The 72089-nt window shown below is 31.7% G+C and overlaps 1 protein-coding gene and 1 long non-coding RNA gene across 2 annotated transcripts; both read right to left on the bottom strand.

The window, feature by feature from the left end:
* Nucleotides 1-2392: 2392 nt before the first annotated feature.
* On the bottom strand, nucleotides 2393-12193 carry LOC149494735 (uncharacterized). The gene is made up of 5 exons (XR_016321729.1): nucleotides 11523-12193; nucleotides 10720-10805; nucleotides 4325-9772; nucleotides 3522-3607; nucleotides 2393-2578 (listed from the first exon to the last, which is right to left on the bottom strand). It is a non-coding gene; the product is annotated as an uncharacterized LOC149494735 (long non-coding RNA).
* A 30550-nt stretch (nucleotides 12194-42743) lies between these two features.
* On the bottom strand, nucleotides 42744-47350 carry MSL6 (mechanosensitive channel of small conductance-like 6). Its single transcript, XM_012228963.3, has 5 exons — nucleotides 45237-47350; nucleotides 44491-44614; nucleotides 44076-44369; nucleotides 43761-43963; nucleotides 42744-43162 (listed from the first exon to the last, which is right to left on the bottom strand). The coding sequence occupies exons 1-5, from the start codon at nucleotides 47006-47008 to the stop codon at nucleotides 42886-42888; spliced, it is 2670 nt and encodes an 889-aa protein (XP_012084353.1). The 5' UTR covers nucleotides 47009-47350; the 3' UTR covers nucleotides 42744-42885.
* Nucleotides 47351-72089: the final 24739 nt, after the last annotated feature.

The raw sequence follows: 72089 nt of genomic DNA on the forward strand, positions 1-72089 counted from the left end.
ATGTTAAGGTATAAGTGTTGTACCTGAGGCGTTTTTCTAAGTTTGAATAAGAAATGAACCTAAGCTAATTGAACATGCTTCTAAGTTAATCATGTTTTAAACTAAACTCTAGATCAATCATTCATCTTACTAATTCTAGGTGATTAATTAAATCTAAGTAATCATGTATCTAGTTCGAAGTTAAATTAATTAAGCTTTTAATCTAGCTAAGCACATAATTAAATTGGACCTTTAATTAAACCTAAATCTAATTAAGTGTAACCTAATTAGGCATTTAATTAAATCTAGGCTAAACCTAATTAAACATGCATATTCTAACATAATTAAGCATCTAATTTAATTAAAACATTAAAAGAGAAGGGAATGGGGCATTCCTCATAAAGCGTGCCTCATTAGATTGGGAGAGGTACTATTTTTCCATCACAAAGCGTCGATTTCGATTGTCAAGGTCGTTTCGAATCCTTGACTTAGAGAGTTCTTGAAGGAACTAAGAGAGTTCTCAAAAGAACTAGATGAAGGTTCTCTCCCTCTACTATGGTGATCAGAACCTCCTTCTCGGTCTCGATTAATGAACGAAGAACTTGTAAAAATAAGGTTACTTATATTGCTCAAGGTTAGAGACCAAGAATTTTGTATTAGAAAATAGGCTTTTAGAGGTGGGTTTATATAGACAAGGAGGTGAGGAGGTAAAATAGTGGCTTTGCAATATGGGTCAGTATGCAAAATCGACTTTGGTTAGCCTAGGCTTGGGCGACGGCCACCAACGACTAGCTGCCAGCTTGGTTGGCCAGTCAAGCCTCCGGTATAATTTGGGTTTTTCCAATCCTTTTTCGTGTTAATTCACTTAGTTCGAGACTCATTTCAACTCAGGTTTTGCCCAAAATATATCGTTGGAGAGCTCTTCCAGTCTAGTTTCTACTAGTACTAATCTTGTTTTGAAAATCACATTGTGAAAAGAGTTATGGCTGAATCAATGCAAACGTCTATCTATTTTTACCTCAGTTTTGATTTGTTTGTTAAAAGTGAAGAGGATTCGTTGAACTTATGTCTATCAAGAGTGCCTTGTGATAGGATTGATTAACGGGTCCAAAAATAAGATGTGAGAATAAGAAGAGTTTAGGAAAGGGAAAACAACTAGGTGAGAGAGACACAAGAGAAATTAAAGAAATTAAGGGGTTGACAAAGAAATGGAGGTAGAGAGAGAAGAAAATGGGATACGAACAGTAAATGCTTCCTTTGTAATAGTGTTGCCCTCTATTTATAAGAATCCTAGAAGTGTAATCTAAAAAAAGTGAATATTCTAAAATATTTAGAGTAGTATGTCAGGCTAGACAAAATGGTCTAAAAATATTTCAAATATATATTATATTTACAACTGGGTTTTAACTCCAATTGGCCCCTTGATACATTTTTCCCATAATAAATTTTGTTTCCACGAGTCTCTTATTTGGGCCTAGTTTTTTCTGTTAGTGTCAAGAAATGGTAACACATATAATTTCAATTGAAAAGTTAACGCACCCAATGGGAGTGGGAAACAAGAAATGCTACTGTAATTTTAAATTTAGAGATGGTTTGAATCGATAAAATTAAGTAAGAAATTTAAATATTTTATGGATTTCATAATACATGCTATTTCATTATCATAAATGTTTAGTTAGAAGATTTATAGTCGGGAGATATAAATTGCATGTATCAAGGGTTTGCATATGTTAGTTTGGTTAAAATAAGATTTTGATTTTTAAGAAATAAATCAAATTGAGCCGAGTAATTTACATAATCAAATATAACCAAACTTATTTAAATTTATTTGAGTTAATTTTTCAGTTTTGGCTCATTTTGAGTTTAATTTTTAATTTTTCAGTTTGATTTTTAATTTTTAGATTTTTTTAATATTATATAATGAAAACATAAGTAAACTAAACAACGTTCAATTTTATATTAAATTTGAAATTATACCAAATACCGTAAAGTGGCCTATATAGAAAGTTAAATTATGGTATTTGTTTGGATGATAATAAAAATTTTCTCAAAATGTAGCATAATTGTGATAATAAGTATTATTTTATATATAATGTAAAAGGTTTTATTTTTCCTAGAATCTAATTTTTTCATCCCTTGAAATAGGAAATCAATATATATATATATATATATATATATATAAGCTTTTTTTCCCTAGAAAGTTGGCATGTGACACATTCCTCAAATTAGGCTTCCGCTTAACATAATTTGATTTGATTATTTAATATTGTCAAAACCAATTTCCGTGGGCCGGACCGGCACTAGGACCTGGATGGGCTTAAGGCCCCCGAAACCCGTAGTAAGCCTAAATTATTTAAAACTCATATGCTATTCGTAATTGTGGATTCAGGCCCAACAATTTATTTCACAAATATATCCAAATAATAAATGTCTATACTTTATTTATTCATTTACAACTCAGTTGGAATACAATTGCGGAACTCTACTCCATAATTCACTATTCTTTGCATTTACATATTTAATACAATGATTATTACCCCTATCGATCCATATCTCGTTCATTCAATTAGACTCCACGATTCTTCTTTCCATCTATTACCTGGGGAGGGTTGGAGGGGGGTGAGTATTAAACTCAGTGAGTAGAATTAGATAACCCTCTCACCCCGCACAATCATAAAAATGCTAAAATAATTTTATGTGGTCACCCGTTAAATTATGTGATCATGCAGTTTGGCACACAAATGGCAATACAACAGCAATCACAAATATTATCACCTTCATATAATCACATCACGTGGAAATTAGTCAGTGGAGTCACCGAAACCCGATGAGCCGTCCTCCCACATGGCCCATCCTCTCACATGTGCACCAGGGAGTCAATCCCCCATTCTGGCCGACCGGTTTAATCCTCACACAACCAGTCCTCATTATTTTTCCAGTCTCTCTCTTTTTTTTTTTTTTTTTATCAACAGGAGGCAACCCGGTCGTCTCCATCAAATCTAGATCATCAGGAGCTCACAACAGGAGGCCACCCTGCGGGCTGCGATCAAATCTAGATTATCAGGTGCGCCCAATAAAGAAGCCAACCTGTGATTTCAGTATATATACCAACGGGAGGCAACCCGGTCGTCTCCATCAAATCTAGATCTTCAAGCGCTCACAACAGGAGGCCACCCTGCGGGCTGCGATCAAATCTAGATTATCAGGTGCGCCCAATAAAGAAGCCAACCTGTGGTTTTCCATATCATACAGATCAGAACAGTAGGTGCACACGGGGGCGCCGATCTCCCATTACCCGGCTAATAGAAATCAGAATCAGGATCCATATAACAGTAACAGTCTCACAAACCCATGGTGACCCACTTCATCCCAATTCCACACAAACAAGGCACAACAATATCACATCACAGATAATCAAGCAATTTTTAATATCAACAAATAGTGCAGCACCATATGGCAATTCAACAAAATAATGCATGATAACATTTAGCCGTGAATGCATGAATGCAGGCGGATGATACTAGTTATCTAACACTACTCACAGTTCTTTATTGTCCTCTAAAAGGACTGCCTTTCTAGCCACATGCTTCCAGCCTTTGTCCTCGCATTTTTGAATTTTTATAATCCTCTAAAATAAACAAGAAAATTCTAAGTAAGAATTCTAATTCAAAAAAAATTATATTTCACATTCGTTTATTAGTTTTGGTTTCCAGTTATATATATATGGTTTTCTAATTTATATATTTATTCTAATTTATCAACTTTAAATAAAAGGTTAAGTAATATTTTATAATAATACTAATAAGAATACTAATATTAATAATAATATTATTATTAATAAGAATAATATGATTGATAATATAATCTTACTAACGATAATAATTTTATTCGTACTATCTATTAAAGTCCTAAAAATAATCTAATTTCTACCGAAATTTCGGCAGCATCTCCCCTAACAATTGGACTATCCACCTGTTAAAATATCAACAATTTATCAAACCACACAGCCCATCCATCGGGCAATCAATCAAATCAAATTTCTCACCCTCCTTCAATCTCAACATCACCGCACAATCAAAATTATAATTTACAATAACATTATATCTAAACTACCTTAATCCACACTTAAATTCTATTAATATATCATTATCAAGGTTCCTTAATTAAATCAATACTAATATTATAAATCAATTAACTACTCACAATTAATAAATTAAATTAACTAAATTAATTAACTTCAAATAATAAAATTAATTTAATTAACTAATATTACTAAAATTAAATTAACTAACCAAGATTACTAAAATTAAATTAATTAACCACAATTAATAAAATAAATTCATACCCAAACAAAATATTATTGCCGGAGTTTGCTTGATCGGTGACGAAACCAAATCGACTGGGCTTCAACCAATCTCAATGGAACGAAATGAAAGAGCATTCACTGGATCGACCAAAACTGGCAGCAGCACTCACCGGAGTCGCGCGCAGGAGCTGCGTCAAGCGGCGGCGACTGGCGGTGGCAGAGAGAGCGCGATGGAGGTGGAGCTCGTGGTGGTGCTGCCCTTGCTCGATCGAAGGCAGAAGAGAACCAGTGTAGCGGCGCGATCTGACAGAGGAGCTGGCGGAGAGACTGCGGCGTCGAGCTGCAGCGAGGTGGCGCGCAAGGAGGTCCGATCGGGCTGGAGGTGGGCGCAACTCTGCTGCCTTGTCTCGCCAAGGACGCAGACGCAGTGAAGGGAAAAGAAAGAAAAGAAGAAGAAAAGAGAAGAAGAAGAAGAAGAAGAAGAAGAAGAGAGGAGGAGGTGGCACGGTGGCTGTGTCGGTGGAGTGGAGGTGCAGCGCTGGTGAGGGTGTGAGGGGGTGAGGTTTGCGTTGGAGAATAAAAAAAACAAGAGATTTTTCTAGATGGTTTGGGTCGAACCGGTTCGATTCGGCCCAAATCTTTGGTTTTCAATTGGTTTTCGGCTTTTTCAATCGGTTTCTCACAGTATTCGCATTAAAATATTTAAATAAATTTACAGGCTGTCGGTTCATTAAATTTAATTGGAAAATATTTCAAAAATAAAAATTCGGGTTATTTCAGTCTTCCCCCTTATAAAAAAAATTCGTCCTCGAATTTTGAAAGTAACAAGAAACTAGGATGCAATAGTTGTTTACGACAATGATAGTTGTGCTTCTCACATAATGCTGCAACTGCTAAAAGTTATTGCATTCACATTTAGGAGGATACTTGTTCGTCTGCGCAGCTAGAAGGGTGAATCAAGACGATGAAGTAAATATTTTTGAGTTCATTAGTCAGAGTGGTGAAACTAATTTTTATTAGATTTATTAATTAAGACAACCCAATAAACAGGCACGGGAAGAAAATCTAATTTATAGAGAGGGTAGGATGATTATGAGCTGAACTCATCCCCAAAGTTTAGATATTTTCCTTATCACCAAAATTAATTTAAATTTGAGTTGTACTATATCCACAATTCGTCAACTCAAGTCAAATATTCATAACCCAAGGCACAGATTCGACGCTAATATTCACCTTTACACGTAAGAATTTAAGTCCCTTATAACCTCTGCTCAAGTAAGAATTATTAATCTCATTAGTTATATATCATGTAATCCACATTGATGTATTGCCTCATTTATCTCTCACTGGCTATTATAGGCAATGATCATCACTCAATAAGACAATAATACACAAACCAAGTATTAAATCTTCTGATACAAGAATCCACATATTCAAATTTACTACTATCCCAATTTAGAATCCTTATTTCAAAATTCAAAACCTACAAGCTGACTCATCCATTTTCCATCGGTTCCAAACATTAATATCATTATTCCAATAATCATGGAAGAAATTTAAAATTAGATAAGATGGTTGCTGCCAATTCAAGGAGGTTTTCGATTATTATCAAATTCTGCCATTAAGTACTATTTGATCATTTCTAATTAAAGAGAACAAATTCTTACCACTACTACAAGCTTATTTCAAACAAAATCATGACATTTCTCTAGCTAATTGCTATCAACTGATAGGAGATCCTGACTTCTATCCCAATCTCATCACATATTTATCACCTTAACCATTTTCCAACGAAAGATATATAATCTCCTTTCAAATCCTACTAATGAGAATCCTCATAAAAACAAATAGTACATCAACTATATAAAGAAAATTTAAACTCATAGTCAAGTCCCTAATTTAGTTTTAACTTCTCTGTTCCTCTTTCCAATTTGTCATACCATACTATTTCTTAACTAATTATGACAAGAACTTATGCAACTAGCCAAGTTAACTGTTGTCATGCCAGATAATTCTTAATTCATTTTCGAAAATTTGCAAACGCCATTCAATTATACTCAATTCCATAAAGAAATCCAGCCTACATTTTATTTTTTTTACAAGCTGAATCGTGATGAAAAATTCTCCAAACCAATTTACCTATTTCTTCTGTCTTTAATCAACCTTTTAGACCGAAATTTACTTATCTAGAAATCAAGAATCCTAAACAAGTAGTGTCTTTTGCTCTAGCTAAGTAAATGATTAAGAATGTTAAACCCATAATTCAACTCCTGACTAGACTATGTCCTTTATTTTATATTTACTCTTTATCCCATGAATGCCTATGAATATTCAGACAATAATATCATTGGGTTATTCCTTTTCTCCAAGTCTATCTTAATGTCTATCATCTATAAAATTTATACCTAACACGATCTAGGAATATCCTTAACCTCAATTATGTTCTCTCTATATTCTTACTCCAAACAAAGTTAATACCTCATTGAATTCCTCAACATCTGAGTTAGAATGTACCAGTCCTCGAATTGACCTAACTAATTAAGTATTCCTTTAAACCACAAGTTATATCACAAATTGCCATTTATAACACAATTTTATTCATTCAATCATAATTTCCACCAATTGCTAAGAAATTCAGAATAGCTTTACATTGACTCCAAATCATATATTAATCACTCTCATCCTAATTGATATCTCAATAATTCCATGAGCAAATTTTAAATTAATAAATCACCAGATTAACACACTTAAGTTAGTCGTCAAGTATAGTTAATATAGACTCTTAGATCGTCTTGTTAGCACATCCACTAATCCTATACTCTATATTTTCAATCTTTAAATACTTGCGTGTATTCTTCTCACTAAATTTGCTAAAATTATTCCAAATCTACTTGTTTGCTCTTACACAAATTTTCAATATCCCAAACAAATAGTAAATTAAAACCCAGCTAGCTTACTAATAAATGAAAATACTCTAATTACCTTTACGTTCTACTAAGGACATAAAATATAATTTCCCTTCTTTATCCAATAAAACAAGTAACTTGCAAAAGTTGCAGTAATTAATAGAATTTCCTTATTTTAATTGCTTTACGGCTAGAAATTAAATTTATTCACATTCGTTGTCATCTCAAGTTAAGTCCCATGATCCTTTTTCAACTCTTATTCCCAGTTATTTCTAACACTTATCACTTGTACATAATATATCTATGAGCTCAACATATGGGTTCAATTAATATAACTCATAAAACTATTTCCAACTAGATGCTATCAAATTACAGAAGTCAGAATTTTCTTATCTCTTGCTCTCAAGTAGAAAGTCTATCTTTCTTTCTGAATATAAGTACCAAGTTCTTTCGTCATCGGAATTACAATCCTTGAATTATTTATCTATTCGTTTATCACCAAACATTCAATAGCTTCCTACATTATCTCTTTTTAGATTCTAAATTTACTATTTATGAACCACTAAATTCTCTAAACTCACCTCGCAAGACCCGATTAACTCAACTCAAAAGTTTGGTCATAACATTATCAATTATTTGTTTAATATTCTATTAGAATTATCACCGACAGTGATAATTATTTTAAACCTCAAAGCCATTTTCCTACCTTCAATAATATACATGTTCCATCATTCTACCCTTAATAGTATTTCACTTTTTTTTTTTATCACTTTAATAGTAGTTATTCCTAATTTGTCAAAATTCTAAATACCAATTATCCTCATTTAAATCCTATTCATCTATACTCCTCACATTTTTGTAGTTAATTCTTTTCTTAATATCCATACAATAATAGAACTAGATCCAGTCTTATTTATCTAATTCATTGGTGTAACATCAAGTCCATAGTTGGACGATTATCCTTTAATGTCCTATATCATTCATCAATGCACATAACTGTCATGGCCCACTATTTATATAACATAATCATCTTAATTTCTTTTTATGAGTCATTTACTTCTTCTCGGATCATAGAATCTCTCATTAAACAATAGTCCTTATTTATAACTTACATAACGTCTAGAATGCAACCATTATTTTAAATATCAAAAGACTAAATCTCGTTGAATTTAATTCATAATCATGTCCTATTAACCCATAAGGTGCCACAATCCACACAATATCCGTTACTAGGTACATAAAGATTAATGCAATTCATTTCTTACTAAGAATCACAATTTACCTTTCTTATAACCACAATAATTTATATCATTCCCCATAGTCATACACTTGAAAGAAATAGTTGATTATTACCACAATACTCTTTACTCCAATAAACAGTAATTATTTCTCGTAATTAACAAGCACTTGATATAATTCTACCAACATTATTTCTTACGAAAAACACTCATCATCAATTATTATTGCAAATCACACCAAATCATTTATCATTTAAACCTTATAAATATCATTCATGTAAATGTACTGATCAAAATATATATCCCATCCAGAAAAATGATTTATCTCCATAGTTCTAATAAATTCCACTAACCATATCATGTAAACTTCATCAAATAAATATGCCAAAATCAATACCCTCATTAAATAGATCCTAATGTCCTTGACTCCGAATCATTTAACTCTTTTATCAATTAAGACTAGCAACCCATTCTCAATATACCCCTGCTGTACATACACATATATACAAATCTATGCAATTTCAAGCATGTACTCCACAGTCAACATACAATAAATAACACTAGTATGCTTTTATTATTTACTTCAACCTATTAAACACATATCACTTATCCTCTTATCTAAATGTTATTCCATAGGAGAAAATTTAAATTTTTAAGCTAAGGACACAATTTCCATTAGAAAGAGTACACTGGTTGATCAGGCCACTGCACTTCCTTCTAATTTCTTCTGTGTCTCAAAGCTTTAACTAACTTCTAAAATATCATTATTTATAGATATAATTATCCTTCCCCATTTATTTATTCATTTATTTATTTATTCTTATTATTTATTTTATTTATGATTCTGTAACTGTCTTAGTGCACAGTGCGTCCACCTGCATTAAGACCGTCTCCTATTTAGTGTCTCTCCTTTGTTGGTTACGGCCGATCCCAACGTAGGAGTTTTATATTCAATTTCCTATGTTCCGCAATTGATTCCTAAGGCCCAACTTAATGCTCTGATACCAACTTTGTCACGACCCATTTCCGTGGGCCGGACCGGCACTAGGACCTGGATGGGCTTAAGGCCCCCGAAACCTGTAGTAAGCCTAAATTATTTAAAACTCATATGCTATTCGTAATTGTGGATTCAGGCCCAACAATTTATTTCACAAATATATCCAAATAATAAATATCTATACTTTATTTATTCATTTACAACTCAGTTGGAATACAATTGCGGAACTCTACTCCATAATTCACTATTCTTTGCATTTACATATTTAATACAATGATTATTACTCCTATCGATCCATATCTCGTTCATTCAATTAGACTCCACGATTCTTCTTTCCATCTATTACCTGGGGAGGGTTGGAGGGGGGTGAGTATTAAACTCAGTGACTAGAATTAGATAACCCTCTCACCCCACACAATCATAAAAATGCTAAAATAATTTTATGTGGTCACCCGTTAAATTATGTGATCATGCAGTTTGGCACATAAATGGCAATACAACAGCAATCACAAATATTATCACCTTCATATAATCACATCACGTGGAAATTAGTCAGTGGAGTCACCGAAACCCGATGAGCCGTCCTCCCACATGGCCCATCCTCTCACATGTGCACCAGGGAGCCAATCCCCCATTCTGGCCGACCGGTTTAATCCTCACACAACCAGTCCTCTCATTATTTTTCCAGTCTCCCTCTCTTTTTTTTTTTTTTTTATCAACAGGAGGCAACCCGGTCGTCTCCATCAAATCTAGATCATCAGGCGCTCACAACAGGAGGCCACCCTGCGGGCTGCGATCAAATCTAGATTATCAGGTGCGCCCAATAAAGAAGCCAACCTGTGATTTCAGTATATATACCAACGGGAGGCAACCCGGTCGTCTCCATCAAATCTAGATCTTCAAGCGCTCACAACAGGAGGCCACCCTGCGGGCTGCGATCAAATCTAGATTATCATGTGCGCCCAATAAAGAAGCCAACCTGTGGTTTTCCATATCATACATATCAGAACAGTAGGTGCACACGGGGGCGCCGATCTCCCATTTATCCGGCTAACAGAAATCAGAATCAGGATCCATATAACAGTAACAGTCTCACAAACCCATGGTGACCCACTTCATCCCAATTCCACACAAACAAGGCACAACAATATCACATCACAGATAATCAAGCAATTTTTAATATCAACAAATAGTGCAGCACCATATGGCAATTCAACAAAATAATGCATGATAACATTTAGCCGTGAATGCATGAATGCAGGCGGATGATACTAGTTATCTAACACTACTCACAGTTCTTTATTGTCCTCTAAAAGGACTGCCTTTCTAGCCACATGCTTCCAGCCTTTGTCCTCGCATTTTTGAATTTTTATAATCCTCTAAAATAAACAAGAAAATTCTAAGTAAGAATTCTAATTCAAAAAAAATTATATTTCACATTCGTTTATTAGTTTTGATTTCCAGTTATATATATATGGTTTTCTAATTTATATATTTATTCTAATTTATCAACTTTAAATAAAAGGTTAAGTAATATTTTATAATAATACTAATAAGAATACTAATATTAATAATAATATTATTATTAATAAGAATAATATGATTGATAATATAATCTTACTAACGATAATAATTTTATTCGTACTATCTATTAAAGTCCTAAAAATAATCTAATTTCTACCGAAATTTCGGCAGCATCTCCCCTAACAATTGGACTATACACCTGTTAAAATATCAACAATTTATCAAACCACACAGCCCATCCATCGGGCAATCAATCAAATCAAATTTCTCACCCTCCTTCAATCTCAACATCACCGCACAATCAAAATTATAATTTACAATAACATTATATCTAAACTACCTTAATCCACACTTAAATTCTATTAATATATCATTATCAAGGTTCCTTAATTAAATCAATACTAATATTATAAATCAATTAACTACTCACAATTAATAAATTAAATTAACTAAATTAATTAACTTCAAATAATAAAATTAATTTAATTAACTAATATTACTAAAATTAAATTAACTAACCAAGATTACTAAAATTAAATTAATTAACCACAATTAATAAAATAAATTCATACCCAAACAAAATATTATTGCCGGAGTTTGCTTGATCGGTGACGAAACCAAATCGACTGGGCTTCAACCAATCTCAATGGAACGAAATGAAAGAGCATTCACTGGATCGACCAAAACTGGCAGCAGCACTCACCGGAGTCGCGCGCAGGAGCTGCGTCAAGCGGCGGCGACTGGCGGTGGCAGAGAGAGCGCGATGGAGGTGGAGCTCGTGGTGGTGCTGCCCTTGCTCGATCGAAGGCAGAAGAGAACCAGTGTAGCGGCGCGATCTGACAGAGGAGCTGGCGGAGAGACTGCGGCGTCGAGCTGCAGCGAGGTGGCGCGCGAGGAGGTCCGATCGGGCTGGAGGTGGGCGCGACTCTGCTGCCCTGTCTCGCCAAGGACGCAGACGCAGTGAAGGGAAAAGAAAGAAAAGAAGAAGAAAAGAGAAGAAGAAAAAGAAGAAGAAGAGAGGAGGAGGTGGCGCGGTGGCTGTGTCGGTGGAGTGGAGGTGCAGCGCTGGTGAGGGTGTGAGGGGGTGAGGTTTGCGTTGGAGAATAAAAAAAACAAGAGATTTTTCTAGATGGTTTGGGTCGAACCGGTTCGATTCGGCCCAAATCTTTGGTTTTCAATTGGTTTTCGGCTTTTTCAATCGGTTTCTCACAGTATTCGCATTAAAATATTTAAATAAATTTACAGGCCGTCGGTTCATTAAATTTAATTGGAAAATATTTTGAAAATAAAAATTCGAGTTGTTTCAAATATATTAATGTATTGAGTTGGTTTGGTTTGATTTGAATTTATTTTGAATTAGTGTTTTTGGTTTGGTTTGATTTGATTATTCAATGTATTAATGTATTAGTTTAGTTAGGATTTATTTTGAGTTAGTGTTTTTGATTTGGTTTGATTTGATTATCTAATGTATTATTATATTGGTTTGATTTGAATTTATTTTGAATTAGTATTTTTGGTATGATTTGATTTGGTTATTTAATGTATTAATAGCTTTAAGTAATTATTATTAATTATTAGTTTTTTAAAAATGATAAAATTTAATAACAATGAATTATTCAATTAATATATTAATATATTGTTTTGTAACAAATGTTTACTCTCAAATCTCAAATTTGTGAAGTAACAAATGTTTCCTCTAACAATGGTTAATGTATTTTTAACGTTTTCTAGCTAAACATTTTTTTTAAATGGTATAGTAATGCACTTTTTTAAAAATTTTAGATTATTTCCGTCAAAAAATATTTTAATTTTTTTAAAAATACTATATATAAGTTGTATTAATATATTCTTCTGTATTCTTGGTAAAAGTGTATTGATCTCTGCTTTTAAACATATTATTCAGTTTTTTTAAAGGTTCAAAATTTTCTTGAATTTAATATTAAAAGTTTTGATTATACAAATTAATTTTTAAAAAAACTAATTGGAATTGGAGTTAGAATTTAATTTCAGAAAAATTTATAAAAAAAAACCATAGCTTAAAAAAACCTGTTGCTAGAATATATAAATATACATACTAGCAAGCATTTTTTCCCAATAAGTTGACATGTGACATTTCTTAAATGAATGTTCGTCCCTTATTTAAAATTTTTAGTGATAACACATAGGATTATAATGCCACATAGGACTCTTAAATTATGATAGCCATATAGAATTTAATTATTAGTTATAGTGTTATATTAATATTGATATTAATTATCGTTCAATTATCATAACTAATACATATTAGTAAATCATTATAATTATTATAATATTATAACCTATTTTTAATTAAAAATTATCATAATTTTGATGTTTATTATTATATTAATATGTATTATAACTTATCTTTTAAATTAATATTATTATAACATTGATATTAAATACCATTATAATCAATCATAATTATCATTTATCATTATTAATGAAAATTTTATATTTAAAAGAATGATAGAGAATGTTAACAGTGAAAATATTTATTACTAATTTTATTAACGATGAATGTCCAAACGTTTCAGTATTTATTCGTTCTAAAGTTGCAATATATAATTGTCTTTATAGTTTTAATGACAATATATTGAAGTGCCATTAATTGCTTATTACTAGACAATACATAGAGAGAGCTCTTTGAGGTTTGTTAAGAACTTAATTTCAATAATTCTTATACAATTTTCGACATTGATAAATTTTTTCTCTTCTAATTTCTATTACTCTGTCAAATCAAGAAAGTTTGATAAATCATAAAAGAAAGCGGTTTATATGAAATTATTATTAAAAATTATATATTTTTTTTATGATTGAATTTCTATTATCCATTTTAATTTATTATTTTTAATATCGTCTAAGAAAACTTATTAATTAAAAAATAAATTAAAATCAATAATATTTAATATATATTTTACTTTCTTTTAATTTTGGTAGACATTAATTTTCATATAATTAGTCTAATGTTTTGAATTTGAAATAGATGTTCTTTAATTTAAATAATTTTCAACAAAATTAACAAATATGAAATTAAAAATAATTTAAATTATAACTTTTTTCTCAATTAAATTATATATTTTAAAATATTATCATAATATCTCTAATATTATAGATAAAGATATTTACTGTGCAAAGCACAGGCATACTACTAGTATATATATAAAACAAGCATCTTTTCTCTAGAAAGTTGACATGTGGCATATCCATTTGGCATTTTAATTTGACATGTGGCATATTTCTCCAATTGGGCTTTTACTTGACATGGTTTGATTTGATTATTTAATATATTAATGTATTGGCATGTTCTAATTTTATTTGCACTTATTTTGAATTAGTGTTTTTAGTTTTAGTTTGATTTGGTTTGGTAATTTAATGTATTAATAGCTTTAAGTAATTATTAATTAATTATTAGTTTTTTAAAAATATAAAGCTTAATAGCAATGAATTATTCAATCAATGTATTAATGTATTGCTTTGTAATAAATATTTACTCTCAAATTTCTGAAGTAACAAACGTTTTCTCTAACAACCGTTAATGTATCTTTAAAGTTTCCATTTAATTTGTTTTCAATAGTATAGTAATGCGCTTTTAAAAAATTTTAAATTATTTACCCTCAAGAAACACTTTAGCTTTTCTAGAAATACTATACATAAGTTATATCACTATATTTTTCTATATTCTTGGCAAAGGTTTGGTCTTTGCTTTTAAATATGTTATTCGTTTTTTTTAGTTCAAAATTTTCTACATTTCAATTATTTTCACTAATAGGTTTAATAGTTCTTGTTCAAACTTTTTTTGTCTCCTTTTTTAATAATTATTTCACATGTTTTTGTAGCCGTATACTATCAAAATAATATATATATATATATATATATATATCAGGCAAAATTTTTCTTAGTATTGCCACGTAGGATTCCAAATTATTGATATATGTATGACTTAATTATTTGTGTTTTATATTTATTTGAATATAAAATTAATTTATGATTGAATTGAACTGCGTTAAATGTAATTGATTAGTATAACGTTAGAGAATTAATAGTGTGTTAGGCAACCATTTATATAATTTCTAATGATATAAATAAATTACATAATTTATAAATTTTAATGATATGGGCAATCATATTTTATATTAAAAAATTAAAATTTTTTGTATTAAATTAAATTATGTTAAATATAATTGATTAATTATAGTATTAATAATACGATAAGTCGAACATTTATACAACTCTTAATTATTTAAAATAAATTATTTATTTATGAATTTTAATGAAATAATGAGTTAATTATTTTTTCGCTTTAATTTTAATATAAATCGACTTCATGAATTTTACCAACTTTCATTTGCTTTTTTATTTATCTCTATAAATTTTAATACTTTTAATCTATATTTCTAAATACATGCTTATCTACTAATTTTTACTTTAACAATCTAAAATTTAATGATAAAAAATCACACTATATTTTTTATTATTGATATATCTTTATAATATTTTTTAATAACATAATAAAAGAAATTTCATTCAAGAATGTATAAATTATATATATTTTTTCTTAATTTTACTTTTTTTTTAACCTTACGTAGCATGGGTACATGGATAGTCTCTATATATGAAAAAGTAGAGATTGGGCATATATGCTCAAAATTTTAATCTTTTCGAGAAAAGTATCAATCAAATATGGGAATTTAACCCAACCCGCTTTCCCATGAGATTCTGACTACCAAATGCTCCTAAAAATTTAAACCAAAAAAAAAAAAAAGATTAATTCGATTTGAACGCTTTTTGCTCATCTCTAACGGAGACGATGACATTGTAATATTAAAAAAAAGTAATAAGATAGGAAGTTTTTTTGAAACTTTTTTGTTTAAAAAAGAAAAAAAGCATCTTTAAAACTTGATAACATCTTTAGAAAAAAGAACGAAGAAAGTACCTTGATTTGACCCTTTACAATTTAGGGTCCATTAAATTTTTTTCATTCTGTGAGCAATTTAGAATCCAATGCATTAATGCTGTCAGTGTCAGCATAACTCAAAAAAATTTAGAAATTATTTTTAATTATTAAACTGTGACCAACATTCATATTAAAATATATGAAAATAAAATATTAAACAGAAGTTTCTTTTCATAAAAAAAAAAAAAAAAAAAGGAAAAAATCATTTGAAACATAAAACGACAGTGGATTACTTCCCCTGGCGAATCCAAGCTTCAATTAATATAGCATACCTTGTTTTTTATAACGTTTCTTTTTGTCGCCCTCTTCTTTCACTTTTTGGTCAAAAACTGAAATTCGATTTGTTTGATAGTTTGACGAACGACTTCGATAGTTTCCAAATAACTTTGGTCTTTTTCTCTATTTTTTTTTTCTCATTTTAATTTAAAATTTTATTAATTTATTTATTTTAATTTATTAGCTAGTTTCGAGCCGCTTATTTTAAAAATCTCTGATCACCTCTAATTTCTATGGATAAGACTTGTCTATACATATAGATTATCCTATTCGCATGGCAATTTAAAAATATTTTTTTTTTGAAGGTTACTGTTTAATTTTTTTAAAAAAAGTGATCGTTTTATTTTTTTTTTCTCAATAAATGGTCATAAATACTTTGTATTAAAAACTTCATTTTAATGGGTTTAATATATGAAATGATCTCATATACCAGATGTAAGTAAAATATATAAATTTCATTTTAATGGGTTTAATATATAAATTTCGTTTTAATTATTTTTAATTATTAAACTATGACCAACATTCATATTATAATATATGAAAATAAAATATTAAACAGAAGTTTCTTTTCATAAAAAATAAAAAAAAGGGGAAAATCATTTGAAACATAAAACGACAGTGGATGAGTTCCCCTGGCGAATCCCAGCTTCAATTAATATAGCATACCGTTTTTTTTATAACGTTTCTTTTTGTCGCTCACTTCTTCACTTTTTGGTCAAAAACTGAAATTCGATTTGTTTGGTAGTTTGACGAACGACTTCGATATTTCCAAACAACTTTCGTCTTTTTCTCTATTTTTTTTTCTTATTTTAATTTAAAATTTTATTAATTTATTTATTTTAATTTATTTTTAACTTTTCAATTTATTAGCCAGTTTCGAGCCGGTTATTTTAAAAATCTCTGATCACCTCTAATCTATATGGATAAGACTTGTCCATAAATATGGATTATCCTATTCGCATGGCAATTTAAAAATGTTTTTTTTTTGAAGGTTACTGTTTAATTTTTTTTTTAAAAAGTGATTGTTTTATTTTTTTTTTCTCAATAAATGGTCATAAATACTTTGTATTAAAAGCTTCATTTTAATGGGTTTAATATATGAAATGATCTCGTATACCAGATGTAAGTAAACGTTTCTTCACATTGTATAATTTCTTTTAGAAAACTTTTGTTTTAAGTGTTGAAACACATCAGTTTATTTGTAATCCTACGATAACCCAAATTCCCAAAACCATGGCGCCTAGTTTTAATTCAGAGTGATTTTGATTTTGATTTTAGAATTACCTTTAACTATATTATATTATATTTCATTCTGGCTCCTCTCACCTAACTCAATATAATTAATTTTCTTCTCTTTGTAAAACATATTGTCAATAAATAGTTTACTTGTACTGATTAACAAATAGAGAATAGGAAGTTATGCACATTTTTATTTTGGCCCAATCATAAACTTATCCTTATACTTTACGTAAAAAATCTTGTGGCACCTTCAGTTTTTATTTTGATTTATTGGATATTTCAATTCATAAAACTATATCAATTAAATATTCAACTTATAAAAATTATTCCATTGAATACTCAAAATTTTAAAATTAGATTAATTAAATATTTATTAAATAGTTAAAAAATATTAAAATTGTTATTTCAAAAATTATATTAACCACGCATTAAGTGAATATCTTACCATAAATACTAAAAACATAAAAAAATGATACAATATTAGCAAAATTCATAACTTTAAGGGTATAATAGGTCACTCGCAAAGTTAAGAGTACCACAAAAGTTTTTTTCATAAAATACAAAGGTATATTTATGCATTTGCCTTCTTATTTTCAATAAAACAAGAAACTGATACCGTGGAGTATCATATATATATATATATATATATATATATATATATATATATATATATATATATATATATATATATATATATATATATATATATATATATATATATATTATAGACTAACAAAAACTAAAGACTATAGACTAAAGACTTTGAAAACAATGACTTATGCTTTTTAATTTTTGTCGTATATAAACTTTAAGGATAAAGACTTTAAGACTTAATTTTAAGATAAACTAAAGATTTTAACTAAAGACTGAAGAGTTACAAGTCATATATATGTAGAGAGCTAAGATTATTACTGGGATTTAAATAAATACAGATACAAACATTTAAAGATAAATTATAACTGTGAACTAAAATACTCTGATTAATTGGGTTTATATGAATACTTATATAATTCATTACGTATAATTTTACTTCAGAATCAACATACAGTTTACACAATATTTCTGATGTGGAAGATCAGACTAAGCTGCATCCACAGAGCATACTTATAACAAATTTAATCAACAATTTAGCACAAAGGTTTAGGGTTCCTGCAACCTTAACCTGGGATCCCCAGAATTAAGTCAGATTGTGGAGGGAGAAGAAGAAAGGTGCCGTAAACACGGGCTTACAATAGTAGCAGTTTAAGATAAAATACAAACTTAAAAAAAAAATACAAAATTTATTTACTTACAAAATATAAATACAAGATTTAAAACTTAGAAGAGTTTTAGATTTAGACTTTCTCCAACTTGAACGCTTACTGCTTGAACTAGGAGCGAAGAAGGAGAGAGGGATTATGGTTTTTACTAAAACTAAAACTTATGCCTTCACAAGGGGAGAGGCTCCCTTTATATAGAAAAAACAAAGAATCTTCTTTCCTGTAGACTGTTTATTTTTTACTGTTGATGCATATTACTCTGTTTGCCACGGAATTTTACTGTAGAGAAATAGTGCTTGGTCGGCCATTGGAGCTTGCCTTTTACTGTAGAGACACGTGAAGGAATAAGGTTCCTTCTGCCTTTTAATCAGATGAGGACGAAGTGTCCTTCTTTTTCTTTTCTTTTCTTTTCACTTTGCTTTTTTGTTTTAACTTTGCTTTTCCTTTTTCTTTTTTGTCAGTTTTACTTTTTACTATTATTGATTGAAGAATATCATCATTACTATCTTTACTTGAAACAAGGGAAGATGATGATGTTGACGAAGATGAGGACGCCATGTCTGCCCATTTGCCTTTGCCTTTAAGACTGGGTTTGGATGACGATTTATCTGAAGAAACTGCTGGCGGTTTACTTGATGAGGGTTTTATTGGAGAATCTGAACCTGTGGAAAGCTGCTGGAACATTTCCTGGCAAATTCTTTTATACTCATCAGGTGTTTTAGCCGCTGCTAACCTGGCTTGACACTGTGCTTTTTGGATTCCAAATGTAGGTTGATCCTTTAAAGCAAGAGTTGTAGCATAGGTTAATGCAGGTGTACCAGAAAGTTTAGTTCTAATCCATTGATTGATTTTAAGTTCAGTGGTAGAGTTCTTGAAAGAGCCCCACCATTTAATTTTGTGTCGTTTTACCAACATAGGAATTTGAGTTCCTATGGCATACTGAGTGTCCAAATACCATTGATATACCCAGGGCATAAAGAAGGCCATACAATAGTACATTAAGGATGGAATATGGGCTTCTTCAGGTCTAGGTTTATAATGGGCTTTAAAGTACTGATATAAAGAGATGATAGGAGGAGGGAGAATATCATTGGATAAACCCCTTGTTTGCCACCATTTTTTAAACCAGTTTGGAATCTTTAAATCAGTACGAAAAGACTGATCAAAATAAATTAACCACGAATCAGTGGGATTTTGAATAGAGAAAACTATTTCCCATGCTTCTTTATAGTCAAAATAATTATAAGTAGTACTATGCACATGCTTATATAAAACTTTGAATTTTACTGGAGTATAAAGGGATGGAGCAGGCCAATCTTTAGGATGAATAACTCTTTGGATTTTTATGGAAGAGTACAAAATAATAGATTTATTTTTAGGATCAAAATTATGTTTAATTTTTACAGAGTCAGTATCAAGTAAGATATTATGATAATATTCCTAAGGTTTTGAAAGATCATTTGGAGTAAAATACCAATCCTCAGAGTAATAATGTTTTAAAATCAACCAAGGATTAATATTATTATATCCATCCTCGATCTCTATTTCATAATAAAAAATATTTTTAACAAACCATTTATGTATACTTTGAGTGGTATACTGGATTTTTGGCAAATCCACAGCCATTAACGGATTTGATAAGTCTTTACTGTCTACCGTTTGAGACAGACTAGCCGTACCATGAACGGGTACGATCATTTTAAGTTTAGAAGACATACCTGCATCCTCTGTGGAAGAAGATGCTATACCTTGCAACGCCTTTAGAGGTTTTAGTGTTTAAAGTTGGGGTTTTAGTGAGGTCTTCGGAATGCTCGAAAAGAGCTTTAGTGGGTGAGTCAGAGTCCTCTTTAATGGCTTTACCCTTGTCCTTTTTCTTTCCCATTGTGCTGTAAGAATTCGCGAGTAAGAAAGTCTGGAATATTATTTTTATTACCAGGAATAAATTCAATATCAAAATCAAAAACACTTAATAATGCTTGCCATCTTGCAAAAATTTGTTTAGAGGCAAGATTTTTAACATCTTTTTATAAAACATCTTTAGCAGATTGACAATCAATACGTAATAAAAATTTTTGGTTTAATAAATCAGACTGAAATTTATTTATACATATTACTATACTCAAAATTTCTTTTTTAATAGTGGAGTAGTTAAGTTGAGCGGGGGTCCAATGGCCTGAAGTGTATTGGATTATACGCTCTTTACCATCAAGTTGTTGCTTTAAAATACCACCATATCCTATATCCGAAGCATCAGTTTCAACAATTTTAAATGCTGTAGGATTAGGAATATATAAATAAGGTATTTCTTTTACTAAAGATTTTATCTTTTGAACTAATTGAGTATGCTTTTCCGTCCAAGGATTAGAATTTTTACGTAATCTATCATGCAATGGTTTTATCATGCAATTTAGATTAGGATAAAAATCAATAACATAATTTAAACAACCAAGAAATCGTTGTAGTTGGAGTTTATTAGTGATTTCATCTGGAAATTTCTCTCCAAAAACAAGTGTTCTTTCTATGGGTTGGATCTTACCTTGTTCAATATAGTGTCCTAAAAATCTTATTTTGGTTTTAAACAAATCCATTTTAGTTTTACTTAGTGCTAAACCATTTTGTCGAATGACCATACAAAATGTTTTTAGGTGTGTAAAATGTTGTTCAAGAGAGGTACTAAAAATAAGTACATCATCAATATATACAATACAAAATTTGGAATAAGGGTTAAAAATATCATTCATGATCCTCTGAAATTCAGAAGGAGCATTTTTTAAACCAAAAGGCATTACATTCCATTCATACTGACCAAATGGAACTGTAAATGCTGTTTTATATCTATCTTTAGGATCAATTTGAATCTGCCAGTAACCAGATTTCATGTCAAATTTACTAAAAATATTTGCATTATATAATTTCTTTAATAGATCTTTTTTATTGGGAATTGGATATCTTATCCATTTTAAAGCTGTATTTAATGGTTTATAATTTATTACTAATCTGGGAACACCTCGTTCTATTTCAGTATTTTTATTTACATAAAAAGCTGCACAAGACCATGGGCTTCTAGATTTAGATATTAATTTTTTATTGAGTAAATCCTGAATTTCATTTTTACACTGCTCTATCAATTCAGGATTCATCTGAATTGGTCTAGCTTTAGTTTTAATAGTTTTTTCATCAAAATCTTTTTCATATGGTAAATCTACTATGTGTTGTTTGCGATCCCAAAAAGCATGTAGATGATCAGCACATAGTTCCTTTTCCATAGATTCTTTTAATGTTGTGATTTTATCTTGTATTTCTTTAGTCTCTAATTGTTTTTGAATCCTATTTAAATACATATTATTTTTTATATCTTTTAAATTTTCTTCTTTATATTTTATTAAAGAATTTATTTCTAATATTTTAATGGAATGAGCTTTTAAGAGATTTAATTGCTTCTTCTTAGGTTTTTCAGTGAATTCTAACTTAACTGTACTATTTCTTATTTTAAATTTAATACAATCCTCTTTAACTGAATATGGTGTTATTAGGTTTATAAAAGGGGTTCCTAATATAATCATATAATTTATTTGAGGTGATAACAGAAATACTGTGTTTATTTCTAAACCTTGGTTTACTATTTGTGCATCTGTTTTTGTGAATACTCAAATTTTGAGGCTCAAAAACCAGTTTTCTCGGACTGTAAACAGTCTGGCCTGCTACAGTGCCATGCCAATTAGTTTGACTTTGCTACAGTAAATTTGACTTTTCTACAGTAACTTTGACTTACATGGCTCAAAGAGCCAGTTTTGCCGGACTGTACACAGTCCGACCGGACCAAAGGCTATTTCGGAAAATCACCGAAAATATGCCAATATGGTACTTAAAATGTCCGGAATGTCGTAACGATCACGGAACAGGTCCCGGAATATTTTTCGGAGACCTGGAACTCCCGAAAACTCCTCCGGAGTGAAAAAGCCCAAGTAACCGCGGCCGAGCACGGTGGCTCCGGCGGCACCTGCCGCGGGACCGCCGGCGGCACCTACCGCCGGACATCCGGCGACACCTGCCGCCGACCACGGTGGCACCTGCCGCCGGCGAGCCATTTTTTGCCTATAAAAGGCCACTTACCTCTTCAATTTTGACACCCCTGTCTGTGTTGACGGACGATCTTCCTCCCTCCCACGCTCCTTGCGATTTCTTTACCGCTTTTTGGATTTAATTTAATTTTTATTGCATTTTTATTGTGATATTTGCCCACTAAAATTCAACAAATTAAAATTAATTAATATTTCCTAAACGAGGAGCTTAATCTGGAGCTAAGAAGCGGCCGTCGATTAAATCAGGTACACAAACGAAACTCTGCTCATTTAATTTTAGCACTTCATGCATATTTCTCTTCTACTCTTAATAATTCTACAACTGCATAAATGCATTCACGTCATCATTTAGACAAATAAACTGTCTCAATTAAACACGATTAAGTTTAAATGCCCGGTTAATTAATAATCGTGGTGTTAAAGCTTAAATCCGACAATATTGGCTAAAAGAATCTAGTTAATTAATAACTATGGTTCAATCGCCTTATTTCGAACAAATCTGGCTAAAAGTCCAATTAATCAATAATTGTGGCTAAAAGCCTTAATCAATCGCGTTTTGGCAACAAATTGCCTACAGTTTAATCAATCACATTTTGGCAACAAATTGCCTACGGTTTAATCAATTTTGGTAAACAAATTGCCTATAAATTAGATTAACCACTGTCTAGCGACAAATCGCTTAAATCGAACTTTTTGGCAAAATGCCTTAAATTAATCAATCTTTTGGCCAAAGGCCTTAAAATCAATCAATTCTGGCGACAATCGCCCAATCAACACTTTTGGCAAACAGGTTGCCTAAATCGACACATTTCGGCCAAAGGCCCTAAAATCAATCACTTTGGCGACAATCGCCCAATCAACACTTTTGGCAAACAGATTGCCTAAATCAACACATTTTGGCTAAAAGCCTTAAAATCAATCATTTTGGCGACAATCGCCCAATCATATCATTTTGGCAAACAGATTGCCTAAATCAACACATTTTGGCTAAAAGCCTTAAAATCAATCATTTCGGCAATAATAAGTTCGGACATCAATTTTGGCAATAATAAGCCCAAATATCAACTTTGGCGACAAATCGTCCGACAACCATTTTTGGCACAAATGCCTTAAAACCAACTTTTTTGGCGACGAACGCCTAATCGAATCAATCGATCCTTTGGCAAAATGCCTAAACAAACATGCACAAAGCATACACACACTCATGCATTAAGCATACACCTTCAAAGCCCTTCAAAGAAGGCCTATCGAACTACGTTGACTTTGATCTTCCATTCAAACGGAAGTACGTAGGCACGTTAGGGATTTAACCCCGAGCGGCAAGTCGAAGTCACTTAAACATTTCATTTGGTCCAATTACATCATTCACCTTGCAAAGCATTCACTCTTTTTGGTTAGTTAATCAGCATGACATGGTCTTGGGATCCACCTTGGGTTCGTAGATTGTGCCTTAAACATTGGGATAATTAATCTAGTAACTAGGTTAATTAAAATTGGAGTCACTCAGGGTTTTTTCCTAGTTTACCCTAAAATAATTAAACAAGGTGGCGACTCACACACTCACGTGCATTTCTGTCCTTAATCATATGCATTCATATGCCTATGACATTTGGGGTAGGGGTTCACAGTTTGGCGACTCTGCTGGGGAATGTACTTATGTAATCTTTTTTGCATAAAAGTGGACTACAATTGCTGTGTAAACTAACCAGCCCTTCTTTAGGGTTTTATTTTACTATGCGTTGTTTTGCAGGGTACCTTAACATTGAATCAAGTATTCTTTCTTTAAGAATACGGGATAAAGAGAATTCGGACTTAATTGTACAATTTAATTAAATCATTTTAAATTGTTGATTTATTTGCACGATTGAGAATCCTTTTCTCCATTGCATAAAAAATGAATTTCAAATGAATTTCTTCCCTCTCTGTTCAAACTTCTGAGTCTGGATAGCAAGTAGCGCTGATCGGCAGGTCTCTTTGATTATGTCGACGGACAGCCAAAGCGTCCTCCCTGTTACCGCAAACCATCCCTAATCCTTTTGGGGATGGCCCATGGGCATGCGTACTGTTGGACCCACGCGAAACTCCTTGTTTCACATGTGGTTAGGTATATCCATGCTCATGGTTCAAGGGTCCCTTTATAAGCCTATTCTCTATTTGCGTCATAGCCTATAGAACCTATCCCTTAGGACTGTATGCACCCAATAATGTGAAGCATATCATGAACAGATTATGTTGTGATGTTGTGCGCATTCACGCATTCATCCCATACTTCACAAATAAAAAAAACATTCCATTTCAAAGCGGGAAAATCACATTTTGGTCTCTGAGACTTGAAAAATTACATTTTGGTCCCTGAGACCTGGAAAATTACATTTTAGCCACAGAGGCCCAAAAATTCACAATTTGGCCCCTAAGGCCCAAAAATTTCCAATTTGGCCAATGAGGCCCAAAAATTTTCAATTTGGCCACAGAGGCCCAAAAATTTCCAATCTGGCCACAGAGGCCCAAAAATTCTCAATTTGGCCCTAGAGGCCCAAGAATACCCATTTTGGCCCCAGAGGCCCAAAAATTTCCAATTTGGCCCATAAGGCCCAAAAATTCCCATTTTGGCCACGAAGGCCCAAAAATTCACATTTTGGCCACGAAGGCCCAAAAATTCACAATTTGGCCTAAGGCCCAAACATTCACAATTTGGCCACTAAGGCCCAAAACTTCACAATTTGGCCACAAAGGCCCAAAAATTCCCAATTTGGCCATAAAGGCCCAAAAATTCCCATTTTGGCCACAAAGGCCCAAAAATTCACATTTTGGCCACGAAGGCCCAAAAATTCTCAATTTGGCCCCAAAGGCCCAAAAATTCACAATTTGGCCTAAGGCCCAAACATTCACAATTTGGCCACTAAGGCCCAAAACTTCACAATTTGGCCACAGAGGCCCAAAACTTCACAATTTGGCCACAGAGGCCCGAAAATTCACAATTTGGCCACTAAGGCCCAGAAACTCACATATTGGCCTCTAAGGCCCAAAAAATCTCGATTTGGCCCTAAAGGCCCGAAAATTCCCATCTTGGCCCCTAAGGCCCAAAAGTTCACATCTTGGCCCCAAAGGCCCAAAAGGCCCAAAAATTCACAATTCGACCACAGAGGCCCAAAAGTTCACAATTCGGCCCCTAAGGCCCGAAAGTTCTTATTTTGGCCACAAAGGCCCAAAAATTATCAATTTGGCCCCAAAGGCCCAAAAAATTCCAATTTGGCCCCAAAGGCTCAAAAACTCACATGTTGGCCTCAAAGGCCCAAAAATTCACATTTTGGCCCCTAAGGCCCAAAAAAAAAATTCTTTGAGAACCTGGGGCCTTTCGAAAAGTCGAGGTGTCCAGCCTTAAGCACTCTACCTTACATATCACATCCCATTGGGTCCTATCCTAGGTGTCCTAGCCTACCAACACTACCCTACATTGTTTGGTCATACCACCCCACATCACAAGGGTCAAGTCCAAATACCTTACCCTTACACTACCCTACCTCACACTATCTCACATCCCCTATGAAAACACCTTATATAGGATAGTCTAATCATTTTGACTATATCCTTTCATAGGTACCCCTCCAAAGACCACCTGCACCCGAAACGCCAACTGAGCTCTCACCCACAAGACCAATTTCACCAACCGCACCAATGGCATCACTCACCGACATCCAGAACCTCATTGAACAACTGGAAGCCAGAATGGAGGCTAGAATGAATGAGGCATTGGCTGCCCAGAGGACTGCCTTAATAGCTGAACTAGGTGGTGATAATGGAAATGGGGCTTCCGCCGGGGGAAGTGGACCTGCTGCCTCCAATCAGGGACCCGGTGCTGCACCGACGTCCTCAAACCCTGCCCTGGATGACGTGCCCTCCAGAACTGCTTCTGAGCTGGAAGCTCAGAAAATGAGAGAGAAACTAGAACTCCTGGAAAGGTCTATTACTGCCTTTAAGACACACAAGGAAGTGGTGGACATGGACTCCTTGTCCTTGTTCCCTGAAGCAAGACTGCCCACGAAGTTCAAAATGCCCAACATGGACAAGTTTGATGGAACCATTTGTCCCAAAATGCACCTGAAAATGTATGTGGGTGCCCTCAACCCGTTTGGCCTGAACAGCGAGCTCCTTGCTCAGTTGTTTCAGCAATCTTTGACTGGTGCTGCATTAAGATGGTTTGTAAGCTTGGATTGTTCCAAAATGAAGAATTGGGAGGACATATGCAATGCTTTCAACACGCAGTACCATTATAATATCGAAGTGGATGTTACCCGGAGGGAGCTGGAAACCACTAAACAAAAGAACAATGAGCCCTTCTCCTCGTTCCTTTCGAGGTGGAGAGCCAAAGCTGCTCAAATGATCAACCGACCCTCTGAACAGGAACAAGTTGACATAATAATCAAGAATTTACGGCCTGTCTACCAGTCACAACTTCAAACACAGTACTTGCCTACGTTCCAATCGCTCATTGCGACTGCAACTCAGGTGGAAGACTTAATCCAGTTGGGTCAACTCAAAGAAGACTCATACAAGAAGCAGAATCATGCTGGACTTTGAAAAACCGTCTACAAGACCTGGTTGACAATGGGTCCATCATCCCCAAGAGCAAGCTGAACATCAACCCATTCTTTGCCTAATCATGGGATTAATGCAGAAAAAAAAATTGCTGAACAAAAATCGTTCGATCCTTTCGAACTTTTTCTTAGAAATGAATGAGGTTTGTGTCTGAGAAGGTTGATATCAAACCTCCAAAAGAACAAAGGAATTGTTCAAGACCGACAACAACATGTCTGATCGATTTAAGCATTGAGAAGAACAAAGTCACTACAGTCAATCCAATCCTAGTCCATCACAGTCCACCTAGAGTCTATCTTTTAGGGTCTAGTTCTTTTTTTTTTCTTTTCATCTTCATTCCCATTCAAGTTTCCATTCAGTTCAAATTTGTAAATCTAAGTGTCTTTTGTACACAAATTTTGTCTTATCAATAAAAAGGGATCAGTTTACGTTCCAATCATGTTTATATTCTTTCCCTATCCTTTCCTGTGAAAGCAAAAAAAAAAAAAAAAAATTGAAAAAAAAAATAATAAAAAAAAATTAAAAACAAATGATGATAAAAAAGATAATAAAAATTGGCAAAGAAAAATGCATTCATTTGCTCTGCATCAATCAAAGCTGGGGGCATCCTAAGAAGCACCATTAAAGGGGAAGTTTTGAAGGGTAATCATGGAAAGGATCCAGCAAAGGGGTACGCAAGACTTCAAACAGTACCGAGGTAAAGCCGATTGAAGGGGTTAGGGCCAGAATGGTTTCTCCGAAAACCCAGGAAAGGAAGCTGCTCCGACGGAGAGGCGTCTGAATTTTGAGCTTAAAAGCGACAGAATAAAGAAGTTATGTTTGGAATTGGGTTGGGTCTGCACGAAGTCGCAATGCTATCCATACACTACTCAAGTCATCTCAGAATCAAGTTGCCTCGAAATTCTTTATGGAGAGGCTGCTTCTACGCAAGCAAAAGGAAAAACAGGACGAGAGGAACCCCTGGTCAAAAGGAAGCAAACAAGCAAAAAGAAAAAAAATAGGTGAAAAGGAACTTCTGCACAAAAGAAAGAAATCAAGGACAAAGCTACAGGAAATCAAGTTGTCAAAAACGGGTCAACTGCAAGCTCTCCGTTAAATTCAAGCCCATCAAGGGTAGATGACTAATCATTTCAGCCATAAGGACAAAGATCAAGCGGCTGCTCACATTTTGAAAAAGCAGCATAAAAGGAGCAGTCATTTCCACAAATTGGAAGACAACAAACACCTTGAAAATCAAGCGCCAAGCATGGCACAAGTACAAGTGTCCTTATAAACAAGGATCATTTCTCAAAACAAGGAAAAGGAAGAGTCTCCTCAAAATTCCTTATGGAGAGGAGAACCATTGAGAAAATAAGTTTCAAGTTCAGAGGAAGATAAAGTTCAAGAAAAGGAACCAAATCAACCTCAAGAATTCAAACATGGCGAAGCCATAAACTCAAAGCATAAAAGCTTCTTCAACACTCAAGCCACTCAAGTTACCACCACAATGTGGGTATTCAAAACTCTTTGTGATGAATACAAGTCATATTTCAGTCAACCCGTGGTAAAACCACTACGACAACAAAATCAGATTCGCCTAGGGTCATCACTACCATACGAGCTCGAGTCAATAAGTTGATTCAACATCATCAAGCCGGGAATGAATCCCGTAAAGACATCAAGCCGGGAAGGAATCCCGCGAAGAAATCAAGTCAGAAATGGATCCTGCATTGGGAAGGAATCCCGCAAAGACATCAAGCTGGGGAGAAGTCCCGCGAAGAAATCAAGTCAGAAATGAATTCTGCATCAACATCAAGTCGGGAAAGAATCCCGCAAAGGCATCCAGTCGTGAAAGAATCCCGTAAAGACATCAAGCCGGGAAGAAATCCCGCGAAAAAATCAAGTCAGAAATGAATTCTGTATTAATATCAAGTCGGGAAGGAATCCCGAAGAAATCAAATCGGAAATGAATTCCACAATCAGCACTAATTCAGAATTGAATTTTGCCCCAACACCAAGTCGGAAATAAAATTCGCACCAAGACGGAAAGGAATTCCGCACTTACATCAAGACGGATATGAATTCCGCACCAGCCGAGCATGAAGTTCGCATCCCAGAAGGAACTACGAAAGACCTGATTCTCCCCATCCCCCGAAGAGTTCTTGGAGATACGTAGGCAGCCACAAAGGCGCGGTCACAAACATAAGTCTGCATCATAAAAAGCATTTTCTCTTTGCCAATAAAAAAAAATATAATAATAAAAATAATAAAGAAAAGAGAAGAAAAGAAAAATAAAAGCTGGAGTCGAAAACCCGAAAGGGCGGCTTCAGGCAAGAATTGAGCCCGCTAGGCTGAAAACCCGAAAGGGCGGTCTAGGCAAAAGTTAGGGCAAAGAGCCTGCTAGAGTCGAAGACCCGAAAGGGCGGCTACTAGGCAAAAGTTAAGGCAAAAAGAAAAAAAAAAGTGCTTTCAAAGGTCTTCTCAGGAGTATATAAATCATTTTTTCCAGGAACCACTGAATCCCTTCGAGTCAAAATTCACTACAAGAAAAATTTGAGTCTAAATCGAGTCTCCATCACCAGTGGTCATTCCACTACGAGTCACAAAAATCCAGTCATTCTCAAAAGTTCATTTTGAAAGCGTTACTCTTTGAGTCATTCCTCGAAAAAAGAGAGAGAGGAAAATGTCAATTCAATCCCCGGGGTTTCCAAAAAGACTCCGAAAAATGTCAAACATAATCGTTGAGAGGTAATTCTTTAATACCTCATCTCCACTCGGGCCATCGTTTCTTCGATCCTTTCAGACGAGCGATGTCATCCACATTGTCCGTTTCCTCGAGTCATATAAGTGGCTTTGTTCTCTTTGATTCCTCAATCGATTGGACAAGTACAACACCAATGTTTTGAGGTATTCCATGGTCAGCACCATTCTGGGGGCAAGAAGTGATAAGAACCTTCACCATTCTCCCATCACAGAAGTAATCACAGAATTTTTAGTCTTTCATTAAGAAGAAATTCTATTTCAGCTAATAAGGGCATCAATTCTCTCAAGCAGGGGGCAAAATCCCCCGAGTCGGATTCAGGGGCAAGTATTATAATAAAAAAAAAAAAAAATACACATACACAACCCAGGGTGAAACCCTAACCAAGAACCAACCATTTGTCATCCAAAACCAAGCCATTTGACCATTTGATCATTTCGACTTTAGGTGGACCCTTGGTTCTCAAAAAAAAAAAAAATAAATAAATAAATAAAACAAATCTCTTTTCAAGCCCTCATTAAGAGGCAAAACATTTTTTCAAGCCCTCATTAAGAGGCAAAATCTCTTTTCAAGCCCTCATTAAGAGGCAAAACATCTTTTCAAGCCCTCATTAAGAGGCAAAACATTTTTTCAAGCCCTCATTAAGAGGCAAAATCTCTTTTCAAGCCCTCATTAAGAGGCAAAACATCTTTTCAAGCCCTCATTAAGAGGCAAAACGTCTTTCAAGTCCTCTAAGAGGCAAAACGTCTTTCAAGTCCTCTAAGAGGCAAAACGTCTTTTCAAGCCCTCATTAAGAGGCAAAACGTCTTTTCAAAGCCCTCATTAAGGGGAAAACCTCTTTTTCAAGTCCTCCAAGAGGCAAAATTTCTTTTTAAGTCCTCAAAGAAGCAAAAACATCTTTAAGTTGCAAACATAGATCCATGCATTTGATCATTTCATTCCAAAAAAAAAAAAAAACCAACGGCGGGGTTTCCTCTTCTGCCCATCCTCAAAATTTGCTCCTTCAGATGGCCACTGGCTCTCTTAAATCATTTTTATGATAGCCAGTGGGGGGCAACTGTGAATACTCAAATTTTGAGGCTCAAAAGCCTGTTTTCTCGGACTGTAAACAGTCTGGCCTGCTACAGTGCCATGCCAATTAGTTTGACTTTGCTCCGGCCACCGTGGCACCCGCCATCGGAACCGGCGGCACCTGCCGCTGGACATCCAGCGACACCTGCTGCCGGCATAGCGGCACCTGCCGCCGGCGAGCCATTTTTTGCCTATAAAAGGCCACTTACCTCTTCAATTTTGACACCCCTGTCTGTGTTGACGGACGATCTTCCTCCCTCCCACGCTCCTTGCGATTTCTTTACCGCTTTTTGCATTTAATTTAATTTTTATTGCATTTTTATTGTGATATTTGCCCACTAAAATTCAACAAATTAAAATTAATTAATATTTCCTAAACGAGGAGCTTAATCTGGAGCTAAGAAGCGGCCGTCGATTAAATCAGGTACACAAACGAAACTCTGCTCATTTAATTTTAGCACTTCATGCATATTTCTCTTCTACTCTTAATAATTCTACAACTGCATAAATGCATTCACGTCATCATTTAGACAAATAAACTGTCTCAATTAAACACGATTAAGTTTAAATGCCCGGTTAATTAATAATCGTGGTGGTAAAGCTTAAATCCGACAATATTGGCTAAAAGAATCTAGTTAATTAATAACTATGGTTCAATCGCCTTATTTCGAACAAATTTAGCTAAAAGTCCAATTAATCAATAATTGTGGCTAAAAGCCTTAATCAATCGCGTTTTGGCAACAAATTGCCTACAGTTTAATCAATCACATTTTGGCAACAAATTGCCTACGGTTTAATCAATTTTGGTAAACAAATTGCCTATAAATTAGATTAACCACTGTCTAGCGACAAATCGCTTAAATCGAACTTTTTGGCAAAATGCCTTAAATTAATCAATCTTTTGGCCAAAGGCCTTAAAATCAATCAATTCTGGCGACAATCGCCCAATCAACACTTTTGGCAAACAGGTTGCCTAAATCGACACATTTCGGCCAAAGGCCCTAAAATCAACCATTTTGGCGACAATCGCCCAATCAACACTTTTGGCAAACAGATTGCCTAAATCAACACATTTTGGCTAAAAGCCTTAAAATCAATCATTTTGGCGACAATCGCCCAATCATATCATTTTGGCAAACAGATTGCCTAAATCAACACATTTTGGCTAAAAGCCTTAAAATCAATCATTTCGGCAATAATAATTCCGAACATCAATTTTGGCAATAATAAGCCCAAATATCAACTTTGGCGACAAATCGCCCGACAACCATTTTTGGCACAAATGCCTTAAAACCAACTTTTTTGGCGACGAACGCCTAATCGAATCAATCGATCCTTTGGCAAAATGCCTAAACAAACATGCACAAAGCATACACACACTCATGCATTAAGCATACACCTTCAAAGCCCTTCAAAGAAGGCCTATCGAACTATGTTGACTTTGATCTTCCATTCAAACGGAAGTACGTAGGCACGTTAGGGATTTAACCCCGAGCGGCAAGTCGAAATCACTTAAACATTTCATTTGGTCCAATTACATCATTCACCTTGCAAAGCATTCACTCTTTTTGGTTAGTTAATCAGCATGACATAGTCTCGGGATCCACCTCGGATTCGTAGATTGTGCCTTAAACATTGGGATAATTAATCTAGTAACTAGGTTAATTAAAATTGGAGTCACTCAGGGTTTTTTCCTAGTTTACCCTAAAATAATTAAACAAGGTGGCGACTCACACACTCACGTGCATTTCTGTCCTTAATCATATGCATTCATATGCCTATGACATTTGGGGTAGGGGTTCACAGTTTTACCTATAATTTCTAATTTAGATTTATTTGCAGTACTTAGTTTTTCATTAGTTTTTGACCAATATCTTTTAGGGATTAAATCTGATTTTATACAATTTAAATCTGCACCTGTATCAAATAGTGCAATTGCATCTATCACAAAATCATTTACCTGAATGTTTATTTTTACCAAATATTTTCTTGAAGTTATTTCTTGTAATAAGTTTAGAAAATTACTATCTACATCTTCATCTAATTGATTTATTTCATCTTTATCTGGTTCTGCTTCATCAGAAGAAGAACTAGAAATAAGTTGAGATTCTAATACCTTTATTAGTCTATCATGAAGTTGAAATTGTCGTTTTAATTCACTAACTTCCTTCTTTAGATTTCTAACTTCATTTTTTAAATTACTAGTGGAATTTTCTGCTTCTACTTTTTTATGCTTATTTTTATTTAATATAGTTGTGAGATCATAAGTATTATGTTGAATTTTAGGAGTTATATCCTCTTTTACTATCTGGGTTTCGTCAAAACTTTTAATGAGTTTTTGAAGGAGTTTAGCTTTAGTGTCTTGGTTATCTATAGAATTTACTACTTCCAAAAGCGTACTCTGATCTTTAGTTAACATATTTATAGAATAATCAGATGAACTAATTGTTGTACCTAATTCATCAATTTGATTTTCACTTTCTATAACCTCAGATTCTGAAGAATCAGAGTCAAGATATAGTTCGTGGATTTTATTTAACACTTCTTCATCTAAATGTAATTCATTTAACTTTTTATTAAATTTACAAAATTTTGAAGTATGTCCCTTTTTACCACAATTAAAACAAGTTAAATCTTTATAAGAGGTTTTATTGGAATTTTTAGCTTGTTGCTTTCTCTTAGACTTCCTATGGGGTTTATATTTTTCTTTATAATAAAATTTATCTTGACTAGGTGTAGACCTGTATTGTCTTTTATGATATTTATTTTTATACTGTTTTTTAGATTTATGTGTTCGCAAGCATTGTCCATCGCATTTCTGTGGAGATTTTAAAGTATAATCAAATTGTTTACAAAATGATCCTAATTCTTTTTTAGTTTTCTGCATTTCATATTTTATTGTTCTTTGAAGTTTTAAGTCATGACAAATTTGTAAACCTTCTTTTTGAATTATACTAATTAATTGACCATAAGTTAATTTACTGTATGGTATAGGTTGACCATATTGTTGTTTAATATTGTTCCTAACTTTTTCTCCTAAGAAATAAGGTAGTCCAGCCAAAAACTTTTCTTTCCAAAAGCTTTGATTAGAGTCTTCCCTTAACATTAACCTAGTTAGAAAAGTAGTTTTATATTCTTGAAAATTACCTAAGTGTTTACATTTTAAATTACTAAGTAATTCTGCATTTTTATCTTTTAAGTGAGATGGATCCCCAATAAAATGAAGTGAAATAGTGAGAATTAAAGATGACACAGCATCCTGAATTACTTCACCATTTTCATCATATATAGGTTCACCTTCATCATTGACTTGAATTGAATTTAAAATTTCTAGATGTTGTTGTTCAGTGAGATGATAGTCCCACCAACCTTTAAGTTGTCCAGTAAATCCAGCAATGAGGATTTCTGCAATGGCTTTATCAGAAATAATTGACTGCGTTTTATAAGCATTTGCAGCCATAGTCATTTGTTGCAAAATACTTAATATATTATATTCACTTAAACCATCTATGTTCCATTCATAGATTGTTGAAGCATTATATTTAAATTGAGATATAGTGTTAGGTTTATCAATAATGCCTAAGTCTGGTGCCCTATTTACTATTTCTCGATGATGATTTATAGGATTTAATTCAAATTGTTTAGCATTTTCTGAGTCAGGTTCGCTGACATCAGAGTTGGTGTTTTCTTCTATAATGTTTATATTTCTAGAGGCTTCAGTAATGTCAGGAGCTACATGTTGAGTAGTTGCTGAATGAACCTCAAGTTTACTCAATTGATCTTTTAATTTATTTACAAATTCTTGTTTACTTGATTGAGAAATTTGATAAGGTTTAAACATGTGAGTTTTCACAATTTCTTTTCCTTTTATGGTTTCTGACACTAAAGGTTTATCTTCTAGCATATGTTCTATTCGTTTTAATTGTGAGTTTAAACAAATTAAACTTGCATTACTAAAGTTATTTTGTTCAATTATCTTACTATTTGTATCATTATCTCGGGCGACTTTATATGGTGCACATATAATTTCATGGTCTTGATGTTTTAATTTACTAATTGTTTTAGGAGGAAAATCACGTTTTATTGTTTGTTCATTTACTATCCATTCTGGTCTTTTATCACGAATAGTGATTGGATTTAAACTTTTATCAGATTGTTTCTCCTTAATGAGGTTATACCAATCAAAAAAAATTAATTTCAGTTAAGTTATTTAATTTATAATTTAAATATTCAAATTTTAATTCTTCGAAAGTATAAGTTTTTAATATCTTTTTTATTTTTATTAAATTCCTAGTTTTAGATATTTCTTTTATTAAACTTTTTTCAATATCGTCTTTACTAAGGACATTTAATTCTCTGTTAATATCACTAACATTTTCAGTTATAGCTGAAGCCGTTGGTGATTCTGGAGATGTATTTACTAAATTGGACTGTTGATTAACATAATTATCTACAGGATTATAAACTGCCTGTGGGATAGAATGACTATAATCTACTCCTTTCATTTTATTTGGAATATCCGAAGTGGAATACCTAGGTTTTACTAAAGTCTGAATAATAGGTTTATGCTCAGGTTCTTTATATTTAGCATAGATCACAGAAGGTGTAGAGGAACTTGGTTTATCATTTTCATCTGTTGTCACAGAAGAAGATGACCCTGTATACCTCATACTTTGACTACGATTAAATTTTAATGTTACTTTACCATCTTCAAATTGTTCAATTTTTTGTAAATTGACATTTGGTTTTACTGGTTCTGGAGCAGGAGGAGGTACGACCCCTTCCAATATCCATTCATCTGGAAGAGTAATATCTTTCCATTGAATAGTTTTAGGAATTACTGTGTTAGTTTTAGTTAAATCTGTTTGCAAAAATCGTGTTTCACCAATTTTAGGTTGTAACTTATATTTAGTTCCAAAAGCTGAATTCATTGCTTTATAATGAATTTTATATATTAAAGCTATAGGAATTGATCCTTGCTTCATCTTATAATTATGAGTTTTAATTTCCAAAACTATACTTTCTAAAATATTTAAATCATTTAATGAGACAGTCATGTCTGGATAGACCTCAAAGGAGATCGGTCCTTCACTTATGCTAGTTTCAACTGATCCTAATAAAGAATCTTGAAAATTTAAAAATCTAGCATCTCTAACTACTGCAAGAATACTAGTATTTAATCCTTCTCTGGTTAAAGGTTTTATTCCTACTTGAATTAATCCTATATGAATATATTTATATTTTTTACTTTTATGATGTTGCAAAGTTTTAGAAGACAAAAGAGTTATCCTTTCAAAGGGTTTACTTAATTGAAAATCTCTTTCTTCAGTTTTAATCACATAATCTGTTTTAAATAAATTAAATTTAGAAACTTTATAAATTTGTTCTTTATCAACTTTAGGAATTTCCCATTCATCAATTGCTTTACTAAAATCTTGCAAAATTAATTCATTTCTATTTATGACTCTTTTAATTTCTGAGTTATCGGAGTCTTCAGATCTATTACTACTAGTCGATCTACATAAGAAAGGATCCATTCTATAATATACGATAAAAGTTTTTGACTATCTGGTTATACCCTTCCTGGTTATACCCGTTAGATGCCACTCACTTGGGACTTACTCATGGGTTCAGTAGGCGTGAGTTCAGTAGGCAAAGCCAAAACCTTTTATGTATCTCTACCACGTAGCACTAAATCCAATGGCTCTGATACCAACAAAAACGTAAGACTATAGACTAACAAAAACTAAAGACTATATAATTTATCTTTATATATATAATTTGAAACAAAGAGAAGATTCAAGTTCTTTTTTTGTTCAACTTTCTATTTTTTTTTTAGAAATTTTTAAAATTTTATTGTATTTTTCTATAGTGTAATTGGACAACTTAAATACTATAAATTATCTATATTAAATTATTTAAATTACTGAATGTAACACATTATTTGAATTGTTTAAATTATAAACTACCTAATTTAAACTATTTTTTTTGTTATTTAACTATTATCTTTAAGATAATTACATTTTGATTACAATTTTAAAATTTTTTTTCATCTTTATCTATATAAATATCTGCACGCTCTATTTTCATTTTTCATTAATATTGTTCTTCTGGTTAGCTTTGCCATTTTTCGATGCTTTTCTTGTATATTCTTATGCATTGTTTTTATCTGCTGAATTCTCTAATACCTTATTATTATTATTATTATTATTATTATTATTATTATTATTTTAAAAGAGAAAGCGAATAGCTGGCATTACCAATTTGAAATTTTTATTTAAGGTGCAATGTATATTCAATGTATCATCTTATCATGACCAATACTACAGTTAGATTAATGAAATTTGACAGACCTACTAGTACTCCCCCCCCCCCCCCCCCCCCCCCCCCCAATTCTCTCTTTTTTATAAAAGTTATCAAAAACAAATGTAGTTAATCTTTTATATTTTGAAAAGCCCATAGTCAAAAATGTTTATCTGACTCAAAAATGCAGCTATCCTATTTGGTTATGGGAGTAAAAAACAATGAGAGTTTTTTTTAAAGATGATCTTTAAATATGTATATTTCTATTATTTTTGCAAAAAATATCAAATAATTAATAATTTAAGACAAAAATAAAGATTAATTATCTTTATTTTTGAGATTCCACGTAAAATATTTTTAATTATATTTATTAATTCGCGCCTGAAACGTGATATTATGACAAGGCTTAATATTTAAATTGACCCCTGTACTTTTCACAAAAAATATTTTATAAAATTGACTCATGTACTTAATTTTCGCTTTGATCTATTGAACACTTCATCTTATAAAATCACATAAAAATTACATTTAATAAACATTTTAATTAATCTATTAAACATCTCAATTATAAAATTAGATCGATTAAACACTTATTGAATTATTAAAAAATATAAAAATTATTATTTTAAAAGTTGTATTAATTTCATATCAAAAACCAATATTTTACATATAAAAGCTACAACATTAAACATTTGTTGTTTCTAGCGTAATTACAAAAAGAGAAGTTCGGGATACCACTATTAGATAATCATTGTGAAACAGAATATTATTTTGTAACTAGATATTGATAGGCTTGTACACTTTTGTATAGCTGTTTAGATAGGTCTCTCTCTTATCTCTTTCTGTATGTAAGCACACTTACACATAATGAGAAAACAACAACTTCTCCAAATACTTTATGGTATCAGAGCTGTATAGTCAAACGGCATCATTTTTTTTTTTTTTGATTTTTCATCTTCTTTTTGAAACCATGGGAGATGATACTTCTTCACGGACTCCATCTGTCCTTCAACCACCTTCAAATATTACTATCACTAATACTAATCAACTCATATCCATTAACACCACGGCTCAGGTGCCGATCAAACTCACTAGCGACAATTATATGTCCTGGCATACATAATGGGACTCTTTGTTGGTGGGATATGATTTCATGAGGTTTGTAGAGGAACCACTTTCTGCTGAACAACGTGTGGACTCCTACTGGACTCGACAAGATCAGCTGCTTCGTAGTGCTCTCGTGGCTTCTCTGTCTGCTGACATTGTTCCTTATGTTGTTGGGGAAAAGACATCGTATGATGTGTGGAAAACGCTGGCTAATACTTATGCCAAGCCGTTGCAATCTCGTGTGATGAGTTTGCGTGAATCTTTGATTACCATTCAAAAAGGTGCGTTAACCATTAATGAATATTTGCAGAAAATTAAAGCAATTGTGTCTGTTTTGGCAAAGGCAGATATTCTAATCTCTATGCCTGAGGTGGTGCTCTACGCTCTCCATGGATTGCCATCAGAATACAAACAATTGGCGGCAGCTCTGAGAGCAAGAGATACACCGATTACATTCGAGGAGTTACATGAAAAATTGACAGATTATGAGCTTCAGATTGAGAGAGATTCTGTGAAATTAAGTGGACCAACTACAGTTCATTTTATCAACAGAGGTGGGTCTGTTTCTGCGCAAAAAAATCGCAGTAATGGACTGTTGCCGAATCAAAAGACTGGTTCTCGCTCTCAAGTGGTTTGTCAGTTTTGTGAATGCCCAAGACATGTTGTCAAGAAGTGCTGGAAACTCAAGAAACTGTGTCCTTTATTGTTCAATTCGACAAATATGAAACCACATGTTAATCAAGTTGCTGTTGGTGCATCTGAGACAGCGTGGATAATGGATTCTGGGGCTAACCAGCATGTTACCCAAGACTTGAATAATCTGTCTCTGCATTCAGACTATGATGGTACTGATGATGTGGTTCTAAGTGATGGTAATCGATATTCTATATCTCATACTGGCACTGTTTCTTTAAACACTTTGTTACATCCTTTGAAACTGAATAATGTGTTATGTGTGCCCGGATTGAATAAGAACCTTATTTCGGTTTACCAATTCTATGTGTCTAATAATGTTGAGGTATCTTTTAACCCTTTTCTGTTTACTGTGAAGGACATGTGCACGGGGGCTTTGCTAGCGGATGGAAAACCGAATGATGGTGTTTATGAATGGCCAAAGATGTTTTCTCCGCGAGTGCAACCATCTGTTTCACACATGTTGGTCACTTTTCACCCTTTATGGCATAGGCGTCTTGGTCACCCTACTACTCAAATTATGCGTTTAATTTTCAATCATCTTAATGTGTCATCCACTTCTATTGTTGAGTCTAAGTTCTTTTGTGATTCTTGCAAATGTAATAAAATGCATAAGGCACCGTATAGTGAATCCTCAATGTAGAGTTTTGCTCCTTTGGAACTAGTTTATTCAGACGTTTGGGTCCAGCTCCAGTTCTTTCAATTGATGGGTTTAAATATTATGTGCTTTTTGTTGATCATTTCACAAAATATGCTTGGTTGTTTCCTGCCAAAAGAAAATCAGATGTTTCGATTATTTTTCCTCAATTTAAGAAACTAGTTGAAAATTATTTTGGTAGGAAAATTGTTTCCCTTTATTCGGACAATGGAGGAGAATTTATTCATTTAAAATCCTATCTACAGGAGAATGGCATTTCACACTTTCTTACTCCGCCATACACTCCAGAACACAATGCAATTGCGGAACGTCGACATCGATATATTGTTGAAACTGGACTAACAATGCTTCATCTAGACAATTTGCCTTTGCATTTTTGGTCTTATGCTTTTCAAACAGCAACTTATTTAATTAATAGAATGCCCATAAAAATTCTGAAAAATGACTCTCCTTTCTATTGTCTACATCGTCGCCAACCAAATTATACTAAACTCAAAGTCTTTGGGTGTCTCTGTTATCCCTGGATCAGACCATACAATACCAATAAATTACAGCAACAGTCAGTTCCATGTGTCTTCCTTGGATACTCTCAGAATCAAAGTACGTATAAATGTTTCGATCCCAAAACCTCTAAAGTTTATTTGTCTAGACATGTGGAATTTGTTGAGCACAACTTTCCCTTTTCCTCTCTTGAGTCTAAATTGGAACGTCCGTCGACTGAAATTATTGATAAATGGTCCCCAAGTCATTTTATTATTCCTAGTTCTAACGTTTTACAGGTCCATGAATCTACACCATCTGAGGTTCTCTCGCCACAAGCAACGGCTTCTACTGCAACGTCTTCTTCACCAAGAAACAACATGGCTCAAGATAGTTCAGGTATGGATTCTAATTTTGAATCTACAAATGACTTTGTGGTTGTTAGTGATAATCAGATTGGTGGTACACATGGTCAAATAGAGGCTGCTGTTGATGAGAATGCAGCTCATTCCACACATCACATGATAACTAGGAGTAAGAACAATATTGTGAAACCAGTAAATCGACTATGTCTTTCAACAGTTGCTGCTCCTAAGTTATGGGTTCCGAAAACTGTAGCTCAGGCGTTAAAAGAACCGAAGTGGAGACATGCCATGGAGGAGGAATATTCGGCTTTAATGAAACAACAAACCTGGAAACTTGTTCACCCGTCTGAAGCATCCAATGTGGTCAGTTGTAAATGGTTATTTAGAATCAAATATGAATCTGCGGGTAATCCAATCAGGTATAAAGCAAGACTTGTTGCACGGGGATTCACTCAAAGACCTGGTGTGGATTTCGATCAAACCTTCTCTCCAGTGGCAAAACATCCAACTATTCGAGTAGTACTATCAATTGCAGTAACGAAAGGCTGGAAATTAAGGCAAGTGGATGTAAATAATGCATTCTTACATGGTCGACTCACTGAAACTATTTATATGGACCAGCCGACGGGTTTTGTAGATGAAAAGGCACCCAATTTTGTTTGTCGATTGGAGAAATCCTTGTATGGGCTGAAGCAAGCGCCACGAATATGGTATCATGAACTCAAATCATTTCTTCTTTCTGCTGGGTTTGTTCAATCTCACTCAGACACATGTTTATTTATTCAATCTGTAGGAAGTCATCTCCTATATATTCTTGTATATGTTGATGACATAATTGTCACAGGGAGCAATGATTTACAGGTTGAGAAATTTATTTCAGCTCTAGGAAATCGATTCTCTATTAAGGATTTGGGCGAGTTGAGCTATTTCCTTGGTGTTGAGGTTGTTTGAACACCTAATGGGTTATTCTTGAACCAACAAAATTACATTCGAGAGCTGTTGGAAAAAGTGAAAATGGATGTGTGAATTCCATTTCTTCCCCAATGGCACCATCAGTGACCTTTTCTTTAGATGATTCGGCACATATAACCGATGCTTCTATATACCGCACACTGATTGGGGGTATTCAGTACTTGTTATTAACAAGACCAGATATTGCATATGTTGTAGATAAGCTGTCCCAATTCACTACTCGACCAACTGAAAACTACTGGACAGCAGCTAAACGGCTATTGCGTTATTTAATTGGCACCTTTGATCATGGATTATTTCTACACAAAAATAGCAAGGGTGTGTTACACGCATTTTCTGATGCGGATTGGGCGGGGAACTGTGATGATAGAACCTCAACCAGTGCACATATCATTTATCTGGGTAAAAATCTGGTTGCTTGGGCTTCTAAGAAACAAAGAACTGTAGCTCGCTCCTCAACAGAAGCGGAATATAGATCGCTTGCTGCTACTTCTGCTGAGGTAATCTAGATTAAAAACTTACTCCAAGAGTTGCATCAAATAATAGAGGAAGTGCCAGTGATTTATTGTGACAATTTGGGTGTAACTTATGTTGCAGCAAATCCAGTATTTCATTCGCGCATGAAACACATAGCAATTGATTATCATTTTGTTCGCACTCAAGTTCAACAAGGCACGCTGCGTGTTTCTCATGTTTCATCCAAGGATCAACTGGCTGATCTACTGACTAAGGCGATGTCAAGTCGTGAGTTTCTTCGTTTGCGGTCCAAGATTGGCATTGCTCAACGTCCTGCAATCTTGCGGGGGTGTATTAGATAATCATTGTGAAACAGAATATTGTTTTGTAATTAGATATTGATAGGCTTGTACACTTTTGTATAGCTGTTTAGATAGGTCTCTTATCTCTTTCTATATATATAAACACACTCACACATAATGAGAAAACAACTTCTCCAAATACTTTAACCACAAAGTCGATTTTAAAGTTCAAGTGCCACAAAACTTTTTCATTAAACTTTAGGAATTAAATTATGTATTCAGCCTATTATTAACTCCAAAAAAAAAAAAAAAATTCATGACCCAAAAGACACTCCTACACTAGCTCTTTGTACATTCACTCTCAAATCATCCAACTAGGAGGAACACGATCCGACGATACAGGAGGTAATGTACGAACATTGATGTCAATAGGAAGGAGGCGGTACTGAATGTCGAGCTCCCGGAAAATCTTAACCATCTCTTCAACTAAAAGGGCACGTCTTGACCACCTCTCTCCCATGTCTTGGTGGTTCATTCTGTGGGTCAACCATATTGCTATTCGCACCCGATTCAGATCTTCGATATCCTTAAATATGATCATAGGTGAAGGATACCAGTGGTCCTTGTTTTCAATATAACTGCATTGGAAAATGCAAAGATAAGTTTGGCTTTATAATGTAATTCAATGAAGCAACATATTCAAGGTGTTTTGCAGCTATGCCTACATTAGAAGACACAAAAATAGATGTACTAGAAACAGCAATTACTTAGCAAATGCCATTAAAAACCGAAGACTCTTGCTTATGTCCATGTGTTCAATGCATGTATAATGCGTTCATATCTTTAGTTTATCATCCATGGCCAATAGTTACCCGATAACGAGTATGAACTTGAGTATGCCAATGAACATTTAATCTGATGAGATACAATTTGAGCCATCTGCCATCCAAAAACCCTATGCACTTCTACCCCTTGTTTGGTATAAATGAATTTGAATCATGTAATTAATTTAGTAATGATATAACATGAAACTCCAAATAACTTCTACAAAATTTTGCAGAATTCAATATCAAACAACTAATTAAGGCAATAACAGCATTGCGAGAGAGAAGAAAATTTAGTTTTAACAGATAAAATTCTATTTTGTCTATATTAAAGCTCCCGTGTACACCAATAAGCAGCATAAAAGAAATGATAAATTGAGGGGAAGAACAATAAAGTTCCATCTGTACTTACCTATTTATTCGTTGTTTCATGGCTGCAATCTTTTCAGCTGGTGTAGCTATGTGTACGACGAACTCCACAGCATCTCCCATGTCCGGACTACGGTAGTAGTTACTGATGGCTTTGGTAGCGAGAACGCTATTAGCAATTACAATCCTCTGGTTGTCGTATCTTAAGAAAACAGTAGTTAAAATGTTCATCTCTTCTACTACCATCTGAAATTTGTTGAGAAATAAATTAGATATATCAAAAACTGGTACCAAAAACTTCCACGATGATGAAGGCACAGAAAATAGAGATGCACAGTTCCCATGTTGGTTTATATACCTGAACTCCATCGATTTCACAGCGATCACCCACATCAAATGGATGAATCACAAACAAGAATATAATGGCTTCAAATACTGTTTTGCAGGTGTTTCCAAAAATAAATGCCACAAGAAGGAGCTGGGAGCTTATAAAGACAAGAAATTTGGTAGTGGCAATTCCTAATATAAGAAGCCAAATAACACCTATAAGGATTGCAACCAAAATGTTCACCATGCGGTGCAACTTATTCACAGCCGTTTTTGTATCATTCAATGTTAAAGCAAGTGCTCTCCGCTCTCTAAAAGCATTAACCTGAAATAATCAAGCATCAAAGTATTAAGTGGTAGAATACATGCACAAAAGAACCCACATATATCAAATTTTCAAAAAGAGAAAAGACAAAATGAAAATGAACAAGTCAATGGGTCCTTACCACCCAGTTTTTCAAACATTTCTTGCTAATTTTCTTGCTTTCAGATGCTCCTTCAAAAAGACCCATGGTCTTTATAGCCTCATCATCTTGCATGAAACGCATGATGTCTTCCAGGTAGATATAACTGCACAGGAAAATAAGAACAAAAACTCAGTCCTAGGTGAAAATTATGACCAGTGAATTAATTCATTACAAAGTCACTCAACTAAGACATATGTCACAACACATAGACTAGAAACATAATAATGGAGTAAATTGTGCTATTGTTCACTGTAGAACTGTCATCATAAACACATTAAAAATCTCACTTTCAGAATGCATGCATTTCTCAACCCTTATTCTAAAAGATTTACTACATTTTGCACGCATTAGATTATTTTTTAAATTAAAATTGAATATAACAATACTTAGTTGAACATGCCTTTATTTGATTACATCCCTTGAACAACAAAGAAACAGGGATAAAAAAAGCAATACCCAATAAGATATAGATACAAATGACATCAAATATAACAGAGTTCAATTTGCAAAAAGAAACATAATTACATCATAACGCAAAGCAAAATACTAAAATAAACCACTAGTAATTAAAATCACTGCATTGCACATCTTAAATATTATAAAGATTAGGAACTACACATATAATTAATGACTAAAAATGATGAAAATGGGATAGAAATAAGAAACTATACACATAATTAAACATGGCAAAAAATGATGAACATGGGATAGAAATAAGAACCTACCGAGACCCTGGCTTAGCCACATTCTGGAATATTTTCCTCGCTGCAGCTTTTGCTTCATATTCACTTCTAATTTTTGTAGCTGACTCATCATCATCATGACTAGACTCTCGAATCTGCTCATCCAACGTGGCCAGAGTGCCATGTCGAATTATGTTCATCAGCCTCTTCATATTCCAGGCAGAAACATTCTTTGGATTCAATTTGTGCAAGTGATCAATAGTTATCCCATCATCCCCCTCATTGGCCTCCTTGGAAAGAGAAGCAGAGAGCCTGGGGGTACCAATTCGAGGGCTCTTCTGCATCCGCCCGCTTCCTATAACTCTCGCACCCTGTGGTTCAGGGGAGGCAGTTCTTTTAAGGCCAGCTCCCCTAAGGCCAAGGGGCACAGTAGCACCTGCATTCTGTAACTTCTGTACCTCAGCTGCAATTCTCTCTTCCTCTTCCTCGCTTCTTTTTATTTCAACTAGGGGAGGACCAGAAAGCGTTTCAATAACATATTGATTAAATAAGGACTCCTGAATCCGGTCAAAGTAAGTACTAACGTGAAAAGAAGACGCAAGAACCTTAACTACAAGAGTCTTGACAAGCCAAATCAACGTACCCACTAGGAAACAAACCAAAACCTTGGTCACATATCTAAGTGTTTTGCTTCTGGTTTCCCTTTCAACTTTCTTGTCAAAAATATAATGCCAAGCAATTAACACAAGCCCCAACCACAAGCAATTCTGCACAGCCTTCTTGATCCCATATACAAAGTACAAAACCCGTTTTCTCAAAAGAAAATTTCTTTCAATAAAGAACACAATAATCCTTATGACCCAACCAGAAACCAATCTCCCACATATTAAAACCAAAACCAACAAATCCCATTTCCACAAACTAAGTTCCCATAAACTTTTCTGTTTCAAATATGGAACAACAAGACTACATACTAAAGCAGCAATAATTAAAATCAAACTAACCCACTGAAGCAAAATCCATATATCAAATCTATCTTTCTTGAACTCCTCAGGTAAATCTTCCTCCAACAAAGGATCATCTTCTTCATCTTCAACCACATTGCCTTTCCCTATAAATCCAGACTTCAATTGCCCTGATCTTCCAACAACTCTCCCAGATTTTTCAGGAGGCAATGGAGGTAGGTCCATTAATCTTGACTTTGTCCTCTCCTTCAACAAATGCGACTTTCTCTTAAAAGACGAACTATTTGACAAATTTGCGCTGTTTCTTGAATTACACTTCAAAACCTCCCCATCACCGCCAGTGCTATCATTACTCATCTTGCTAGGCGAATCTTTATGCTGATGCCTTCTCCTAACTGAGTCACTTGACCCAGGTGGGTTCGGGTCAAAAGCGACCCGGTTCAGTGTTGTCGGAGACTCTGAAACTGGCGCCAAATTCCGGTGAAGTAAAACCGTATCGTTTTGAAGCTCGTCCATCTCTAAATCCATATCTAGACAAAAATCACCTGAAGCTTGTTGTTTATGTAAAAACTCACCAATTAGCTTCGAAGGTGGATCCTCCGCCGACGATGAAGTAGTAGCTGAACTACCAGCAACAGTACTAGAAGTAGAAGTAACATTATTATTATTACCTTGAGAAAAATCAAAACCATTATTCAATATCCTTTCTTCTTTCTCTTTATCACTCCAAAAATCGTAACTCGACTCTCTCCAAATCTTACCGTGTTCGACGTTTTTAGCAGCCGGATCATTTTCACCGGACACTTTGAGAACAACATCTTTACGGTCGGTAGAATTAATGGCCATCATTGATCTTCTAAAATAAAATGGATTACTAGTGCTTGTTGTTCTTGCTGCTACTGTTGCCGCTGTCCTCTGTAAGTGTAAATCAAGTGATAAAGATGAAGAAAGTCTGTAAAAAGTAAGAAAACCAACTTTCCTGGGAATGTGGTAGGTGTTTGGTATCCGAGAAAATCTGGATAATTGGTTTTTTTAGGAGAAAGTTTGCAGACGCGTGTACTGTTAAAAATGGAGTTGCATTAGTTGTGTTTGAAATTCGAATGCAGAAAAATTGTTATTCTAAGAAAAAAGACGACGGGTGGCTCTTACGGGTTGAGAAGTTTAAGAGTAACAGTGAGAGCTAATGCTTAGGTGTAGGGATTTGTCTATTTAGGGAATATATTTTATGTCTTGGTATCTTTAAACCCTACATTTTTATTTATTTACGAAAATACCACTTGTCGTCTATTACCGCCTTCAGTTACTCTTTTTCCCATAAAAAAGAAAAAAAAAGCCTCACTTCCTTTTTTTTTTTTTTTTTTTTGAACTCATAGCTAGATTTTCCTTTCTCACCCATGTTTTTCTTTCTAAAAGATGATAATTCTTATATTGTTCTATAATATTCCTATACAATGTTTATCTTTATCAAATAATTTAATTATGTTTATTTCATTTTATTTATTTATTTATTTAAAACTAGGTCTATTTTTTATAAAATAACATAAATTACATCTTATACTTTAAGAGAAAATATTATAATAGCCAAAACTTTATAAAAGACCTGTTATGCCTTAATTATAAATTTTAAAAACATTATACACATCTCTACAACAACAATAATAATTTTTTAATATTTTTAATTTTTATATATAATTTATTGAGTTATATTTAGTTAGTATAACTCTTAAAATAATAATTTTAATTATTTTAATTATTTAATAAATATTTAATTAATTTAATTTTATAAATTTAAATATTAAATGAAATAATATTTATAAGTTAAAGTATTTAATAGTTAAAGTTTTACAGTTTGAAGTGTTTTGAGAGGTTAAAATAAAAATTGCGAGTCATAAAATGTTTTTCAAGAATTACATCAATTAATTTATACATTCGGCAATTTGCATGAGATTGGACGTAAAAATACAAAGATAAATCCATCCATTTAGCCGTTTTTCATGAGACTAGCATTTTTACCTAATAATTTAAAAGGAAAACTTAATTAGTATTTTTACCTAGTAATTTGTCCTAATTTTATCCTAAAAATTCCATTTAAATATAATATCAATTTCATTTAATTATTTTCTATAAAAATTTAAACTTAAATTCTAAAAAATATTGAAAGTTTACACTTATTTGAAGCTTACATTTCAGTAAAGTTTTTTTTAGATTAAAATAGAGAGAATCATGAAAAAAATTACTTTATTTCGAAAATATTTTTCCAATATATGTATATATATATATATATATATATATATAAAGAATTTTTAAAGAGAAACATATTAAATAACATCGTTGGTATTTTAAAATACATTTTAGTGGTTAGTTATTTAGAAAGATTAATTAATAGACTTTATCTAGTACAAAAAGAAATTTATCTAATGAAAAAAGAAATTCGGTTGTTGTGATTTCTTTTGATTTGTATTTAAAAAGTTGCGTGTGTGTGTGTATATATATATATTTCTTTTGAAGAATTATTGATATACAAATTGGGTAGAAAAGGGGCATTATTGAATCTTTTATTCTTTTAAAAAGAATATTTTTGTTATCTGCAAAATAATTTTTATATAAAACATATACATGTGGACGTTATGATTTGCATAGAGAAAAATAATTTTAGATACAATAATTCCTTCCTCCTCTTCAAAAAAAAAAAAAAATTCCTTAGCTCATCTAAAGAGAAAATGAATCATTCATCACAATTTATGCAGTCTAAGTAAATAGAAAATATTACTACCCCATTAATTTTTTCTTTCACAACATATTTGTTTTATTAAAAACAATATATTTTTATGTATTTCATCATAAAAAATATGACTTTTTGTTTGTATAATTTGATTTTTTTTTTTATCTCAAATTAAACTTGGGTCAAATTTGAGTTAAATAATATAAATAATACTCTATGAATAAAATATAAATACTTTAAGAAAGGTTATGAGTAAACGCTTAAAAAAAAAAAAAAAAAAAAACTCAAAAATTTCAGCCCACAACGAACATTTTATTGAAGTCCCGGTGATCTTGAACATTAATTACGGCACAGTAATGAAGCCAAGCTTGGCTCGCACTTAACAAAAAGGAACACAACTCTCTTCTATAGGCTTCAGGAAAGTTCTTGTCCTAACTAGTTTGGACGTGTCAAGGTGCTTTTCAGTTTAAGCACCCAACCTTAACACACTTATTTTTTTTAGGCAAATGGCTGGATTCATCCCTTGAGTTTGAATGTAACATAAAAGGCATAATGCATAGATTTATCAAAACATTAAAGTTTTATGTTTGTGGCACTTTTAACTTTATAGGGAGCTATTGCATTCTTAAAGTATGAATTTTAGTAATATTATACACATCTATATATTACTAATATTTTTTTTTTTTTGAGTGTTTTTAATTTGTATATGCAAAATACTTATTTAATAGATAATTATTATAATTTTTAAAATAATGATTTTCACATTTTTTAGTTATACTCAATAAGTGTTTAATTGATTTGTCGTATGAGTTGGATTATTCAATAAAAAATTTATGTAAATTAAAGTATTTAATGGCTTGAATTAAAAGTTAACAATACCATAAATTTTTTTACTTAAAGTAAATAGATGGATTTACTTAAATTTAATATGTGAATTGTTAAGGAAGCAACGGTAACAATGCAACAATCAATTTTAAGTTTGTTTATGGATTGATGTACAGTGTATCGGTTTTCTTAGAATATGTTCACAATTTAGTTGTTTGTGGTGTACTTTATAAATATATTTATGTGCTTACTTATACAATGCATTCATATATTTTCATAACTTTATGCTTGTTATTAATATATATTCACATTTTTATGATTACAGTTCTGTTTGTCGACTGTTACTATAACATTATTTCTAAATTTTGTAAAAATGCCAATTGATGTAAATTTGTCCTCAGTTTATATATACTTATTCGCATTATTTTTTGAATTTTGAAATGATAAACGTGTATGAAAAAATAAAAAGAGAATAAAAAATTAAAATGTGTTCACAGATCCAACACCGAGTCAGTTATTTTCTTGCTCACTATGAGCTTCTTGTGTGTCAAGAACAAGTTGAGTAGTTGACTGTCTTAATAAATTTTTTTTTTTTTTCAAGTCTCACACATAGGTTATTAATAATATCCACCTCTTATCTATATAGTGAAAGCATTTTCTGTAGGTGGCATTTAGTTGTTCAATTAATATCATTAAAAAGTTTTTTTTTTTAAAAGTAGGATTTAATATTTAGTTGATATAGAAATTTTATATTGTCAAGAAAGTTTAATTAATGATCAATTTCTACTTTCTCATCGTCTGTTAAAAAATTGAATTCTTACCAAAAGTAGAATATCTTTTTAAAACATATAATAACAACAATATAGTTAATTTTTTTACTTTTCTAAAAAAAATTTTATTTCACTCAAAATATAATAACTTAACTTAAAATATACCTTTTTAAGAAAATGACTTTCTTTAGGGAATATAATTCCTATTATTGTGTTTAGTATGCATCATGTATATTTTATTCAATAGAATTAATTGTTTTAATATCTATTAATTATTCTAATAGTTATTAGTTGTTCTAATAATTATTAGTTGTTTAACTAGTATTTCATCAAGCGTTACAGAGAATAATTTTTCATAATTTGCTTTCTCAAATCTTAAATACTAATAATATAAATGTTACCCATTGAAAATTATAAATAATAAAGATAGTATTTTGATTAAGTCACAACACTAAATGCTACATAAAAACTGATGCCGAACAAGACCATAATATGAATTCAAGTTACATTCATGTGTTTGATTGATAGGAATAATGGAATGAATAAAATAAAGAATGAATAAGAAGGCCAAAATACCAATATCCTAAATTTATTATAAATTCATTTATTTATTTGATTATTTTATTAAATAAGGCTTTCCTATTTAGCAATGATATATATATTTTAAAATTATAGTGGGTAAAGTTTTGTAGTTAGGCAAAAAAAAAAAAAAAGATTTAGTCTACCAGTTATTATTATAGATTATAGTTTTTTGTGCCTAGATAATGTATTAATTAAACTTTCCATTAGTTTAATGTTGATTATTGTAGGCAACGTTTTTTATTATCAACTATGGTAAAAACCATTATATATTTAATTTTTTTTTTTTTTTTTTTTGAGAAATAAAGATAGAAGCTCCTATTTATCTAATTCAGAAAGTAAACGAGCTTCTTACTAATCTAGCAAGATGGTGAGCAAACATATTAGCTTGCCTCCTAGTCCAAGCTAAAGAAAACTTAGTGAAACAATCCGAAAATTTAATTTCATAGAATTTTCATTTAAAAATAAAATTTTTATTTCAACCAATAAGATTACACCAGCTAGTGTTTTATTATTGCTAAACTAGACCCGTAAACCAATTTGATTTTTTCGAAAACCAAGCTAATTGAGCCAAATCATAGAATTAGACCAAACCGGTTCGAATCGAACCGGAATGGTCTAGAAGCCCAAGATTTTTCTTTCTTTTCTTTTTCTTTTTTTTTCTTTTTTTTTCTTTCCCCTTCTCCTTCATATTATTGGAACACGTTTGAAGATTATTATAAGTTGTGAATTAATAGTTGAATGTTGACATTATTATTTGGATGGAGGAAGGGAAATTTAACTGTTTGATCGCCCGACGGATGGGCTGTGTGCATTGAATGATTAATATATATATTATTGTGATATTTGAGTAGGTAAATAGCCCAATTTTTAGGGGAGGTGCTGCCGAAATTTCGATAGAACTTAGACTAGTCTTAGTTAACAATATAAAGTAATAGGTTTATTTAGAATAATTCTATAACTTAATACATAGTAAATAAAGTATTCTAATTATTTTACTATCATCTATTTACTTAATTATTCAATTACTTATTTATTTTCATTGTTATTGTTTATTTTCATTATTATTATTTATTCTATCATTGTTGTTTATTGTTAATATTATTTATTTATTTGCATTTGAGTATGAATGTCTAATTGTGTATTGCATTCCGATGTTTAACTTTGCAATATTTCTGCAATTAATTGCAATGCTTGATTAGTTGTGATGTGACAATGCCTTGCTTTGTTTGTGTGGAATTGGGATGAAGTGGGTCACCATGGGTTTGTGAGACTGTTTCTGTTATACGGATCCTGATTCTGATTCTGTTATATCCTGATTCTGTTATATGGATCCTGATTCTGTTTCTGTTAGCCGGGTAAATGGGAGATCGGCGCCCCCGTGTGCACCTACCGTTACCGTTATTGTTAACCACAGGCTGGCTTCTTTATTAGGCGCACCGGATAATCTAGATTTGATCGCAGCCCGCAGGGTGGCCTCCTGTTGTGAGCGCCTGATGATCTAGATTTGATGGAGACGACCGGGTTGCCTCCTGTTGGTATGGAAAAGAAAAGAGAGAATGGAAAAATAATGAGAGGGCTGGTCAAGTGAGGATTAGACCGGTCGGCCAGTATGGGGGATCGGCTCCCTGGTGCATATGTGAGAGGATGAGCCATGTGGGAGGACGGCTCATCGGGGGTTCGGTGACTCCACTGACTAATTTCCACGTGATGTGATTATATGAAGATGTTAATAATTGTGAGTGCTGGTGATATGCCATTTGTGTGACTGGCTGTGTGAGCATATACCTAGTCGGATGACTAGGTTGATATATTTATACAATTGTGTGAATGCGTGTGTTGTGCAATAATTATTATTCATTAATAAACTCACATCTCTTTTGTTCAAATCTTTCAGGAAGTAGCATTTTTTAAATTCCAGCTATAACTCTGCTCTTCGCCGTTAAAAAAGAAATTCGCTAATTTTAGTATTGATCAATTAAATAGATAAATGTCCGAAGACTTATATGTATACATCCGTCAGTAAACTCCGCAGTTATAGAACTTGTATACTTTTAAGTTGTGTATTATTATAGATGGAATAATTCTGTGAGCCTGTATTATAACTATAGTGTATTGTAAGCAGGGGAATTTGTAAATGTTTAAAATTTTATTGAGATAGCAAATTTGTAGTGTTTCAGGCTTACTACGGGCCTCGGGGGCCTTAAGCTTACCTGGGCCCTAGTGCCGGTCCGGTCCATGGAAATGGGTCGTGACAAAGTTGGTATCAGAGCTTAGGTTAGGGTTCTAGGACACAACTGCGAAGTATAGGAAATTTCTTTATGTTGGGATCGGCCGTAACCAACATAAGGAAGGAAACTTGTGATTTTCCTCCCTAGGGAATAGAGTAATACCTGATGGTAGTGGATTGGCCTGATCACCCAGTACACTACTTTTCATGCGAGCTCTATTCCTATAGTGAATAGGATGGTGTAGAGAATAAATAGATTTTTTCATTTGTATGGTGGATTGATGAATTTTGGGTGATTAGGAATCGGTATTTTAGTATTCAGTTCGGCTACTGAATTTCTTTAAAATTTCTTTTTATTGTTTTATTTACTTGATATTGATATTTAAATTTAAAACCTCATTTTTATTTTGAATTCAAATTGTGTTATGATGAATAAATTGAAAATTGATTATTTATATAGAAAATTATTTTTGAAAGTTGTCTATTTATATCACGGGGCCAGTTAGGTGAAACAACAAGGTAAGTTGATCGTGAGTATGGTTAGAACTTAAAAAGAAAGTTTTAAGAAGAACAAGATTAAAGGTAGTAATGAGAAATGGTGATGTTAATAAGAAGTAAGTAGACAATTAATAGTTGAAATAAGGACACAAATGTTGGAAAAGTTTGAGGAGACAACTTTAGTTTAGAAGCGAGGTTGCAAAATAAATGGAAGGAATAATATTAGGAATGGACTTGAATGGTTTAAGGATATAGAAATGGTATATGTAACAAGGTGTAATATATGCTAGGAGCAAGTGGTAGACAAATCAAAGTAATTTATAAATATCTTACTCGACTTGAATAAGAGAATATTGTTTGATTAAGGACAAATGAGATAGGTAAGTTAAATATAAAGTTGATTCACGTTAGTGATAGGTAGACGTATGGCTAATTAAGACTTTTAATTAAACGTTAAGACTATAGTTTAGAAATTTCTAGTCCATGATATGGACAGAAAAGTGAGAAGTTATTAGTATATATGCATTAGGCGATAAAAAGCTAATGAGATTGATTTGATGTGATATTTGGGTGTTAAGATAGCATTAGGTCAGGACTTAAGAAATTTTTATAGAAGACATTTGTATTGATGTGTAATTTGATGAAAGCGTATAGTTAGAGTAAATAATAAGTTTTAGATTGAAATGTTGGTGATTAGATAGATCACGATTAACAATGATTAATAGACGAAATAATTAATAAGAATACTCTAATATATCTAGAATGGATTAATAGGCAACATAAGCACAATGGAAGGTTATCAAATGAGATTTGGGCTATTAACTGAAATTTGAACGATTAAAAGATGTTATTATGAAAGTCGATTTTAGTGGTAAGTATTAAGATAACTTAAGGAATAAGTACCAGAAAGAGACGCTGGCGGTTAAGGGGCCGCAGTGATCTAGGAGCTATATAACAGATGAACTAGTCTATGGTAAAGATATCATAGGGACAATCGAATTGGTATAGATGAGAAACAAAGACAGTTATTTCGAAGTGCCCTATGATATAATAGACAACGGAAGTAACAAACGATTTTTCTTAAAGTTTTGAATTAAAGTAATAAGTTCTTGAATATTTGATTAATAAGAGTTTTAGTAAGTATATATGTAAATTAAATGAGATAATTTTTATCACTATATATAAAATCAAATTTCAATTATTTTTTGTTTTCGTAAGCTATGAATTATTATTATTATTATTATTATTATTATTATTATTATTATTATGCATGTTACTGCTAAACTCGGTTTTATTGAACGACTTTCTAAAGATTTCAGTAGCTGACTGATAATAGAAATTGGAGGTTATAGTAATAGACTTAAGTTTCCTGTGAGTTTTAATCAAGTGACAATAAATGTAATAGATGGTTGAACGAATACATTTTGAGTGTGATGGAACCTTGTTTGCTAGTTTAAGGGGTTTGAGTTATAATGAAACCATCCATTCATTATTCTTGGATGTCAATCAAATGATAATTTGTTTGTTAAATATCCTTACATGCTTTCTTTTCTAGTTGCATTCCTATTTCTTGCTCATTTCTAAAATTCGAGGACGAATTTTTTTATAAGGTGGGGAGATTGAAACAATCCGAAAATTTAATTTCATAGAATTTTCATTTAAAAATAAAATTTTTATTTCAACCAATAAGATTACACCAGCTAGTGTTTTATTATTGCTAAACTAGACCCGTAAACCAATTTGATTTTTTCGAAAACCAAGCTAATTGAGCCAAATCATAGAATTAGACCAAACCGGTTCGAATCGAACCGGAATGGTCTAGAAGCCCAAGATTTTTCTTTCTTTTCTTTTTCTTTTTTTTTCTTTTTTTTTCTTTCCCCTTCTCCTTCCTTGCGCAAGTGCCAGCGCGCGACCTCGCTGCCTCTCCTCTCTGGTTTTCCGACCACCAGAACCAGCGCCTCCTCGCCGTCGACTCCTCGCCGCAGCAGCCCGCCTTCCTTCCCTTCTCTCCGTTTCCGTTTCTGGTGAGCGCAAGAGTCACAGCGAAGCTGGGGACCTTAGCGCGATCGAGACAGTCGCGTCTCCGTCCTTCCCTCCGAGCAACTCCGACTATACTCTCCGGCGAGGTAAGTTGATTGTCCTCCCATTTCACTCCTTTAGAAATCATTTTGCATAGATTAGGCGATTTAACGCAGGAATTGATCAAAATGGGACTTAGGGATTTAAGAAATAAAAATTGGGATTTTGTTAGATATTGACATAAATTGCAGTAGTTGGCTATAGAACTGAGTTCTATATGAAATTTGCTGCGTCTTGGCGTAAGAATTGCAAGATTTAGGAACCAAGGTACCTCCGGCCACCATAGACGGCGGCGACAGCGGTGGATTCGGTGACTAGAATTCCTCATAGGCAGTATATACCAATTTTTACATAGAATCTAGTTTTGCAATTAGTTTTGCACTTTGATATTGTATAGTGTTCGAATCATTAGACGACAGAAATCGAAAATTAGTCTTCTAAGCCGTAAATATCACAGAAAGTTAAATTAAGGAGGGGTTGGTAGAAATGCAGTAACTAAGTTATTGGGTATTCTAATCACATGAATAAATTGGTTGTTAGCTTATTTTGTTAGCATGACTTGAGATTAAATCGAAGTTATACTTGGCTTATTAAAAGAAAATCTAGGATTTAGTGTTGTAAATAATTGGTTATAGGTCCTGAAATATAAATAGGTGCAGTCAAACAAACCATTTATTTGATTGTGATTAAATTTGAAGGGTGAAAATCAATGATGGGTAGGCATATAAATAAGACTTATTGATTCAATTTAAGAAATTATTTTGTTTTTACTTATTAAGTAATTCATAGTAAATTATGGATTCAAGATATTGATTTTATAATTACTGTATAACGAAGAATGGTGGGTTGATAATGATAGGAGGATGGGGATTTTATTTAAAGTTCTTTGCCTGGTGGATGGGCTGCCGATCGTTCTACGGTAATTTAAACTAGATGTTGAGTATGATTAAGGAGAGATGTTGTCGGGTGTTCGGCGGAATATTTAAAAGCTAATAGGCCAAGTGTATTATTAGAAATCATTAGTTGACTAATAGAGTTATAATAGGATACGAGTTACTATTGATTAAATTTATGGGTGCAAATAAGTGTAGTACAAAAACTTAGTAAATGCTAATAATTATACTAAGATAAGATGAATAAATATTCTACTAATAAATCAAATAGATTATAAGTTAGAATTCAAACATTGATCGAGAAATCTTAAACACATAACTTCAACTGGGAAAATACGACAATTGCATTTAAGATAGTATACCATTTGTTTGAACTATAGGATAGTTTATAAGCTGGTCTTTAAAAGATTTCGATATTATTTCAGCAAGTAGCATTGTAACTAGAACATAAAATTGTAATATCTGTAATTGTGTTCTTATATGTATATAGATATATAAAAGATTTCATTTATTTGTCAATTAGCTAAAGAAGCTGATTATATTTATGTGAAGCAAAGAATGTTCAGTAATATTATTGGAACACGTTTGAAGATTATTATAAGTTGTGAATTAATAGTTGAATGTTGACATTATTATTTGGATGGAGGAAGGGAAATTTAACTGTTTGATCGCCCGACGGATGGGCTGTGTGCATTGAATGATTAATATATATATTATTGTGATATTTGAGTAGGTAAATAGCCCAATTTTTAGGGGAGGTGCTGCCAAAATTTCGATAGAACTTAGACTAGTCTTAGTTAACAATATAAAGTAATAGGTTTATTTAGAATAATTCTATAACTTAATACATAGTAAATAAAGTATTCTAATTATTTTACTATCATCTATTTACTTAATTATTCAATTACTTATTTATTTTCATTGTTATTGTTTATTTTCATTATTATTATTTATTCTATCATTGTTGTTTATTGTTAATATTATTTATTTATTTGCATTTGAGTATGAATGTCTAATTGTGTATTGCATTCCGATGTTTAACTTTGCAATATTTCTGCAATTAATTGCAATGCTTGATTAGTTGTGATGTGACAATGCCTTGCTTTGTTTGTGTGGAATTGGGATGAAGTGGGTCACCATGGGTTTGTGAGACTGTTTCTGTTATACGGATCCTGATTCTGATTCTGTTATATCCTGATTCTGTTATATGGATCCTGATTCTGTTTCTGTTAGCCGGGTAAATGGGAGATCGGCGCCCCCGTGTGCACCTACCGTTACCGTTATTGTTAACCACAGGCTGGCTTCTTTATTGGGCGCACCGGATAATCTAGATTTGATCGCAGCCCGCAGGGTGGCCTCCTGTTGTGAGCGCCTGATGATCTAGATTTGATGGAGACGACCGGGTTGCCTCCTGTTGGTATGGAAAAGAAAAGAGAGAATGGAAAAATAATGAGAGGGCTGGTCAAGTGAGGATTAGACCGGTCGGCCAGTATGGGGGATCGGCTCCCTGGTGCACATGTGAGAGGATGAGCCATGTGGGAGGACGGCTCATCGGGGGTTCGGTGACTCCACTGACTAATTTCCACGTGATGTGATTATATGAAGATGTTAATAATTGTGAGTGCTGGTGATATGCCATTTGTGTGACTGGCTGTGTGAGCATATACCTAGTCGGATGACTAGGTTGATATATTTATACAATTGTGTGAATGCGTGTGTTGTGCAATAATTATTATTCATTAATAAACTCACATCTCTTTTGTTCAAATCTTTCAGGAAGTAGCATTTTCTAAATTCCAGCTATAACTCTGCTCTTCGCCGTTAAAAAAGAAATTCGCTAATTTTAGTATTGATCAATTAAATAGATAAATGTCCGAAGACTTATATGTATACATCCGTCAGTAAACTCCGCAGTTATAGAACTTGTATACTTTTAAGTTGTGTATTATTATAGATGGAATAATTCTGTGAGCCTGTATTATAACTATAGTGTATTGTAAGCAGGGGAATTTGTAAATGTTTAAAATTTTATTGAGATAGCAAATTTGTAGTGTTTCAGGCTTACTACGGGCCTCGGGGGCCTTAAGCTTACCTGGGCCCTAGTGCCAGTCCGGTCCATGGAAATGGGTCGTGACACTTAGTTAATTGGAAAATGGACATAAAACAATCAAAAATAAGAAGACTGAACTTTGAAAGGTCCAAAGCTTGACTTGCATAGCTTGGTAAACAAATAAAGAATTTGTTTCAACAATAATAGAGGAGAAGAGCCAACCTTTGATCCAAGAGAGTACTCCACGTAAGCCAATTGCTTCATCTAATAAAATCCCCATTGTTGTTCCTCATAACAACTGCATAGCTTGTTTTACCTAACTGATTGTTAATAGATGTATCACTGTTGCACTTCATAGAACTAGCACAAGTAGAGCTTAGAGATGCTGTTTTAGAACCCCTTAAACATATTGGGTTGGAATAGTTTATTGGCATAAAAGACCTTATTTATGCACCTATTACTTTAGAGTTTTCGAATTCATATTCTTCTCTTATTCGTCTTTTGCCTGTAAATTTCTCTAGTAAAATTAAATTCAGGTTTTTCAGAAGAAATTATGAACTTTCGATAAATGAGGTTAGTCACATCTTTGGTTTCCCTAATGAAAATGCCCTTAATCAAATACCTAAGGATTTTATAGATTGCAGCACATGGACCGATCTGACCGGAGAACATAACTATAACCCTAGGTTTTCAAAATCATCAAAATTGAGAAATCCAGCCTTGAGGTATATTCATAAATTCTTAGCCAACACTATTTTTGGGCGAAGTGAGAGTGATGGAGTGTTGAGTTGAAATGAATTATTTTTATATGGGCAATCGATCAGGGTATTTTTCTGAATGTTGGCTATTGGTTACACCTACGATGGGCTAGAGTTGCAAGGGCAGATAAATGTGCTATTATGATGGGGTGTTTTGTGACCCGAATTGCATCGTATTTGAGATTTTGGAATCCTGATAGGCCAGTTTATGATAGTGTGGAAGGAGGAAATGACACTACTTTGGACTTAGATGTCATTGTGCATATGAAGTTGGTGGAAAAGGTAGGAAATTCGTACCGTATTGTGGGTACTCGAGACGAGAGTTCTAATGATGAAAAGGCCGAGGACGATGATAACGCTAAGACTAAATAATTGACATTACATGGTTGACATTGCATTACTTTAGATGAAAAAGAAGAGGCAGTGATATATATCAATTTGAATTGTTATTATCCTCTTTTTGTAATTAAAAATATGAAAAACAATAATAATAATATATATATATAAACAAACAAATAAAAATTGGAGAGCACAATCATTGAAACTGAGAGATATATATATAGATATATGTATATAGCTATATAGATGTAGACATGAAAAAAAGTCAAAAGTTTTAAATTTTTAAATTCAACCATTCAAAAAGTTTTAAAGTTTTAATTATTCAAACTTTTAGATTATATATATAAATAAATGTTCAAAAATTATTTAAAAATTTAAAAAATTTCTAAAAACATGAAAAATGAAAGCTTAAAGGAGAATATGTCAAGTTAATTTTTTTATTTTTTTTTTCTTCATGGTTATATATATAATATAGATAGATATATTAGATTTATGTTTGTATTTGAAATTACCAAATTCTAAATCGAATTTTCATAAAATTATATGGAATGAAATTTTAAATTTTTAAAAATAATTGAAACGGATTAAAATAAAGTTTTAATAAGTTTCAAAATATTTTGAGAATGGAATCAGAATTAAGAAATCTTCAAAAAAAAATTACACCTCTAGAAGCGGAAACTCCTTTCTGGTAATTTCCTTCTTTGTCATTATTATGTCGTTTTCTTTTTAACGAATTGCCCGCAAAACTTAAGAAATCTTAGAGAAGCACGTCACCCCTGTTTTTATTATATAAAAAGTACATATTCCCCACCTGTCATTGCTACTCTATAGCCAAGATTGTTGCTGGGAATGTATACTTTCTTTTTTCAAAAAAGTTAGTTTCCTTTTCCTTTCAAACAAAAAGAAATGAAAATTTAATTTCCTTTTGCAGTTTAAATGTTTTAAAATATAAAATATCATTATTCTCATTTAAAATCTAAAATATTAAATTTTATAATCTTTCATCAATTTAAACCAAGTTTTTAAACATCCTTCAGGAAAAAAAAAAAAAGTTTGGAAACAGAAGGAAAAGGCTATGTCCGATATACATCCTATAAAACTAATAATGATAATTAATATAAATGAAGACATAAGTATTTTCTTACCGAGAAAAAAAAAAAAAGCAAATGAGAATTATTTTTTAAATGAAAATCAATTTTTATTTGTTTATTTATAGAAAAGCCTAATGAATCAGAATAATATTGTTAAGTTTTTTAAAAAATATATAATTTATTAATAATAATATCAAGAATTACAAATAAATTCATAAAACTTTACTATTAATGGCTAATAGAGTTCGGTAATCTTTTAACGAAACAAACGAATTCATATACTTTCAAATGAAACTAAAATTAAAAAAATATAATATTAGATCTTTCTGTTTAGAGTTAATCTTTGACAAAAGATATAAATTTTCATAGTAGCAACTAGTCTTTTAAATGATTTGAACGTCAAAATAATAATTTCTTTGGATCTTTTATAACTGGATTGTTTTTCTAATAATTTACAATATATGACGACTATAAATGAGTTTCCGCCCCTATGTGTCAATAGTATTAATGGAGGGACAAGCCACATTAGCAGGCTCTATCGATCGAAGAAGATCTGCACCTGCAAATCAAAATCTAAAGTCACCAACCAAGTAAAATCAAATACTATAGTTTTGTTTAGTACTAAACCCTCTCACAAAGGAGGGATAAAAAAACTCCAAATACGGAGACGATAATAACAAAACAAAAAAGACAGATCTATTATAGAAAATCAAATTTAAATTTATTAAAGCAAAAGAAGGTGAAACGAAAAAGATATTAGAAAGTATAAGGTAGAAGGCTACCGTTGATAAATAGCAGCAGCCTCAAACTAAGACTAGGGTGTAAAAAGCCTGAGAGAAAAAAGAGAGTGTGATATTGGCCTCAATACTAAAAAATAAATCTTTCTTTTATATTGTGAACTATTTAATAGAAATAGCTTGTATCTCTCTCATAACTCATCGAATTAATCAAATCTTGTGGTCGACAAGATATGAACTTAATACCTCTCACTTTCTATTTTCTTATAAAAAATGAGAAATCAATCAATATCATACTTCTCGATTGTCAAATTGAATAAATTATATATTTATATTCGTATATGCTTATTTTGGATTTAATTGGATATTGTCCACTTTCATATTATGCTTGAAAAACAAAAAGATAATAATGATATAACAAAAATGCATATTATTTATTATGCTTAATTCATAACAACAACTAAAAACATCGCGTGCCATGGTAGGTGGAAGAGGCTTCAATGATTGTAAGCATACAAAATTTCAGGCAGTAATTGTAGTATCTAACTCCTGTTCTTTTTCTAGATGTAAACATTAAAATATTAATGAAAAATAAAGAAAAAAGGTAGCTTCACATCAAGAATTACAATTTATATTATATTTATATTTAATTCCAATCATGCTGTATATGTATTTTATTTATATATGTGCGGGATTTCATTTCTAAATTTATATACGATCCACCACTAAATAGATTTTTATCTGATCTATTTGAAGTAAATCTCATCGAATATTTGCAAGATTTATTGATTTGATTATTCATAATATATACCTAATGTAAATAAATATTTTCCTTAACTAAAAGCTTACGGAAGTAAATTATATGAGTTCTAAATCATTTTTTGTTTAGACAAACATGATACTAAATAAAGTTATATCATATTAATTATTATATATTTATTTTTAAAAATAAAAAATTTAGAAAATAGAATTAAAACAGTTAAAAGAAACTTTAAAAACCCCTAGAATAATAGTGTTTGGCTTAGAGTTTTACATATGGATAAAACTAGAGTACTGATTTAAAAATTTCTATACTGATACAGAATTATTATTCACCATTAGATTTGAACTAGTTAAACAGAAACTATTAGATTTAAAATTGATTAAGTGACTTGTTCCCTATAGGATAGGTTAAAAAAAAAAAAAGAGGATTTAGTTTTTTATCATTAAAATACAAAAAACTATTTGATTGTGTAAATTAAAAAAACTATTTTCTATTTGATTGTGTAAATTAAAAAAACTATTTTCAACAAGTAAATTAAAAAATATATATTATTTTCAACACCACTATAATTATATAAAACATAAAAATTTAAAAATAAATAATTGTCTAATACTTCGAATTCATCTGCTCAAAATAAATTATTTAAAATTTTAATTATAGATTTTTAATTTCTTATTTTTAAAACATTTATAATGTATCTTGTAATTTAAATTATATTATATATTTTTAAATATAATATTATTTAATTAAAAATTAAATTATATAACTCTAATGGTTGGCTTATAAATATTTACCCTTTTATAATATCAAATTATATAAATTAATCTATATAAATTGTACTTTGTTACTTCTAATTGGTTTAACTAATCTTAATTGTTATCTTAAATTCATTTATATTTTTAAAAATAATTCATATTGTATATTTAATCATAAAAATAATTATTTAATTTTTGAAAATTTTAAATTAGAAGTCCATACATATAAAAAATAATTATTTAAAATTAATTGATCTACACACTATTCTATACATTAAATAATTATTTATATAATATAATTTAAATTATATATCAAATTACACGTCCATGTATTGTTCTATATATTAGATAATTATTTTTATATTAAAATACTATATATATTTTTTATATAATAAGTTATACAAGATAGATTTGAAGGAAAAAAAAAAAAAGATAAAGTTAAGAAATATTTAGATAAGAAACATATAACAGGTTGAGTAACAGGTTGTAGCAGGTTTCCATGAACATATGTCAAATAATAATTACTATCTTTATAATAGTAAAAGCCTTTACATATACATTTATCATTTTATTTATATATTTTGTCGAAATTAATTATTTTATTTTATCATTTTAAAAATAAACTATTTTACTTCTAAAGTTTGATTCGGTTAAATTATATTATCTTTTTGTCTATTTTCACTTTTTTTCATTAAAAATCTTAAGAATAATTATTATTTTATCCATGTATTTATTGAAATTAACTAAAATACACAATCTTAGAATTTAGATATACAGATAAAATTGTAATTATCTCCCTAAACCAAACCCTAATGCTTAAATATTGGTTTAACAAAAAAGAAGTATTAAGAATTAATTTTTATTCTCTCTTGTTTCATTCTCGTGTTTTCCATGACAGAGCTGGTTAAATTTATCCCTTGTAGTATCTTAAATTTTGTAAGAGATCTCTTATATCTTAGAAGTTACAATTTTGGAGATATTGATCCCCTCTCCATGCTAGCCATAACATTTTTTTTTTATGCTTTTACTATTTATATGCAAATTATTCACTTAATATGTGGTTATTATAATATTTAAAACAATAATTTTCACATTTTTTAACTATCGAATAAGTGTTTAATCAACCTAATTTTATAAGTTTGAGTGTTTAATACAATAATTTTTGCAAGTTAAAGCATTTAAATGATATAATTTTATAAGTTGAAGTGTTTAATAGATTAACATAAAAATTACGGTTGCCGTAATTTTTTTCGTAAGGTATGTAGGTGAATTCATGTGTTGGGCCCAGTAGCATCCCATCTTACTTTCCCTCCATGCTTGCAATATCATAACAAAATGGAAAAATTACAGAATTAAACTGAATACCTAATGATGTAAAAGGAAAATTTAGGGATAAATTGGTATATTTAAAAAAAAAAAATAGAGATAGATTAATTGTATTTCTCAAACTATAGAAATCGTTCTGTAATTATACTCTGCACAATTAACACACAGCCCGAAGTGTATCTGAGGCATAAAAGTAAAAACATAGAAAATAAAGGGTATTTGTTTTTATGTAGTGATGAGTGTAGAAAGTATGAAAGAATAGCGTCTGAGAAAGAGATGGCATGCAGCAAATGGTCCACCATTTCTGACAAAAACGTATTCCAATTTGACACCAACACCTTTAGGTGACCCACTGGATCCAAATTTATGGCAGTTATGGTGCTATGCGCGTGCACTTTATTTAGTTTCGTCCATATACTCACCTTGTCCTTTTAAAAAAATTGCCCTTAAGACCATGTTCACGAATCATCACCAATAGTAACTTGCATGTGGTAAGTAACGGCTTGAATTGAATGGTTGAAACCGTTAAATAAAATTAAACCGTTAATTTTATACAATTTTATTCTTTTGAATGATTTAATTTCGGCTTAAAATTTATTAAACCATTTTTAAATTAATTATTCAATTACGTTTAGAATCGAATGAAATCGTATAGTTATTACTTACAATTAAAACAAGATAGATTTTGTAAATCAATAAAATTAAAATACTATCAAAATTTGCCTAATATATTAAAATGTCTGAATTTTAGGAGTCTTTTTGTAATTTTAATCTATTTTGACTTTTCTATCAAATTTACCCAGATTTTGATCTTTATAGCAATAGCATCCTGGATTGCAATTAAGGATGTAATTGCAAATAAAAAAGTATTTTCATTCATTTTTAGATCATCATGTGATGTGACTAATAAAAATCGAAAAATTAAAAATAAAAAAATCATTAGTCTATCCAATTGATGTTGAGATTAAAATTTTAATTTTTTCAATAAAATATACTAATTAATAATTTAATAAATAAATATGTGTTACTTGCCAAAAAATTCTAAAGTATGGCATAAAAATTAAGTTAAAAAAATATTATTTTTTTCAATGTATTTTTTTTTTCATATTATCTATATATTAAAGATAAAAAATATTAATTCTTCTAGATTGATAATATAGTCAAATTATTTTTTATTTAATAATAAATAAATAATTTTTTAATTATTTTAATTACACGTTTTAAATTAATATTTCTATATCTAACTTTGAAATAATTTAATATTCAAAGGACATTTAAAATTTTATTTGTATAATTGATTTTTTTATTATTTAATATTAGGCCATCTATAAATTTTAATGTATTTTATCTAAACATTTCCTGCATTATAGTTGATTTTGCAATTTAAAATCACCTATAAATTCATTTTAGTACTCGAATACTAAATTTTATTTATTTATTAATTCATATTAAGCTAAAAAAATTTAATTTTTTATACTAAAAAAAATTTATCGGAAAATTAAAATTAATAAATTATTCACTAACAAGACTTTACAGATTACTAATTAGTTATATCATTTTACAAAAAAAGTACAATGTATAATACATAAACAAGTTTTTCATCATTTTTTTTAGCTTAAATAGTTTTTATTATAAAATTTAATTTATATTTTAATTTTCAAAAATTATAATTAATAAATTTTTCATCAATATTTTAGTTATAATTTATAATTAATATAATTCAATAAAGTATTTTTTTATGGTACCAAATTGTAAACCAAACCACACTAAATTGTGTTTCAAAAATAATTTATTTGAAAAATATTTTTAAAATTTTTAATGTTTGAGAAACTTAAGAAAACTAGTTGAACGCCCACATTTTGCGCGGGTTGATTCTTTTTTATTGTTGTACATTATATTTTATAAATTATATATTATTAAATATCTATTTTTCCACATGCTTTTTTATTAAATTAGCATATTACAAAGATTATAATAATTTAAATAATTATAAAATTTAATATCATGTTTAGGTAATTCTATATAGATAATTTAAACAATTTAAACACCATATATTAGCATAGATAATTCTATAAAATTTTTACTATTCAAATAATTTAATATGGATAATATATAGATAAATATTATTTATAATTAATAATTATTGCAAAACATAAAAAATATAGAAAAATTAAAAAATTGAATAGTAATAAATAATAATTCTAAATAAAAATTTATTTTAATTTAATTTAATATATAGAACTTAAATAGATTAAAAATAGAAAATTTTATACAAAACAAAGTCTTAACTATTTATATCTATATTTTTATTTAAAAAATTTGAATTCGAAATTTTTAATATTTTTAAAGACCTAATTTTTAGGTTTTAATTATATATATATATCACAATATCCAGTTAAATAGTAAAAAAAAAAAATTTTCAGTAATTTCTTAAAAAAATAGAATGCTTATACTGTAAGAATGCTTATACTTCTAAATAATGAACAATAATTATTGAGAGTGATAAATAATAACCAAAAATATCAAATCTTTAAAAATACTATACTCGAAAATATAAAACTAAGAAGATAAAATATTATTTTATGAAAAAGTACAAAGTAAATAATTAATATTGAGTCTGTGTATCCTCCTATTGATTTTCAAATATAAAGGAATATGACCTGTAAATAAATAAAAAAAATAGAGAAATCAATAAAAAGTTCCTTCCATAAACAGAAAAAGGAAAAGAATGAAAAAAAAAAGAGATTAGAGAGTTAATTACTTGAGTCGGAAAAAAGGGTGATATATCTGGATTAGAGAGTTAATATTATCATACTTCTACTATTTAAAATCTGAAAACAATAATGACATATATATCAAAAAAAAAAAAAAAAAAACACTACACAATCAAAACATAAAGAATTGAAAGCAAAATAATTGAAAGAAGCAAAATAATTTGGAGATTTTGATAAAAATTTTAAAAAAATAAAAAAAATATGTTAGAACCACAGGTTCTAACCGGTTGTCAAACCTTCAGTTTCGGCCGGTTCTCGGAACCGCTGATTCACGGTTCTAAAAAACTTAAAACCAGAACCGAACCGCAATAAAGTAAGCATATAATAGTTTTTTAGGATTTTAATTTTATCATTTTAAAAAAAGATAATTTAATTTTAATTGGTTATATTAACTTTCTATTTAAATCTAAATTCTATTAGGCAAATTAATAAATTGACTTATATACCGAATAAGATCTATATTAAGCATAGTAAAAATATAACATCTCTAACGATTTTAATTTATTGGTTGAGAAAATAAAGGCAATTTTATATTGATTGGTAATATTATACTATATAAGGTACATATTAAATATGAAAAGTATACAATATATTTAATTGTTATTTTTATAAATCTTTAGTATGATTGATTATAATTATTTCCTACAAGTAACTTATTATATATATAATAAATGTAATTTACTATTATTTATTAAGAAATATATTATAAGATTTTATTGTTTGATATAAAATACAAAATAAAACTCACTATAAATATATGATCTAATATGTTGTATTAATAAACCACATAACATGTTTGGAAGAAATTTTTTCTCAAAAAAAGCAACCATAAACTTAATTATATGCTTATATATTTAAACAAAAAATAAAAAAAAAGAAAAATATCAAAATTATAAATGATGCTCTAAAATAATGATTAACATATTAATTACTGTAACAGTTGATACTAGTTTCTCATATTTTAATAGTATAGATAATTTATGATATTATATTATATACCAAAAACTTAAGTTAATTAAATTTAAATTATTATAAAAAATTTAAATTTATTGGTACCATGAAAATTTGGTTGTCAAATTACAATAATGTTTTATTATCACAAAGATGTTTTTTTCTTAAGAAGTTATTTATTTATTTATTTTTGAAAAAGCCTCAAGGGATTAACTCATATTATTAGAATCAAAGACCAAAACACCATACAAGAAATAAGGAGGGTATACCCCGTTCGAGATCACCATTTGAAAAAACTGCTCTAGCTATTGTATAAGTCGTCTGATTCATAGATTTCTTTGCAAAACCATAAGAAAAAGATGCAAGCTCTTGTAATAGAGCTTTACAATCGATTACGATTGAGCCAGAATAAGAAAGATCTAAAATATCTAACCTCAAAGCCTGAATTAGAAGAAAACAATCTGTTTCTAACACAACTGACCTTCGACCCAAAATCTTTAGCCAGCTCAAAGCTTCCCAAAAACACAAAGCTTCACCCAATTTAACATCATCCATGGCTAGAGTAGAAGATGATTTCCCTGCAACACACATCCTTCTGCAATCTCTTGCAATTATTCCAAAGCCAAAACGATTGTTAAAGAAGGAAACATCTGTTGGGAAAATAACTATTTTCCCGCCCTTCGGATCGGCTTCAAGCAGGAACAAATGAGAAAATAAAATAATGACTGAGAAATTAAAGAGAATAAATAACACGATAGTTTAACGTGGAAAACTCCCCCAGTGGAGAAAAACCACGGCCGTTGCCAAACGACAATCAAGAAAAATATTCACTATGCGGCAAATTGTTACAACCACAATTACAAAATATTTTTCTACCCGACACCCTCAAAACACCCCAAATATTTTATACTCCAACGGACTCTAAGAGACTTGCTCTAAATCCCTAATATAAAACACATTCAAGTGTTTTTGGTGTGTTTAGAAACCTAAACCTTGGCTCCTTTTTTATAGCTAATCCACCACCCTCCAAAAGCTCTCTCCCCGATGTGGGATTGAGAAATTTTTTTTTTAAATTTTTGTTTTCAACAAAGGAGGCTAACAATCTCCACCTTGAAAATAAAATTAAAAAAAAAACATAACATTATTTGCTACCGACAATCATAATTCTTATCGTCAAGAATTATCATACTCTACCATAAAAGAATATCGCCACTTGGAACCACTTTACCGACTCCAAGAATTTTCCATCGGCCATGTCGGATCCCGCTAATAGTTTATGGTGCAACCCTCCTATTGATTTTTCCGAGAGTTCATTAGCCATCGACATATTTTTTCCACCACACACTTTGCATCAACTGTCAACCAATGCCGTGCGCATTTCCATGGACCAGCTACTAATAATCCATCCTCTTCCATGGCATCTCAACGGGTAGTAATCATGCCATGAGGACACACATCTCTCAATTACAGAGAGAACACATCATCTCCTTCGCCACAGGAGATCACATTGGCAGCAACAACGTTAGAGCTTCTAGCCGAATCAGCTCTACCGTTCGGGCAATCCTTCTTCACGTGTCCAGTTTGACCATAACCCCAGCAGACAACCTTCCTCTTTCCGCTGACTGTTTTACCCCGCAAAACCTTATGCAGTCCAGACTGAATCAACATGTCTTTGACTTGCACTTGCCACAGTGCAAAATTCATTCTCCCATCAAATTTCTCAATCTCACATCTCATAGCCGACATGCTTACTTGTGCTTATAACAATGAACCCAATAATTAGTGAAGTAAACCGATTCGGCAATACTCAGGAAAGACCACAATGATCTCCTAGACAGTATTAACATTCCACATAAAATCCCAATTGGGCGGAGGGGTCACAAGCAGTCCCACTTAAAATCCGGCCTTCTAGACAGAAGTTATGTGCACGGTATACTATCAGAACTTTTGTACCAGGATAACTTCAATAATTATCGTCAGGACCTTCACCACCGGTACTCAAGCACACCAAAGCAAAGCTCTACCCGCTTCAAGACTTCCAAAACTCCACCTGCTTTTAAAATAAAATAATTTCTAACAACAGTATTTCTGATGTGGACGATCAGACTAAGCCGCAACCACAGTGCATACTTATAATTACAAGAAATTATTTTAACACTAAAAGCTCCGCCTAACAACTAGGCTCTAATACCACTTATTGGGAAAATCACTATTTTCTCGCCCTTCGGATCGGCTTCAAGTAGGAACAAATGAGAAAATAAAATAATGACTGAGAAATTAAAGAGAATAAATAACACGATAGTTTAACGTGGAAAACTCCCCAAGTGGAGAAAAACCATGGCCGTTGCCAAACGACAATCAAGAAAAATATTCACTATGCGGCAAATTGTTACAACCACAATTACAAAAATTTTTCTACCCGACACCCTCAAAACACCCCAAATATTTTATACTCTAAGGGACTCCAAGAGACTTGCTCTAAATCCCTGATATAAAACACATTCAATTGTTTTTGGTGTGTTTAGAAACTTAAACCTTGGCTCCTTTTTTATAGCCAATCCACCACCCTCCATAAGCTCTTCTCCCTGATGTGGGATTGAAAAATTTTTTTTTTTTTAATTTTTGTTTTCAACAAAGGAGGCTAACAACATCTACATTACATTCGAAAGTGCCTGTTGTTGGAGGATGCCATTTCACCATAAAAGGTTGTCGGGAGGATATTGGATTATTGACTTGGGCTTGTTGCCATTCCTTCAAAATTTGCAGTGAATAGCGAATCACCTGTATAACTGAATTATACTTTTAATGCCATACCACCAGATTATGATTCCACCATAGACCCCACATAATCATAAACATCTCTTGTAAAGCCAACACACCAGTTATGGAAACACTGGATATCCATTCGAAAATGGACAATAAAGGATGCCAACCTACTGACGTTAGTAACCAGCAATCTTTCGCAAAAGAGCACTCCAAGAGAGCATGTAAAACTGACTCATCATACATTCCACAAACTGGGCATATAGAATTCACTTCCACTCTCTTTTTCCTTAAATTTGTTTTACAGAGTAACACATCATTAAGAACTCTCCAAACAAAGTGAAGTACCTTTTTCAGAACTTTAATCTTCCAATACCTTTCCCACAAAGGATTAAAAACATCATGACCAGTTGTTAACAAGTTCATGTCTAGTTTATACCCACTTTGCACCGTGTAATTTCCATGAGACTCTATGCTCCAAAACCATTGATCTGCTCTTTTTACTGTAGATAATGGAATTTTTAAAATTAAACCCACATCTCTTGAAATAAAAATATTTTTTACAAAGTTTATATCCCATTGTAGAGAATCACCTATAAATAAATTGGAAATAAGAGAGTGTAACATACCCGTTGATGGAAGTGTTTTCGCCCCTCCCCATACATATTTTTATTTTTTATTGAGAGTGGAGAGTTGAGATCCCTTAAAACCCCAGAAAAGGATCTCGGAAAACTACTTTTTATTTATTGAAATTTATTATTGAAAAGTGGTGTTAAAACCTTTTGGGAACGCGGTGCCGATAAATCGGTCTTATAAATCATTTTTAGTCGCCACCCATTATTTCGGCAATGGGGCCGTTTCCATTTTTAATTTATAAAATGACTCCATTTAACCCAATTTTTATTCAAAGCCAATTATTTGAAAAACTGGTCAGGCGCACCATGTGCGATTCTAGGTAAGGGAATTGGGTACGTCGGCTCGTTGGAAGCCGACGCCCGGAAAACCGGCCTCTTTTAACCTACAATTT

The sequence above is a fragment of the Jatropha curcas genome, chromosome 7 (assembly GCF_041381405.1).
Source record: "Jatropha curcas cultivar XTBG-Jc1 chromosome 7, XTBG_Jcur_1.0, whole genome shotgun sequence".
Classification (NCBI taxonomy): domain Eukaryota; kingdom Viridiplantae; phylum Streptophyta; class Magnoliopsida; order Malpighiales; family Euphorbiaceae; genus Jatropha; species Jatropha curcas.

Excerpts from the sequence above, each read along its gene's own strand:
- MSL6 (XM_012228963.3), bottom strand. The coding sequence starts at position 47,008 with ATGATGGCCATTAATTCTACCGACCGTAAAGATGTTGTTCTCAAAGTG. Across the intron at positions 44,615-45,236 it reads GTGGCTAAGCCAGGGTCTCG|TTATATCTACCTGGAAGACA; the intron begins GTAGGTTCTTAT and ends TTTCCTGTGCAG. Across the intron at positions 43,964-44,075 it reads GTGAAATCGATGGAGTTCAG|ATGGTAGTAGAAGAGATGAA; the intron begins GTATATAAACCA and ends AACAAATTTCAG.